This window comes from Mustela erminea, chromosome 19, assembly GCF_009829155.1.
Source record: "Mustela erminea isolate mMusErm1 chromosome 19, mMusErm1.Pri, whole genome shotgun sequence".
Classification (NCBI taxonomy): Eukaryota; Metazoa; Chordata; class Mammalia; order Carnivora; family Mustelidae; genus Mustela; species Mustela erminea.
The window spans coordinates 36,240,931-36,313,019 of NC_045632.1; positions in this window are offsets into that span (position 1 = coordinate 36,240,931).

Below are 72,089 nucleotides of genomic sequence, written 5' to 3' on the forward strand. Positions count from 1 at the left end.
CTCTGTATTTACCTTCCTTAAAATGTGAATTTTGGGTTCCTGCATTGTGTCAGATCTGAGCCTAGGCTGTGAGAAGGCTTTCATGGTTTTTTTTTGTTTTTTTTTTGTTTTGTTTTATTTTGTTTTTTCCCCTCTATCATCTACCATCATTATGACAGGAATATACCCAGGCAATCTGACTAGTCACAGAAGGTGACTAGCCCAAATCAGCTGACCTTTAGCTGGCATGTGGATATGATAGAGAAGGTATCAGTAAAAGTGGTGGATTAAGGACCTTCAAAAATTCTCTGTTGTCTTCCATGAACTGGAAAAATTTAGAAATAATCAGAATGAACATTTTTAGAACTCTGGAAATTAACTAAAGGCTTGCAGCATTTAGGGGAAGCATTTGTGCAAGAAAAATGGCTGAACTTAATAAGAACAGCAAGCTTTATTGCATTTTAACTTGCCTTATTCCCATCATTTTCCGCCCAGCTCCATAGTAGATTTAGAAACCTGTAACTCACAATCATAAGAAAACCAGCCATCTGGCAGCCACTAGAGTGGGTAGAATTGGGTTGGAACATCTTCAAGGTCCCATTTTCAGAGAATTGTGATTACTTGACCTGAGTGGTGGTTCTTTAGGTGAACCCAGTTATAATGCTGTCCTTAGTTCACCTGGCTCAGAGTTTTGTCACTGCAACCAGTGACAATACTCTCTGGGGGTATTTGCTGAAAAGAATCAGAGGCAATTGTTGAACATCATGGCTTCCTGAGCTAGTGTCTGTCATTTGGGGAAAACAATATGCTGATCAAAAACTTAAGAGCAAAACATGTGGAATGACATATATGTAGGAATCTTTGGAACATTCTGACATACTTCTAGGAACATAGATGGTCATTTACATGTGTAAGACTATGTGAACATCCAGGAAGACCTGTGACAGACATAGCATCTAACCTGTGGCTTATTACGTCTCTGCCTGAGGTTACATAATATAACCTTATTATGTGAAGGTTAAGGTGGAGTTGTAAACTTCCTGGCTGAACTTTGAAGGCGTGCCATAACATGTACACAAATGGCTCCTGAAAAGATCTGGGGATTATGGTTCCAAAAATTTAAGGAAATCTCTGCCCATTCATCAGCTGGCTAGAAACCAGACAGACTTCAGTACTCACACACAAAAAGAATATAGACTTTAGAAAATTGGTTCAGAAAGTAACAGCACAGACAATAACAAGAAACGATAGTTAACAGACTTGGGGGAGAGGGCCGGATCTGATTCCACATTTCTCACACTATATTACTTAAAATGTCCAACTTGCAACAAAACAATTATGAAACACATAAAGAAACAGGATATCTATGACTCATTTACATTAAAAGAAGCACCCAATAGAAACTATCTCAGAGGAACTCCAAATGTTGGGGCTCACTAGGGAAAGACATTAACTTAGTTACTCTAAGTATGTCTAAAGCACTAAAGGAAATAATATCTGAAGAACTAAAAAAAAATTTTAGAACAATGTCTCCTCAAATAGATGATATCAATAGGGAGATAGAAGTTCTTTTTTTTTTAAGGAACCAAATAGAAATTATAGATTTGAAAAGTACAGCTATTGTGAAAAACTCACTGGGAAAGCTTAATCTATTTGAGTGAGCAAAAAGGAAACCACAAAGTTGAAAATCGGTCAGTTGAGTTGTTTGAGAGAGCCCAGTCAAGAGCGACAGTGCCAACTCAGTTTGAGTCAGACACCCAGCCAGTCCCCAGATGTGGGCACTAAGTAAGCGCACTCTCATGTGCTTCCGGATCGTTTTGACCATAGTTAAGTGATACAGACAGTAAGCGTCTGGAGGGCCACTGCCACACCAGCCTGCTCCCTGCTGTATACCCAATGCCTGGCACATAGTAATTATTCTATAAATATATTTTTTAATGATTTTGTTTCTAATTAAAAACTGTCCTCTCGGGGCGCCTGGGTGGCTCAGTGGGTTAAGGCCTCTGCCTTCAGCTCAGGTCATGATCCCAGGGTCCTGGGATCGAGCCCTGCATCCGGCTCTCTGCTCGGTGGGGAGCCTGCTTCCTCCTCTCTCTCTGTCTGCTTCTCTGCCTACGTGTGATCTCTGTCTGTCAAATAAATAAATAAATAAATAAATCTTAAAAACAACAACCAAAAAAAACTGTCCTCTCATTTTAGTTTTAGTCTCCTCATTCACAGAATAAATATACTAATCCCTTTTAATTCTCAAAACTTAAATTTTCAGATTATTTATGTTTTCCGCAAGAACAACATCTCCACTTCAATTACTTTGCATGAAATGAAAAAAGTTGCATATAAATGATGGAAAGATGTATTGAATCCCCCTAATGACAGATATAGGAAGTGACTTGGGAACTGTGTTGATAAGTGGTTTTCCTATGTTTGGGGGTGGGGGGAATGTTGTATAAATGGGATAGATCTTGTTAATCTTCTCAAGGCATGTTATTTCCTAAATGCAAAATACGTCTTCTTTCCTAACTTTCCTCCATACAACCAATATATGCTTATTTAGAGGAAAAAAGACTGTTTCTGCAATTATATTTCAAAAGTAACAATTCAGTCCAACTTTATATCACAATTTTCCTGAAAAAGTATATAGGCTTTTGATGGAAAATCAAACTGCATTCTTAACTATAATGGTTTGTTACCGGTTTAACTATAATCCTTTACTATTGTGGACTTTAATGTGAAATTTGGGGGTAGGACAATCCACTGTCTCAAAATTAGTTTGCAAGAACAAAATTCCTTGAGATATTGTCTGAAGTACAGCATTTTGAAATCCAATTTAGTATTCAAAACTTATTTTATCTCTTATGTGAGTCCCAGACAACATCAGTGAAAACTTGTTTCTTAAAAGTCACTTTTCATAATTTAAACTTAAAATATGGCAAAATATCAAATCTGTCCCAGACATGACTGCCTCTTTTTAATTTCAGTTTCTTTTTAGTAACAGCCTTGCCTCCTTGTTTCTAATGTAGTTAAAGTGAGACTTGCCTATCTTAAAGCAGGGCACTATTTACCATCTCCTTCTCTCTAGGATCCCTTGTTCCTTTTGGCCATCTCGTATCTTCCCAAATGCAAATAACTGAACTATTTTCTCAAGTGGATACTTAACTCCTGGTGATTTTGAGGTTTAAGATAACTTATGTGCGCTTAGCATACTGTTTGACATAATTGACAACTGTTTGTACTGAACTTTTATTATTATTGTTATTCATTGTTGGAACTGAAATGTAGAAGTCAGAGCACATTTTCTCTAGCCATTCCACTTCTCTTCTGGCTTCCTACTCTTCATGCTGTCATCACATTTTCCAGATGTGTTCATAGCATTCTCTCTACTATGTCTCAAAAATTCCATGCAGCCCAGCTTTATCTGAAGATATAATGTAGTATGTTCATTTCAATTTTCCACCTAAATGTTGTTTTCCCACAATTTTATTTTCAATAATATCCATTAGCTCAACGTTCTGGGAATATTTGGTTGATCACCTTCGTTAGGAAACAAGCCTGATGATAATTCTGCCTTCCTTCCTAGTGAGATTCTTAGCTAATTTGTTGGGGTTATAGTTCTTCCTTTTCAACCCTTTATGTAGGGAATCATCAAATTTTTGATAATTGAACAGAAGTCCCACGTATTCATTATGCCATCCGTGGAATGGTTTCACGATGTGGGACTGGATTTGTTCAACATCTGACTGTTTGATCATTGTAACTTCAGTCTTATTTATTTCATTTTATTCTCCACTGTCTGAAAAATCTTCAAATTTTATATTCATGTCATTCAAGGATCTATGAGAATATTTATGCCAATTAGCTGTAGAGTGACCAACCATCACGGTTTTCCTAGAACTGAGGGCATTCGAGAATGGAGGGCTTCCAGCTAAAAGCAGGAGAGTTCTAGGCAGATTGGGAAAACTGATCACTCTACCTGTGCCTCACCAGACATGCTGTCAGTTTGGACTTCTCTGTGATGCCAAGTGGAATCTCATTTTTCCAGCTGTACAAATAGTGATTTTGTCATTTAGAATTCCTTTCCAAAATTTGTCCCATCATGCCTACTAATAGCAGAGGAAACTGAGACTAAGAAAGAATATCCTGCAGCTAAAAGGAACACAATCTAGGTCAATTTTGCAGCTTAAATCTGATCCCAAATGCTGTGTTCTTAGTACTGTACCATACTTCTAGAAATAGGGTCCCTTCCTGTAGTTAGGTTCTAGACCAGAACAGGAAGAACAAAACGGACATCATTACTTATTTGAAAATGTGCTACTTAAATAAGTACAGGGCACAGTTTGAGTCTAAGATGAAAGAGATTCCAATTTGCCAGGGGAATAAATCAGGAAAGATTTCTATGCTGATTAGACATTGAGCTAGATCTGAAAATTAGGAAGTAGGACATAACTGGGGCATAAACAAGAATTAGTACAAAAATAAAGACAGAGATTTCAGATCAAGGGAAAAAATCCAAATAAAAGCACATAAGTTGGAGACTGAGAATGCTTTTTTTTTTTCATTTTTAAATGTCATTTTGAATATCTGAACCTGATTTTCTACACCTTTAATCCAAACTAGAAAACTTTGATTACTTAGTACCTCTATACCTGTTATTTTGGAAGATTTGTCTACAGTGATGGCTACCATGGGGTGGAAACAAGTAGAAAGAACTAGACAGATCATTTGGGAAGCTGTGTCAGGAACCGAATAAAGAGGTTTCAGTAATATGTGGTAGTAGTCCGTTTGTAAGTCAGAATTAACAAGACTTGAGAGTAGATTTTTGAACTCAGTTTTTTCCTACCACATGCAATCCTTTATTTATTAAATGACTAAGATATTTTAAGCATTGTGCTGGGTACAGCAAAACAAACTTAAATGTGAAACATTTTCCTTCTTGAAAAAGCACATAGTCCAGAAGAAATAACAATACACAGTATTTATCACAGTCTCAGAAGTTTCTAAGTTATATCAAATGTTTTTAAAAATTTTTTTCTTTTTAGAGAGTATTTGCACAAGTGGGAGGGGCAGAGGGTGAGGGAGAAAGATTCTCAAGCAGACTCTGCACTGAGTGTGGGCCCTGATAGGGACTTGATCTCAGGACCCTGAGATCATGACTTGAGCTGCTGAAACCAAGAGTCGGATGCTTAAGAGACTGCACCGCCACTCAGGTGCCCCTAAGTTACATCAAATATTAATGACAGTCAGTCTGTCTTGGGAGATTCAGAAAAGGCTCTCTGGAAGAAGTGAGGTCTGAAATTATTTTTAATCAACAGTAGGAGTTAAGATGTAAAAAAGAGGAAGAATAACATACTGCATATGTCAGGGATAGAACTCCCAGGCAGAGTGAGCAGTGAGAGAATTCTGAAGCTCTGGCTTTTTATGGTTTTAGAACAACAATTAAGTGGTAGGAGATGAAACTAGAGAGATAAGGATAGGTAAGTAGAGACCAGGCAATGGGGAAACCTTGTATACCATGTTAAAGAATAGCTGTCTTGTTTCTGGAGTTCACAAAGCACTGAACATTCTAAGAGGGAAAAAAAAAAATAGAAGAAGAAGGACATGGTCAGAGTTGTTTTTTTAAAGAGTACATGCTAGAAGTCCTATAGGCAGTGTTCATGTAACTAGGTCAAAGCTAGAGGCAAGTAGACTAGCCAACAGGCAATTTTTGTACAGTAAGAGAAGAGGGGAAAAAACAGTTAATGGAAGCCATGGTAACATTCTATTTTTGAGATTTTGTTCATAATTCTGCATGCAAATGTCATATTTGATGGCTCAACCTCATAACTGATATTTGTTTAGAATCTTCTTTCATTCTACCTAAAGGAGCTAAATCTCCTCAGTAATAGGTCTGCCTAAAGAAAATGTTGGTGATCCTACATTTTAGGAAAGGCACTCAGTAATTGCACGAATCAACAAAGGAGGTTCAATTTAAAATCTGGGCTACTTACCATGTGACATTAAATGCAAATAAGCCTCCAGAAGATGGTTTCTGGTGCTTCTGAATACTTTTCCTTTCCTTTGGAGTTGATTCACCTTTCCCAGTAGAGTGCAGAGACTGCAAGGTTCAATGTCATAGAGGATAATGTCAACAAGATGGAGGACTAGGAAGTCTCATCACTTGTCCCACAGAAACACCGATTTAACAACAATATAAGGAACAAACTACCTTACAAGAAATTGAGATTCCAATTAAGTTGTAGTATCCCTGGTGAGCACAAAAACAAGATCAGTTGTGCTGAAACTTGTGAAAAAGCAAATTAACTTTACCTGTATCAGGCCCTCCCCTGAGCCAGCAAGACTCTGCCCTAAAAGATCTTAACTACTTCCAAGGGAAGGTGAGGAGAGAGAAAGGAGTGAACATTCAGCATTCTGGGCATTTCAGTATGCTCCCAGAGGGCAGGATTCTGTCACGTCACACACATAGCACTGAAAGAACTAGCATAGTTTAGATGCCTGGAGCAGCTGGCAGAAGGGCATCTTTCTATAGCTACATTTGCTCAGCAAGTATCAGAGAAAATACAGTACTGAGGATTCTTCTCCTGGTTGCAGGGGGGAGGCAAGAGTGTGGTATATACAGTTCCAGTGTCCCCAGATATTCAATGTGCTGCTTGAGGGGCTAGTTTCTGCCGAACTAAAACAAGAGTTGTGAAGAAACAGGCTGTAGAGGAGATTAGGTTCCTTGAACAAGGGTTCCTTGTTCAAGGAAACAACAACAGATTAGACTCCTGGGACAGCTAGTAACAAAGACATAATCTTAAGGTAGCCTAATTGGTGAAGGTCTTTCTCAGTCAAAACTAGTCTATAAAGACTAGGAGAGGTGACTTTCTTTCTTTTTTTTTTTTTTCTTTCCAAATATACAGATATCAGTGCAAAACTACAAGAGATACAAAGACTCAGAAAAACATGACACAATTAAAAGAACAAATTAAATCTCTAGTAACCAATCCTAAAGAAATGGAGACCTATGAAATTCTTGACGATAAATTGGGGGAAAAAAAAAATCATCTTGAGGAAGCTGAGTGAGTTACTACAGAATGCAGATAGAAAACTTAATAAAATGAGGAATATAACCCATGAACAAATGAGAAGTTAAGCAAAAAGATAGAAATAATAAAAACAAATTATCAAACTAAAGAATACAATAACTGAATTAAAAAAAAAAAAAACTCACTGGAGGGGTTCAGCAAATTTGACCAAGCAGAAAAAAGAAATGGCAAACTCAAAAATAAGCCATTTGAAATTATCCAGTTAAAACACTAAAAAAAAAAGGCAGGGAATGAAAAAGAGTGAAGAAAGTCTGAGGGAATTATGAGACAACACTGATAAAAACAATACGTGCATTATGGGAGTCCCAGAAAAAATTGGGAAAAGTTAGAAAGTAAAATTATCTCCCTTTGTAGATGGCATGATCTTGCATGAAGAAAATCCTAAAGACTCCACCAAAAAAGCTGTTAGAATTAATAATCAAATTCAGTAAAGTTATAGGATATGAAATCAACATACAAAAATAAGTTATGTTTCTATATATCAACAACAAATTATCCAAAAAGGAAATAAAGAAAACAATCCTATTGTAATAACATCAAAAAGAATAAAATACTTAGGAATAAATTTAACCAAAGAGATAAAACACTTACATACTGAAAACTACAACTAACCAGTGAAAGAAATTTAGAAGACATTATGGGAAAGACATTCTGTGTTCATGGATTGGAAGATACACTAATTGTTAAAATGGTTATACTACCAAGAGCAATCTACTCATTCAATGCAGTACCTATCGTAATCCCAATGACACTTTTTACCAAAATAGAAAAAAATCCCAGAGTTCATATGGAACCACAAAAGACTTTAGATAGCCAAAGTCATCTTGGAAAGGAAGAACAAAATGTACACTTCCTGATTTCAAATTATATTATAAAACTATTACAATTTAAACAGGATGATATTGGCATAAAAACATATATAGACCAATGGAACAGAACAGAGGGTCCAGGTATAAACCCAGATATGAATAGTCAAGTCATTTTCCACAAGGGTGCCAAGAATACATAAGGAGGAAATGACAGTCTCTTTAACAAATGGTTTTTGGAAAACTGGATACCCACCGGCAAAAAAATTATATATATAATTTGACCCTTTTTTTTTTTTTTGATTTTCATTCATGTTTGGATTTTATTTCATTTTATTTTATTTTTTATTTTTTTTTTATTTTTTTTTATTATTATTTTTTTTTTATTTCCAGCATAACAGTATTCATTATTTTTGCACCACACCCCGTGCTCCATGCAATCCGTGCCCTCTATAATACCCACCACCTGGTACCCCAACCTCCCACCCCCCGACCCTTAACTTACACTATATTCAAAAATCAACTAAAATTTAAAGATTTAAACACAAGATCAGAAACTATAAAACTCTTTGAAGAAACCATAGGGAAAAAAACTTCAAGAGATTGAGCTTGGCAATGATTTCTTGGATATGACATGGAAAACACAGACAACTAAAGCAAAATTAGACAAGTGGGACTACCTCAAACTAAAAAGTGTCTGCACAGTAGAGAAACAAAACAAAATATGTTTGTATGCCATATACCTGATAAGGAAAAATATGTTTGTATGCCATATACCTGATAAGGAATTAATATCAATAATATAAAAAGAATTCCTACAAGTCAATAGCAAAAACTAACTGGATTAAAAGTGAACAAAGGGCTTGAAGAGACATTTCTCCAAAGATATACAACAGCAAGCAGGTATGTGGAAAGGTAATCAAAATCAGTAATCATCAAAGAAATACAAATCAAAACCATAACAAGATATTACCTCATACCTCTTAGAGTGGCTATTACCAGAAAAACAAAAAATAAAAATTGTTGGTAAGTGGAAAAATTGGAATACTTGTACACTATTGGTGAGAATGTAAGTTGGTAAAGCCATTATGGAAAACAATATGGAGGGTCTCAAAAAAATAAAAAATAGAGTTAGTGTATAATTCATCTTGCTTCTTGATGTATACCCAAAAGAACTGAAATCAGGATCTCACAGAGATATTTGCACTCTCGTGTTCACTGCAACAATATTCACTATAGCCAAGATATGAAAAGAAGCTAAATGTTAATGGATGAATGGATAGGTAAAGAAAATGTGGCATATACATAAACTAGAATGTTTTTCAGCCTTTAAAAATAAGGAAATTCTGGGGCACCTGGGTGGCTCAGTGGGTTAAAGCCTCTGCCTTTGGCTCCAGTCATGATCCCAGGGTCCTAGGATCAAGCCCCACATCAGGCTCTCTGCTCATCGGGGAGCCTGCTTCCCCTTCCCTCTCTCTGCCTGCCTCTCTACCTGCTTGTGATCTCTGTCTAATAAATAAAATCATTAAAAAAATAAAAATAAGGAAATCCTGTCATTTGCAACAACATGGTTGAACCTGGATGACATCACGCTAAGTGAAATAAGCCAACCACAGAGTGACAAATACTTCAGGATTCCATTTATATTGTCGAACTCCTAGAAGCTGAGGATAGAACTGTGGCTACTATGGGCATTGAGAAGAGGAAATTAGAGAGTTGTTCAATTATATAAAATTTCAGTTATGCAAGAAACTAAATACAAAATGAATAAGATCTGTTTTACATTATGACTATAGTTTACAATACTGTATTATGCACTTAGAAATGTATGAAAAGCTTTGATCTCATTTTAAGTGTTTTTACCATAAACACACCAAAAGGGACCTCATGAAACTTTTGTTGGTGATGGATATGTCTATTATGTTGATTGTGGTGATAATTTAATGAGTGTATGAAAAATATTCATATTCATCAAACTGAGCCATTTTTGTACATCAATTATCCTAAATAAAGCTTAAAAAAAGGGACACTGGGAAACTTGTGGAGGTGTTGGGTATATTACCTTGATTGTGTTAATGGTATCATGGGGGTTTGCATATATCCAAACTCATCAGTTTGTGCAAATTAAATATGTGCAGTTCTTTGCATATCAATTATGTCTCAATAAAGCAGTTTTTAAAAGTTTCAATGTCATAGAATAGAATTTATTTTAGAAGAGTGGAGTGAAAAATAATCTTAATGTAGCAAAATCTCTTTAGACAACTACAGGGTCTGCTTTGCTTTTAAAGAGCAAGCACTTTGGTCCTTAAATTGGTCCAAAATTAATGAAAAACACAGATTAAGAGTAAAGCATCTCTTTAAAAAAGATTTTTAACATTAAATAGCTTTTATGAAAATAAGTATATTTGAAAAATGAGGTATCAATACTAAAAAAAAAATGATTGATTCATTTTTCGTTTTGAAATTGATTTTTGTTCTTTACCAGTGTCTTGGAAGAAGTGTTAGAATTCAAAAAATATACTAATCAACTGAAATCCAATTTTAAGACTCTGAGGAGATTGTGTAGTCATTTCAGGGAAGAGAAAACTACCAGGTTAACCTCTTTCATAATATTTGATATTATCCTATTGGAGAAGGTCAACTAATAATCATGCAAAATATTGAAAAACAGCAGAGGATCTAAAAAGAAAGAAAGAAAAAAGAAACTATAGTTCTTGGCTGAAGTACTAAGATAAAATTTAACAATAATTCTCATTGGTTATTAAGGGCCCACCGTGAGCCAGTGTTAATATGCATTTATTGTCTTATTTAATCCTTCCTGACCTCTTCAGAAGTATTTTATAGATTAGAATATAAACTAAGAGAGAGTAAGTACTTTTCTAGCTATAACAAAAGAGAGTACTTGAAAATTTGTTTTTTTTCTTTCTTTTATTTTTCTTTTTCTCTTTCTCTCTCTTTTTTGTAAATTTCAAAGGTAGAATTTAGTGATTCATCAGTTTCATAGAACACCTAATGCCCATGCCTTAGCCCATGACGCATTTACCCCATTCCCCCCCTTGCCCTCCAGCTATCCTGTTTGTTTTCTAGAGTTAAGAGTCTCTTCACTCTGTTTTCACCTTATTCTGTTTTTCCTTCCCTTCCCTTTTGTGCATCTGTTGAAAATTTGTTTTCCATCAATATCCAAGAAGCTTATCTTTTAAATTCCAGTGATTACTATTTTCAGGGAAGAATGCAGCATGAAATTCCTTACTTTAAAATGAGTATTTCCTGAATAAGAAATATCTTTTCTCAGCAAGACTGAACTTGTACATCAAATGCCACTAGAGAGCAAAGCCAGGTGGGGCTGTGTAGTCTCACTACTCAGCAAAATTCATTCACCAGTTAAAGGACCCTTTTTGAACTACAGCCTCACAACATGCACATCTCAAATTTGAGCACCAGGAAAATGACAAATCACCGCATGTCATGTGTTTTCAGGGATGGATGTGAATAGTCAGTACTATACTGTCCCATGAGTGAAAGCCAAGGTCCCACTAAACTGCTGGAGAAAAAAATTAACTATGCAAAACATTTTAAGGAATATAGGTAATTAAAGACACCATGACTTTCAGGATGCTATTGTCTGTCAGTTAATAATAAAATAACAGCTTTGACAGTGAAACTGTTTAATATGTCCAAGAGAAAAGCGAGCCCTCAACAGTTACGTAAATGCTTTCAAATGCCTTTTTATTTTTTTAAAGATTTCATTTATTTATTTGACAGAGATCACAAGTAGGCAGAGAGAGGCAGGCAGAGGGAGAGAAGGAAGCAGGCTCCCTGCTGAGCAGAGAGCCCAGTGTGGGACTCAATCCCAGGTCCCTGGGATCATGACCTAAGCCGAAGGCAGAGGCTTTAACCCACTGAGCCACCCAGGCATCCCTCAAATACTTTTCAAACAACCTGAAAACCAGGGTAATAAACAGTCTAGAGAGAGCTGGGGGACTTAGGAGGCAGCTGAGACCGGGAAAGGTGGTGACAGAAGACAGAAAGAAAGACTAGAGTAGTCGATTCAACCTTTAAAACAGGAAAAAAGTCTTTACTTTCAAATTACAAAAAATAACCTTGTTCCGATCTCATTTCATGGGCAACAGAAACAACAAAATTAAAAAAAAACAAAAAACCTAGTCCATATACACTTAGAAAATATTTAAGGCACAACAAAAATAAATAATTTATGAGGCAAAACCTATTCTGTATAAATATATTACCTGGCCACTATTATTTTCATTTTATGGGTTAACAGTGAGTCAGCTCACATCCACAGCTAAAAGTCTGCCATACTGTAGGAAGGAGAAGTCTCTTATATAAATGTCTAGCTGAACCTTGAAGTACTTCCCGCCTTATATAATGAAATAATCATGAGAAATTCTAGCCTTGAGAAGAATTCCGTGAAGATTGTATGAAGGAGGTTCAAGTGGCATTAGCATGTCTGCATCCTGTGTGTGCTTCCAAAAATCAGTTCAGAGTTTCAGAGTGCAGGTGGTAGAGGAAAGAAAGAGCAGAGCATTCCAGGTGGAAAGAAAAAAAAAAATTTTTTTTTAAATGCCCTCAGTTTGGATGCAGTTCTCAAGCACGATGTTGATACATCATGAGTTTTCTCTTGAATAACTCAAAACGAAATTTTATTAGAATATTGGAATTTGTGGCGGATTTTTTTTTTACTATAAATTGGAGCAAAATCAAGGTTATTCTTAAAATAGTTTAGTCTCCCCACAAAAGAGAATGTCAGGGTGTGAATTAGTGAAAAGAGTGTTGAAAGGGGAGGGTGTGTTTAATAGACCTTGTAATAGAAGTTGTCAGGTTTTAAATCCGCGAAGATATCCTAGACCAAGGAGGAGACTTGGGCTTGCAAGACAAAAGCCAAAGTCAGAGGAGACTCTGAAAAAGGTGGGATTTATTTTTTAAGGTCACCCAATAACAGGGACTAGCAGCAAACAGGATGGTGTCAGGGTTCCTAGAGGAACTTAACCCACCAAGTTGCTCTCTCTTCTTCTGCTGACTGTCCACCCTGGGAGCAGACCCATTCTCAGACTAGCTTATTCTGTATGGACCCAAGGCTTCCATCTTCTTCACCAACAGAGAGAAACTTAAACTCAGTAGTTTTTGTGATTCTAAATTTAAGGCTAACGATGATGACGATAAAGACAAAAGAGTACTTCTCTGTCAATCTGTCCGACCTTTGGGAGGAAATTAAACTCTGTTGTGAGCTAGGTTATCCTTCTATTCAGGGTAGTTTATAATATGCACGGAAATGGCAGCACTGAGTGGATCCCTAAACTGTGTCATATCTGACAAAGAACAAGAAGATCCGTTTGAGAAAAGCAGGACGCTGTTCTGCGCAGATCCGTTAGGAAGCATCCACCACTTGGGCTGCACTCTCTAAATTCTCCATTTACTTATGCATTCCATTCTCTAAGCATCCTTTAATGCCACCCTTATCTCTTTAAAGTTCTTCTGTCTTACTTCATATAATTCCTTCTTTTCTCTGTTTTTATTTACTATTTCATCTCTGAATATTTAGTACAGAAACACAGAAATTATGCCCAAAAGAAAGTCGCTTTGATAATACAAATTCTTTCATTAAGCCATACTCATTCAGGCTCAGATAACATTGCATCTTTGCCCGGTGGCTACCTGTTGGGTTCTACCTGTTACCATCTCTAGAGGAGGGCCAGAGAGCTGAAGGAGAGATGGAAGGATTATGGTTCTTCCCTTTTTTGCTTGCTGTTCTCATCGGTGTTGTAAGGGCCTATTCAGCCAGAGCGGCCCCACCCTGGTTGAACTGCCCTTTTGTTGTTTATGCAGTACAACTTAAATTGACCCTGCCCTTACTTAAAAGCAAGTCAGGAAACCAGTCCCCAGTAACAAAGCCCAAATACAAGGGTGGGTCAGGTCAAGTGGAGGTATTCAATCAGTGGAGGTGCATTCTGTCTCCTAGCTACCAAGGAGTATGGGCCCCGCCCTTGGGGTTCCTTTTGGGCACCCATTCTGACTAAGGTGATAGGCTAGTTCAAATAGCTACTGTGGGGTGAATTGTAGTCCAATTGGCCACCTGTGTGTGACCTAGCATGACTGTGCAGCTTTCTCTGTGTATTGCAATCTCATTGGCCACCTGTATGTGGCCAAGCTCAACCACATGGCCTTTGCTCTATAAAAGTTAGTCTTTGAGGCAGGGAGGGGTTGTGCTCTCTGTAAGAGGTATGGCCCCGGCTGGTCGGTTTGATTCTCGATGCTTGGCGTGAAATAAAGCTTTGCTTGACCTTCGCTTTGTATCAGTCTTGCTCCTTTAATCACAGACACACTATTGGGGGACCCAACATTGAGGACCCAACAGTGTCAACCCAGCAGATTTCCAATCCCCAGATTTCCCAGCACTCACAGTATCAACCTCATCACTCCCTCTTCTGAGGCTATAAAACCAACCAGTTGGTACCCTCCTAGATCCAAGCACATCCTCTGCGCTCAGGGACACATGGCACCATCTGACTGGGGCCCTGTCTCAGGCTGAGTCTCTGCTCCACAGGACCCCACTCTTTAACTTCTAAGCTACGAAAATTCCAGTCTCTTCCCTTGGTTCGCCCATCCTTAGGGAGGGTAGCTGATACTTTCGAGTTCTCTTCTTTCTTTTCTGTTTGTTAACAATAGTTTAGAGTAAACAAAATCTTCTTTGTTAAAATAAATGGTATAATCCCTGTTTCCTGACTGACTCCTACCTAACACAAGGTAATTTATCCCAGTGCCACCTCAGACACTTCTAATGAATATTTACTTGTCTATTGTACCTAGAATATTTGTTTGTTGGGCACAATGCCAACATTCTTTTGATTCAGTTGACCATTTAGCAACTCAGACTTCTTAAAAGGGAAATTATGTAACATATTAGAAACATATCTGTCCAGGAAATCATATGTTCTCTTAGTGACATTGAGAACTCTTAAAAGTTACTGACCAGTCATTGGGAATATGAAGTTATAAGTAAACTTGCATCTCCAGCATAGATGAGTCATGTATCTCCAAAGCACGGCTAAGCTTTGTAAAAATAGGTATTGAAGAATTTGCTTTTTCTTAATAGCATCATGAGTGTTAAAATCTTACATATAATTAAAAAACTAATGTTAATAAACTTCCACATGTTACATTGAAATTAGAGAACATAGGTATGTTTGCACAAATGTGGATGTGCCCTGCTCACAAGAAGCTGATTTCTTAAGTCTTCTTTATTGAGACCCAGAGACACGACTATAAATTTCCTTCAAAAGGCTCTTCTAGGAAACTGTTTCTATTGTATGGCTACCATTGATTGAGTATCTGCTCCTTTATATACTCTATGCTAAATATTTCATAAACATATAGCAAGATTGTCATGGAAAATAATAGAGGGATTTATTTATTTTTTTTAACAGTCCTTTGCAAGAGTCCAAGGCTACGTGACTAGTAAATGAAAAAGAGGTTTAAATTCAGGTCTGTTTGGTGGATTGGAAAAAATATGGGTATTGGGGGTGGGGGTCAATGACCTTACTCTTACCTGATCATACCAAAACACATACTCCAGAAATATATTTAGGTTAGCGTGTGTGTTGTATTCTGTCATTCTGAAAGATGTAGATTTCTTTGCTAATAGGATTGGAATAATGTAGTTGTATTATGAAGAGTTAAAATTAAGGACACAGAAGAATTTCAAGGTAATGGAGCTTGTTCCCTGATTCTTTAGTGAAATTACTAGTTGAGTTCAGGAGAGATAGAATCAAAATGACAGAACAGGCAGAAGGCTATGTAAGCCTACTTTTGTGTGGGGTTTGGGAGGAGAAAATAAAAGATTAACACTAAACACAAAGTTTTTTTGAGGCCCCAAATATTTCATTTGAAAGTCTTAATGAAAAGTTACAACAAGGGGCACCTGGGTGGCTCAGTGAGTTAAGCGCCTGCCTTCTGCTCGGGTCATGGTCTCAGGGTCCTGGGATCGAGTCCCACATCAGGCTCTTTTCTCAGCGGGGAGCCTGCTTCCTCCTCTCTCTCTGCCTGCCTCTCTGCCTACTTGTGATCTCTCTCTCTCTCTCTCTCTGTCAAATAAATAAAATCTTTCAAAAAAAGAAAAGAAGGAAAAGAAAAAAGTTACAACAATAATAATATAATAATATAAGCCATATATGCTATATAGCTAGAGATATATAGAGACATATAGACTTACATAGATATATAGATAGAGGTACAGATATTTATTTGGTTTTCATCTCAGCTGGGTGACTCCCTTCTTTCCTAAACATACACATTCCTGCCTAAATTAATCCAAATAATATTATTTACTTTTCTATCTTTAATGAACGCTGCCTTTTTTAAACAATTCAAGAATACTTTTTTCCTTTCACTTTTAGAGAAAAACTCCTCAAACCAGATGGTTGATCTTAATTAATTCTTATCACAGAGACATCTTTGTCATAAAGTATTTTTCACAGATGAACAGGATTATATAAGTGCCTCTGTTTACTGAATTACTAAAAGAATGACTTTTCATGAGGGAAGAAGTCACTGTAATTTTATCTTTTATTTCTCCAACTTCCTTGGCACTTAAAAGCAATTATAACATTTAGGCTAGTGAGTCTTCACTGAAGCAAGAGACATATTTATTTTAAATGCTTATGTTTTAAAAAAAACAATTTTTTCAGGATTTTTATGTACTGCAGTGTTTAGTTTCAAAATAAATACTGGAAAGGCCACATTTATCAGTAGGCGCTCCATCTGTACACTTAAAACCCACACTCATTATCAAGGCATCCAGTGGATGCTGGAAGTTTTCTTTTTCTTCAGCCTATTTTGCTTCCCGTCTTAACTGGAAAGAATACCAAGGGAAATCCATTCCCAGATATTCAGGCCGTAAGGAAACAAAACTTTCCTTCACAGAATGACAAGTACTTAAGGTTCAATTTGATTTCATCTAGGAAAGGTAATACAGTTATGATCCCTATATTTTAAGAAAACTTTGAGAAAATGAACAACAGACTATGGCGTGGTCACACATACACAGGCAAACACACACAGAAACTCAAAGTAGAATTAAATTTCCTGGAAGAGAAGTTTCTCAAAGAGAACCAACAATACGGGAAGAAGTGAGTTTGGTGCAATTATAGATTAACTTCAGTTTTCAGAGCAATCCTTCAAAGTAGGATGAGCTTTGTCATTTGACAAGTAATTAATAAAGGCAGGATTTGAACACAGATTGTCTGACCCCAGGAGCCAAAGTTCTCTGCATTATACCACCATGCCTGTGTTCCTCTGTGACTGAAAAATAGGTTTGCACAGACTATTTTTACTTCTGAGTTAATAAGAAATAAGAGGTTTTTGTATTAGTTCATGTAAAAAGAGTAAATTCATTTTTATCTAAATGTTTCCTCAGAGAAATGTATTCAAACTTATCAAATAACCTTGCATTACTATGCATGTCCGATGGATAGGTGTGTCTATCTTCTTCATGCTTTATTTATTCTCTTTATATAAAGGCATTGTTTACCCTTTTTTTTTTTTTTTTTTTTTTGGTTCGTCTGGTTTGACTGACTCTGTCTCCTTTGCTTCGAGTCAGCATTGATAATTGTCTTGTCAAGTACATTGGTTTATCCAAATTTATTCCATTTGAAGACTACAGTTCGCTTACAAATGCCAGGTTTAACCCATGGATAGCCCCCACATTGAAATATAAAAATATTATTTTTGAAATGACAAGCATTGAAAAAGATAGGATAGTTTTATTTCTGTTTTTTCCTTTCTGTGCTCCAACTCTGCTCCCTTTCTCCTTAATCCATTAATAGTATTGGAGAAAATTTGGGAGAAGTTCAGGGGGGAACATGGGATGTTAGAAGAACCTTTACTATTTTTTAAAAATTGTTTGGTTTATACTTAATAGTGAGTGGCTTTTTTTGTGCCAGTCATTATGCTAGGATAGTGAGCAAAAACAAGCAAATTATTATAGACCTTATAAAAATGCTTAAAAGGGCCTATATAAAATGATGGAATAAAGCAATGTATGGTACTTATTCCATGATTCAGTAATTTTTTGAGAGAAAAACAATTTTCACTGTTAAAAATACAAACCAATTGTAAATATTGCTGTCTTATGATTTAAGAGTGTTTGAAATATTTTAAATAATAGATTCAGGTCAGTCCATGAAATCCATGAATGCAACTTTATACTGTTTCATAATAACTGATGAAAGGCATGCGTAGGGCATTTTCTTCACAAACAACGTGATAATTTAATCTCTAGATATTCCTAAACAAGATATAACTTTTCTGGTTGTTTTGCCTCACAAACGGTGTTGAATAGTACCAAAGGGATGTACCGCGTGGCCATCAGGCATGGCCCACTCTGTTTAAACTTGAGTTTTCTTCTTGAATTCCAGTCTCCCGCATGTTGCGGTTCAGTGGTGAGTGGATGACATCTTGGGTACTGATTGTCAGTATAGAATTCAGTTGTGTAAGCTGCAAATATATCACCACGTATAAAATGCCACAGTTTTGTCTCTGAACTTGTAGCAGCCAATGAATACAATTTTTTTTCTCCTTAGAATAAATTATTATATTCCTTACATCATTCTCAGTTGTAATTAGGAGTTATAATTGCCTTATACTTCTGAATCCAGTGAACCACCTGTTGCCCAAAAAACACACTGTCGTATGAAATAATGAAGCAGTTACACTGTGCTATGTGATCATACTATGAAATACTTCAATACTGAAAGCATAAAACCATAAGCTTTACCTACATACTTGTATGGGCATGCAGAGAAAAAAAATAATCATTTGCAGATATAGAGAGTAAAAAAAAAAGAGCTTAAATTTTGATCAAAACTAAAATGTATTATTTTAAAATAGGATTTTTGAAAAACTTAATGGATAGAGGAAATATATTTTGTAAGGAGGTTTGTACATGCTGTTGTGTGCTTGGAAATACGATGCATGTTAATGTTAAGGTGTGTCTGTCATATCTTCCTGGTGGAAGAGAAATAATTTTAAATCAGTAAAGCAGATGAGTGTATTTAAGTGGACAAGGACAAGTCTTGGTCAGCAAGATACTTGGAGATCCAGGAATGATAAGAAGAAGAATATGTATATTTTGGATGCTCTTAGGGCAGCAAGACAAGAAGATGAACTGGGTGGACCTTGTGAGTTTAGAAAAAGGATTTGAATTGAGGGTCTATATATATCACAGTTGCAAAAGAAAAAAAAGGCATGGTCAAGAGGGGTGACTTTAGAGATTTGATGAAAGTTTATACACACACACACACACACTGACATACATATATATTATATATATGAAATATAGGTATGAGATAAACTCAGATCATGAGCTCAGGGTCCTGGGATCAAATACGGTGTCTAGCTCCCTGATCAAGCATGGAGCCTGCTTCTCCCTCTCCCTCTGCCACTCCCCCTGCTTGTGCTTAATCTCTCTCTCTAAGAAATAAATAAAATCTTAAAAGGAAAAGAAATATAGATATGAGAAATATACATGTATATGTATAAAATACATATTTTTACACATATGAAATATATGTAAGAAAATGCCACCAACTCTGATCCTGGAGTAGAAAGTTGGGGAAGGAGAGTAGAGGAAGACATAAGCCATCACTGAAGTCTCGTGAGACCTCTGTTCATGGAAGGTTCTCCATTGGGATTTGTTACTTGGATAGAGGAGAGCAGCCAGGGCAAAACCATACCTGGGCAAGGGGGAAAAAAAAAAAAAAAAACAGGAATAACACCTCACCTTCCTTCTTTTCTGCCTTCTACCATCCTGTTTCCTGCCAGTGTATTTCATGGGTTACATCAAAGAAAGTCAGAGGCCCGGAGTCCCTTGATAGAGTCTAGAAAGCCTATAAAGGCAAATGCTCAAAAGGTGAAGCTGACTGGAAGGCAAAGAGAGAATATCCAGCCCATCATGGGAAAGGGCTAGAGTTGTGGAGTAGGAGTAGGTAGGGGTGGGACACTAAGCATGTGAACCTAACAGCATCTTAGCTTCTATACTGGTGACATTGAAACCAGAGTAGATTAACCAAATTTTCCATGGTTCCATATTGCTTGCTACCCTTCATCTTGCCATTTTAATTCTTGCACTGGAAGTCACCAGAATTCATCTTCCAAGTTATTTTTATAAACTCATATTTGTGATAACCTGATCATTTGATTGTTCTTCTTGCTTTTTACTACTGTCCCTGAGGTGCAAGAACTGCCCACTAGTCATAGACAGGGTAAGACGGAAATAACAAGAGGTATCCTGTAATTGTACTTAAAGTGGAGTATCTTAATTTAAATATTAAATCTTGGACATAGTAGTTGAGAATATGAAATTAAAATATCCACCCACCAAGATAATAGATATGATAAATATACACATGCTATATATATAATATGTAGTATAGAATATATAATTTTATTAAGTGAGTTGCCTGAAACTATATCCAGATTTGCCTCACTTCAAACACCTTGCTTCTTCCCCTCTTTTGTTTTCCTTAGAAAATGATTTATCACTTTTCCTCTGAGCATGTAACAATCACTAAGTTACTTGGAAAGCACAGGCTGATTCTAGATCAATATGGCTGAATTGGGATGTCTATGAAAATATTGAGAAAGAGAAAAAAAAGTGTCTTCAGAGGAGAGAGTAATCAGCTTGGTTCAGAGAAAATAATTGGATAGAGGGAATGAAAGTTATGGTATCTTTCAGCCTTCCAAACATTGTCCTTTGAAGATTATACTTTGATTCACGGATAGAGCTTGTAGGTTCTAGTACCTTTAATTATCAAAACAACAATAAATATTTATTTATTTAAGAGAGAGAGAGTGTGTGTATGCACATGAGCGGAGGGGCAGGGGCAGAGGGAGAGGGAGAGAGAATCTCAAGCAGACTCTGTGCTGCCTGCAAAGCCCAATGCAGGGCTCAAACTCACAACCCTGAGATCGTGACCTGAGCCAAAGTCAAGAGTCAGATGCGTAACTGACTGAGCCACCTAGGCACCCTAAGAATTAGGCATTGTTATTTCTACCTAGCAAATAAAGAAAACTAAAGCTCAAATTTTCTACCTGTGTGATATTGGGCAAATTAGTAGTAGTCAAGCTAAGATCTGACACCAAAGTGTCTGATGGCAAAAACTGAATTTTTAATTACTGTTTTACTAGAACACAGTAATATTTCAAATGTGAAATTAATTCAAAAATAAGTCTAAGGGTCAGTTAACTGAATGAAAGCTATCACTTTCAGGTAAATACGCTCCAAGCAAATTTTCATATACATAATGCATGTTGCAACTTGTGCATTGTAGTAGAAACAGCATATTACAAAGAGCCAGACTAAGCAATCGATGACCTTCAGTTTCATCACAAAATATGTGTGTGTAAAATCATGAATCTCACTAGATGGGCTTGTTTCTTCATCGTTCGTGGCAATAAAAACAGCAGTTAAAAATTATGCTATGCTTGTGAAGTTCAGAAGTCTACCTACCCCTGAAGTGTTTTGTATATATTTGTGTATATTACATATTCAGTCCAAAAGAAAGGATATTTTTTAAAAAGAACAAAGAATTGAGGGCATAAATTAAAAAAAAAAAACAGTAAGAAAGTAAACACAACTGTTGTCTAAACACTCCAATTAAAAAATAGAAACTGTAAGCTATTAAGATATGGAGCAAAATTTGGGGCACCTGGGGGCTCAGTGGGTTAAAGCCTCTGCCTTCGGCTCAGGTCATGGTCTCAGGGTTTTGGGGTTGAGCCCCGCATCGGGCTCTCTGCTCAGTGGGGAGCCTGCTTACTCCCCCTTTCTCTCTGCCTGCCTCTCTGCCTACTTGTGATCTCTGTCTGTCAAATAAATAAAATATTTTTTTAAAAAAGAAATGGAGCAAGATTCAAGTACATGCTTTCTAGAAGAACTAATTTTATTTTTTATTTTTATTTTTACTATTTTTTAGAGTATTTATTTATTTATTTGTTTTGTTTGTTTGGCAGAGAGGAACAGTGAGAGAGAGAGAGAGAGCACAAGCAGGGGGAGTAGCAGAGGGAAAGGGAGAAGCAGGCTCCCTGCTGAGCAAGGAGCCTGATGTGGGGCCTAATCCCTGGAGTCTGGGATCATGACCTGAGCCAAAGGCAGATGTTTAATGACTGAGCACCCAGGGGCTCCTAGAAGAACTAATTTAAGTAAAAAGATACAGGTAGCTTAAAAGCAAAAATTTTTTAGAAATAAAGCATACAAACACCAGTCAGGAGAAAGTTGGAGTGGTTCTGTTAATATAAAAAGTAGATCCCAGGAAAAGGAACATTATCTGGAACAAAGGTTACTTTTCATAATGATAGAAAGATCAGTTTATCACAAGGACATATATAATCTAAATGTGTATGCACGTAATAACAGAGCTTTAAGATGCCTGTACATCTGTACAGGCATCTTAAAGTACATACTGATGGAAGAGAAAGGAGAAATAGCCCTACATTTATAGTGGAGTAGATATTTCATATACCTTTATTGGAAATTGATGTAAAAGTAGACAAGGAAAGATGACATAGAAGATGTAACTATTGTTAACTAACACAAAATAATTGACATCTAGAGGACATGGAAGGCCTATGAATATTATTCACTAACTTGAAATAAGTGTCATCTGTAGAAATGCCAAAAAATAACAGAGAAATGCACACCCTTTTTAGATGCTTACACAATTTTATCAAGGTAGAGTACATTTTTGGTCCCAAGTCCCAACAAAATTAGAAGGATTAAAATAATGCAGAACATATCCTTTTATCACAACATAATTAAAATAAAAATCAGTGCCAGGAAGATATTTGGAAAATACTTACATATTTGGGAGATTAAACAACAGAATTCTAAATGACCCATGGGTCAAAGAAGATATCAGAAGGAGAATTAGAAAATATTTTGAAACTGTGTGAAAGTGAAAAAGTAGCTAAGTAGCTAAGCAGCACTTACAGGGAACCTGGAGAATTAAATGCTGAAATATAAACAGAAGACATGGCTAAAACCAGTAATATAATCTTTCCTCTTAAGCTAGAAAAAGGAGAGGAAATTAAAATGAGAATAAATAAATGAAAGCAAATACAAAAGATAAGATAATTATAAAGAAAGTGGGCAGACAGTAGAAATAACCAATAAAAATCAATAAAAACAGAAAAACCTTTATAGACTGATCAAGAAAATGAGAGGACACAGACTGTCTACTAGGAATGGAAGAAAAGATTTTACCTGATACCTGAGAGATGTAAAAGGAGTAATTCAAGAATCTTATCAACAGCTTTATGCCAGTGTATTTGACAACCCAGATGAAATAACTAATTCCTTGAAAGACATGATTTTTCCAAAACCAATTCTGTAATTCAAAATTTGAATTGTGTTACACCTGCTACAGATATTTAATTCCTAAATAAAAGACTTTTCATAGAGAAAGTGCCAGGCTCAGATGGCTTCACTTGTGAGTTCTGCCAAATGTTCGAAAAAAGAATATTACCATTCTTTTCATCAGAAAATAGATAACGAGGGTATGATTCCTAACTTATCTATAAGACCACCATAACCAGACTATCAAAAGTAAAGGTGTTACAAAAGTAAAAAATACATAGACCAGTATCTGTCATGAACACAGATGCAAAAGGCTAACATAATGTTAACTGAAATTTAGCATTATGTAGGGTTAGCTTTATTAAAAAATGCAAGTTTGATTCAACACATGCACATCAATTAAGGTACTTAACCATATTAACAAAATTAAGAGAAGAATCATATGATTATCTCAATGGGGGCAGAAGAATAAGCATTTAGGAAATTTCAACATGCATTCACGACAGAACTCTAAGCAAACAAGGAACAGAAGGAATGCTCTCTGCTTGGGCCTAACATGGCACTTAGTAGTGAAAAACTAATTGCTTTTGGCCTAAGATCAAGAACAAGGTAAGGATACCCTATTACCAGTTCCATTAGAAAGCCTAGCCAGTGCGGAAGCACAAGGAAATAAAAGGCATATAGATGGGAAGAAAAGAAGCAAATGTGTCTTTATTGTCAGGCAACTTGATAATATACATAGAAAATCCCAAGAAACCTGTGAACAAGCTACTAAAAATAAAAAGGTAAGGGTTGGGGCCCCCACGTGATGAGCTGCCAACGGAGGAGGGAGCCTGGAGCCCAGAGGAGCTTTACCTGCCTTCTGGAGATATTACCTGCATCCCACAGGGGCTGAGGGGACCCTTAGACAGGTGGGACCTGGGGTCCCATGGCCATTTGTCCCTGTCTTTCTCTCTCCATTGGCTCAGTGGGAGTCTCTAGGCATGTGTACATGGCGGGGAGTGCCTGACATTCATTCTACTGCACTAGATGCGTTGGGAGAGAAGGAGGGTTAGTCAGAAAGGGATCCAGCCCTGGGACCTGTCCCTGTGCTGCCTCTTCCCTGGATGTAAATAAATAAGTAAATAAATAAATAAATAATTTTGCAAGGTCACGACTACAAAGTCAGCATACGGTAACGAGTAGTATATGTATACACTAGCAATTAGTGGCCAAAACTATAAATTTTTTAATAAATATGAAATACATAGGAATGATTTTTGTGAAGTCTGAGCAAGATACATGCCCACTGATGAGAACAATTAATGAAATCATAAATAAATGGAGAGACAGACCAGTTTGCGATATTGAGAGTTAAATATTGATAGGATGGTTGGCAAATCTGGAAAACAGGTGTCAGGCTAAGCAAAAGTTTTCTGTCACCTCTACCTCTGCTGCTGTTGACAACTGTATTGTGGTTATTACATGAGAGTTTATCCTATTCTTAGGAAATGCACCCTAAAATATTTTGGGGTAAAAGGCCATAACACACCTGACTTACCTTCACATTGTTTAAAGAAAACAAAATTACGCATGTGTTCACACATGCATGCGTAAGTATTAGAGAAAGTTTGGTCGGCGGAGGGGGGAACCAAATGAGAGAGCAAATGCCGTGAGTTAGCAAATTTGAGTAAAGCATAAATGGGGAAAACATTTATTTGCTTTACTTTTATTTTTGCAGCTTTTCTCTATATTTGAAATTATTTTCAAAGAAAAAATAAAAATCATCTATTTGAATGTATGTGACCAATAAGCATGTGAAAAGGTTAGCATTACTGGCTATCCATTAACCGTATATTAAAATAACAATGATTTTCTAATACACACCTATCTGAATGGCTAAGATTAAAGAGACTGACAATATCAAATATTGGTGAAGATATGGAACAACTGGGCCTCTGCTGGGGAAATTGTAAAATGGCACAGACATTTGAAAAACAGTTTAGTAGCTTCTTAAAACATTGAGCATATACTTTTTTTTAAAAGATTTTTATTTATTTATTTGACAGAGAGAGATCACAAGTAGGCAGAGAGGCAGGCAGAGAGTGAGAGGAGGAAGCAGGCTCCCTGCTGAGCAGAGAGCCCGAGGCTGGACTTGACCCTGAGATCTTGACCTGAGCAGAATACAGAGGCTTAACCCACTGAGCCACCTAGGTGCCCCTAAACATATTTATATACTTCTTAACCCACCATTTCTACTACCAGGTCATTTCATAAGGGAAATAAATATGGGTATCTTCCTAAAGATTTATTCATGAATGTTCATCACAGTTATGTTCATAAATAGCTCCAAACTAAGAAAAAACGAAGTGTCCACCAATGAGACAGTGGGTAGACTGTGTTACATTCATACACTGAGCATTGGAAAGAGACCATTTCGAGATACACACAACTTGGACAGGCCTCAGAAGCACACATGCTGCATAATTCCATTGATATAAAATTCCCAAAGAGACAAACTCTTTGTAGTCCCAAGAAGGATACAGCAGCTTAACTACAAGGAGGTGGATAGGGACTTTCGTGGAGACAGAAATGTTCTTTATCTTGACTGGAGTTTTGATTCCACTGGTGTATATATCCACTTGTCAAAATGCTCCATATTGACTCTAAAACAGGTACATTTTGTTATATGTGTAAATTATGCCGGAAGTTAATATAAAATGAAAATTGCTTTTTACGACCATGTAGATGGCAACCTTAAGGGCATTATGCTAAGTGAAATCAGAGAAAAACAAATGTTGTTTGTTCTCACCTATATGTGGAATCTTAAAAAAAAAAAAACACGCTCAGAAATAAGTAAAGTAGTGGTGATTGGAGACAAACTCTAAGGTATGTCTGTTCTGGGGAATCTAAAATGCAGCATAGTGACTATGTTAACAATATTATATACTTGTTAAGAGAGTAGATAATTAAATGTTTTCACCATACTCACATGTACATACACACACACACGAAGTTATAATTACGTGAGGGAATGGAGGTGTTAGCTAATTTTACTGTGGTGATCATTATGTATCAAGTCGTTATGTTACACACCTTAAATTTAACATGTTTTATGTTAGCAAGTTCTCAGTAAAGCAGGAAAAAAGAAAACTGCCACTCAGAAAAGTTAAAATATCAGGAAGAGAGCGAGGAAGAGAGGGAAGGAGGAACGGAGAGAGGAAAGAGAAGGAAAGCTGGTAAGGAAATGTTTTCTTGCTAAGATTTAAATGGCCTGAAGCCTAGTGCTCATCAAACAAACAGTCATACACTTCCGAAAAGACAGCATCTGCCATTTTGCTCAACACATGCTATCGGTCAGGATTTGGAGTTCAGACTAGCCATTTCCAGTTCTTTACTTTTATCCTATACCTAGGACTACCTGAAAGGTCCACTAGGTGTCTACTTGCATTTTCTCAAGACCCAACTCATGCTTGTGCCTAAGGGGAACATGCCAGCATCTCATTCAGGTAATCCCGATTTCCCCCATGTATGAATTTGACCCGATTCATACATTTACTCTGTACGCTGACTGTAACGCAGTAGTCACAAAGCCTGCAGAAGAGGAACTGAAACACCATTTTTTTTTTTTCTCTGACATTGAAAGGAGAGCACGGAGACTAAAACTCTGGACTCTTCTATATTCCAGTGTCCTCACATACATTATTACCTCGTGCAGTCTTCACGCTGTGAAGTCTGTTTTATGATCTTTATTTTACAGATGAGGAATCTGCAGCTCAGTGCAGTTAAATGGCATTTCCATGATCATTCAACTAGAAAATGACAAAGCCAGAAAGCAACCCTATGTTTTTATGATGGCAGATCCCATGCTGTACTTGAAATAAGCAAATACTCACATAATTTGAAAACAAGTTAACATCTGCTTTAACACTAACACACATTAATTTATTTTTTCAATATGTCGTGCAAGTTCTGTATGTTCCGAAGTTGTATTTCCCCACCACTTACGATGATACAAATCGCATTGTTAAATTCGCTAAAGGCCAGATGAATGGATGATGTGTAAATACGTACACAGACAATGTCTTTTATACAAGGAAATATAGATAAATTCACTCATTCAAAAAGCCTTTAGGGCGCCTGAGTGGCTCAGTGGGTTAAGCCGCTGCCTTCGGCTCAGGTCATGATCTCAGAGTCCTGGGATCGAGTCCCGCATCGGGCTCTCTGCTCAGCAGAGAGCCTGCTTCCCTCTCTCTCTCTGCCTGCCTCTCCATCTACTTGTGATTTCTCTCTGTCAAATAAATAAATAAAATCTTTAAAAAAAAAAAAAAGCCTTTATAGTATATGAAATACCCAAGGGATATTATTTATTAAAGGAAATATTAATTCCTTGGTCAATTAGAATGGGAGATTTAAATATGTCTAGTCAAAAAGAAAAAAAAAATGTGTCTAGTTATCTTGAAGTGTCCTGGGCATGGTAGGAGTTAAGTATGCTGACATTCTCCAATGTGATGCCTAAAAATATAGCTTTGCAAAAACCATTTGCCTAAGTCTCCCCAGAGATGCTTGCTGAAGACCTCAAGAGAACCAGGTCTCCTCAGGAGATGGGAAGGATTGTGGTACTCCATATCTGGAGCATTGAATACCAGGGGCTCAGATAAGAGATGAAGCCATAACACATAAGTAAACGCAAACAAGAGAACAAAAAAGAATGTACCTGAAATAACAAGGATTTCTTTTTCCATATCTTTTCTTTCTTTCTTTTTTTCTTTTTATTGTATCCCTTATTTTCCCTGGTGATCTTGTTTCCTCAACTTGTCCTCTTGCTACCAAGTAACATAAGAAACAAACAAAAATTGGGACAGCTGGGTGGCTCAGTGTGTGCCTTTGGCTCACGTCCTGATCTCAGAGTACAGGGATCCAGCCTTGCATTGGTCTCCCTGCTCCGTGGGGAGCCTGCTTCTCCCTCTTCCTCTGTACCTCCCCTCCCCTCCTCGCCCTGCCACTTGTGCTCTTCCTCTTTCTCACGTGCGCGCTGTCAAATAAATAATTTTTTTAAAAAAAGCAACAACAATAAAAAATACAAGACATGAAAATACAAACCTTTCATGACCTCTTAAGCCAAATTTGATTTATAGTTTTCCTATTTTCTTTCTCCTTTTCATATCTTGCTCTGAGGTATCTTCATTACCCTCTTTAAGTGAGTCTTAGAATTTGAAATCATTTTGAAGTTTCCCAAAGAACAGCTTGAGGGGAAGAGACATAATAAGATTATCACACAAAGAAATACTCTGTGCTCGTTTCTGCCATACTTCTGAACTCCAAACGTGAGGGTCTTTTTCCCTTTATAAACACCCAAATGATGTACAAACAGAATAAAATCAAGGTCTTCAAGTAGTCTCATAGTATAAAACATAAAACTAAATCTACGAAATAATATTACACAGTAGTTACAACTTTTGTGTTGTACTATATGTTTTAGTCAGTTCAGGGTGCTATAATAAATTATCATAAACTGGGTTGCTTAGAAACAACAGAAATTTATTTCTCATTGTTCTGGAGGCTGGAAGTCCAAGGTGAAATTGCTAGTTGGTCATGTGTCAAGTGAGGCCCATTTTCTGATTCATAGCTGTTTCTTCTTACTGTGGTGGAAGGGGCTAGGGCTTTCTGTGGGGTCTCTTTTATAAGGGCACTAATCCCATTCATGAGATCTCAGCCTTAAGATCTAATCACTTCCCCAAGTCCCTACCTGATTAATACCAGCAACTCTGGGGATTAGGATTTCATAGGAGTTTTGGAAGGACACAGACTTTTAGACCATAGCTCTATCTAACATGTCTTACAAGTTGGCTAGTAAGTTCTATACTTTTTTGTCAGCAAAAACATATACATACGAGGTAATACTATTTTCTGTTAGAAAATGAGACTCATATAACTCAACAAAGTTCCCTTTTGTTGGGGGTTTCTAGGAAGTACAGAATGTTATTAATATTAATGCTAATAATAATTAATGTAATAAATACTATATTCCTGGTCCCTAGACAATCATCTACCACTTACTTTGCCAAATTCCCCTTTTTAATATTGTTTAAATCATATCAAATAATTTTTAGGTATAGAACTTGAGTTATTAATGGGGTCTTACAAAATTGTGCTTCCATAATCCAACTCAAAGAGTCCATATGACTGAGAGAGGATTTAAACAATAAGGTAGGATGGCTGAAGTGAGATTAATTAAAAGTTCAGTATCAGCTTGAGCCATATGGAAATGTGCATTTCTGGAGTCCATCATTTTAATTCATAACCAACTAGAACAGGTACATGTCTGACTACCTATAATTACAGGGGCCTCACATATTAAGTGATTTTTAAAAAAGCATCCCCATGTTATTTCTTACATAAAAGAAACCACAATCGTGCATTACATTTGACAAATATTGATTTGCTTCTCTGTCTCAAAATTCTTTTAAAAATTGGTGGCTCAGTTGACGAAGCATCCAACTCTTGATTTCGGCTCAGATCATGATCTCAGGGTCATGAGATTGGGCCCCGCATCAGGCTCTGCACTGGGCATGGAGCCTGCTTAAGATTCTCTCTCTCTCTTCCTCTGCCCCTCCCCCCACACTGCACACTCTCTCTCCCAGAAAGAATTTTTTTTTAATTGTGTTTTAAAGATAGACAAGTCAGTACCTTGTTTTTTTGCTCATGCTTCCCAGAATTCTCAAGTGATTGAAATGATTAAAATATTCTTCAAGAGGATAAAAGAAAATGATCTGTATTCCTTCTTCTATGACATGAATGGTTTAGATGGCCTTCCTCTTGCTAGCAACATGTATCTGGTCACCATGTACCCACCCCTTTCATTTTAAATTAGCATATTTGTCTCCCTTGTGGATTCTTCTAAATTACTGACATTCAAATCCTCCATGATTTTTCTTTTAACCCAACAACAGGGATAAGAAGAAGAAATGTTCTCTAAGAGGGCATTTTCCCCACCAGGGTCTAGTCATGGCGGGAGGTAGAGCACTCTGTAGGCTAAGAAACCTTCACTTATTTTTAATAGTAAGAAGAGAGATTTGATTGTTGCTGTTGTTAGGGGTGCCTGGGTGGCTCAGTGGGTTAAAGCCTCTGCCTTCAGCTCAGGTCATGATTCCAAGGTCCTGGGATCCAGCCCCACATCAGGCTCTCGGCTCCTCTGCTCAGCAGGGAGCCTGCTTCCCCCCACCCTCTCTCTGCCTGCTTCTCTGCTTACTTGTGATCTCTGTCTGTCAAATAAATAAATAAATAAATAAATAAAATCTTTTTTTAAAAATCTGCTCCAATTAGTATTGGAAAAGAGAGGGAAGAAAGGAAGAAGAAAAATGTTAATTGACAGAATAATGCTTCAAATTACTTAAAAATCAACATTCTCTTTGTTGCAGATATTATCAGTAAAAATAGATTATAGATATATTATTAGATATGTGAGCAAATAGGTACATATAAGGCTGTTGTTATTTTAATAGTGAAAAGCTTTAATAAAACTGAAAACCCAACTAAAAGAGGTTGTTGAATAAACTCTAGTACACACATTATTTTAATGATTATACACTCTCCATATTATCAAGAAGTTTTATTTATTTCTAATTTTGTAAAAGATTTTGTTTATATGAGAGAGAGCAGCACAAATGGGGGGGAGGGGTGGAGGGAGAGAGAAAAGCAGACTCCCCGCTGAGCAAGGAGCCCGGTGCCGGGCTTCATCCCAGGCCCCTGAGATCATGACCTAAGCTGAAAGCAGACACTTAACTGACTGAGCCACTCAGGTGCCCCTCAAGAAATTTTAAATGCATGATGTTCTACACTTTTTTCCATGCTATATAAGCAAGCATAAATAAAAATTTAAAAGATACATACATACACAGAAAATTTAAATGTTATTTCTTAGATGTGGAACTGAATTTTCAGACTTACATCTGATACTCAAGAGACTACTGAAAAATAGTCTTCCAAATATTTAAATTATATATATACTATAATATAAAAACATATATACATTTGAAATTGGCTCACATGATTACAGAGACTGATAAGACCCAAGGGTTGCAGTCAGCAAGCTGAGATCCAAGGGAGCTGACAGTGTAGTTCAGGCTGAAAGTTGGCAGGCTCAAGACCTTTGAAGGAGCTGATACTTCGTTTCCATCCTGAAAGAAGAAAAAAAACCAATGTCCCAGCTTAAGAGAGTTAGACAAGAAGACATTCCTTTTTGTTTGGGGGAGGATCAGCCTTTTGATCTATCAGACCTTCATTTGATTGGTTGAGGCCCACCCATATTAGGGAGGGAAATCTGTTATATGTAGTCCATTGACCTTAATGTTAGTTATCCAAAAATGCTGTCATAAATACACATAATTGTGTTTGTCCAAATAATCTGCATACAGGCCCTGTCAAGTTGACGCATAAAATTAAGCATCACACAGAGATTACATTTGAAAAGTAAGTAGCTGCATGCATATTGATAGATAAAGATCATTGACATAAAGTTACAGCTGACATACCAAATCACAAGAAACCATAGATTTTTGTCAGTACTTTTCCTGGAAAACAAGGCAAGCTGACCCATGTTCTAAAATTGTGTTTGTGGGCATCGGGGTGGCTCATTCAGTTAAATGTCTGACTCTTGGTTTCAGCTCGGGTCTTGATTTTGCAGTTATGGGATCAAGCCCCACATTGGGCTCTGGGCTAGGTGCGGAGTCTGTTTCAGATTCTGTCTCCCTCTCGCTGCCCCTCCTCCCACTCACAAACACTCCTGTTTCTCTCTAAAGTAAATAAATCAATCTTTTAGGGTGCCTGGGTGGCTCAGTGGGTTAAGCCTCTGCCTTCAGCTCAGGTCATGATCTCAGGGTCCTGGGATCGAGTCCCACATTGGACTCTCTGCTCTGCAGGGAGCCTGCTTCCTCCTCTCTCTCTTTGCCTGCCTATCTGCCTACTTGTGATCTCTCTCTGTCAAATAAATAAGTAAAATCTTACATAAATAAATAAATAAATAAAAATTTTTAAAAAGTAAAATAAATAGGATTGTGTTTCAATCCATGTATAAGCACTGACCCCTAGTCTTGAGATTCTAGACTCCCTTCAGTGCTCATATTAAGCCTTCTAGGTAAGGTTTACAAAGACATAGTGACTATCCATTCATCCCATTTATTACCAACTTTCTCTGTAGGTTTATCCCTTTTAAGCTACCAGAGCAAACTGTCAAAGACCTGTAAGTGAGCAGAAGAGGTCACTGAGGGGACCCTGTAGGGATGACCTTGTTCCACAGGGGTATCTGTCTTTGAGGGACTAAGCTGTTTTACAACTACATAAGGATAGAGGAAAACTAATAGTAATGTAAATGCTTCAAGTCCAGAGCAATGTAAATTATTCCTGTTCATAATAATGAGCTAAGTTTTGTTTGATAGAGTATAAATCTCTGTAAATTAAATTCTCATTTGAACCAACTTCAGTATATTTCTGGTTCCCTCATTAATTAACAAATTATATAAAAACTTTGACATCTGTTCATTTTATATCGTATAAAATATTTATATTTGCATTGTGCCTTGAACTTCTTTGTTAAATTCACTGTTCTTGTAATTACTTCCTCAAAAATCTGTTTTAGCCAGTGGATTACAAGCTCAGTGAAGGTAAGGACCACATTTGTCTTGTTTATTGCTGTATCCCCAGGGCTTACTGTCAGGAATTTAGTAGGGCTTAGAAAATATCCTCATGGTTCCCTGAATTAGTAAATGCAAATGAATCAAAGATATTTCTGAGCAATCAAATGAGTCCCGGGGGAGAAAGTTTCAGTAGTATTAAGAAAGCATTGAATGGCCTCATTAAATCAGAACATGCAAAGTGTTTACATGCAAAATTTGTAATGAAAAGCCACTATTTAAAGAGTTCTTTGAACAGCATTGCTGGGAAACTGCACTGTTTTGGAGAGGAGTCCAGTAGTGTCAATAAGGCACAGACTACACTACCGTTATAACCTGGACCAGAGACATCTTTGAATAATAATGCAGGATCCCCCCTCTTCAACTTCTTGTACATAGGGATTTACCCACACATTTCTTATTTATTTTCCATATAATTTTTTAATTTTCATTTTTAAGCATGATTTTTGTTATTTTTTCATTAAAATTTCTTATTGCTATTGAATATTTTGCAAGAAATTAAGGAAGTCAAACCCATGAGATATTTGAGCTTTTTACACTTCATCCAGTCAGACTTAGATCTTTTGCAAAAGGATACAGTTTGTTCAGTACTACATAGGTGATTTTGTAAAGGTTGGTGGAAACTGAAAATATATCTTTCCTGATAGACTTGGTATTCTTGTTATTATTAGTATCTAAACTCCTAATGCATAACTTTCAATAAACATATTTTTAAAAGGCTACCATTTCTTTGCTCAGTAACACTGGTAATGAAATTTATTATTTTGTGTCTAACTGTAGTGTTTGTATGTTAGAGAGATAGGGAGATGAGATTAAAAAGACTTGCTATGGATGTATGCATTTCTTCCATAGTAGACAGCAAAAACAAGAACAATAGGGAAGAAAAGAACTTTGAAAATCAATTTGTAATTCTGATTAGGCATTAGAAAACCAACATTCACAGACCATTAAACTTACATTAAGATGTTAAAATATCCAAAGATCTTTCCAGTATTGTATCTCTTTACAATTCCTGCTTTAAAGCCACAAACATGTTACCTGTTGAGAGGTTGTTTCGCCTTGCACCAGTATATTCAGTAACCATGAGAATCTTAGCTTCTTTTTTTAGCGTAATTCCTGAGTACTTCCTTTAATTTTTTTTCCTCCTATCCCCAAACATTTTTGATGAGTTAATTATCATTTCCAAGTAACAAATCTCTCCCTCCAATAAATGATATTGAGTAAATTAAATCTCTGTGATTACCATCTAGATTTGTCTAATTAGTAATTAATATGTTTAAAATTCTAATAAGATGGAAATGGTCAAAGAAAGTGGAGATAACCTCATCTGCTGTCATAGTTTCTTTTATCTATTTATAAATTCATAACCTGCAGAGACCTAGAAAAAAGACTGCTTACCTAAGCATACTTTTTAAATGGAAAATCCTAAGGCACTCTGCATCACAATGGGTGTCCTTACGGGTGCATCAAGACATGGGTTTGAATTCTGATCCCACTCCTTAACCAAGGCCATATAATGATTAATTAAGTGACCTTATCTATAGAAATAGAATTGGAATGTTGACTGGGGAAACATGTATAAAGCACATTGCACGGTACCTGACCCATAGCCTCTACTCAATATTACAGAATCGAGGGACTTTGTTAATACTATCATTTATTGAAAGAAGTTGCTATTGTGACCAAACCCGAGTTCAGCTGTCTGTTGTTCAGAAGACTAATACTCAAGAGATGAGTGTTGATTGGAAAGTAATATGAGCTTTATTCAGGAGGCTGGCCACCTAAGGAGGGAGCAGACTCTTGTCCAAAGGCCAACTCCAAGGTTAGTTAATCAGTAAAAGGAGTGCGGGGTCTCTAACATTTTTTGACTACGTTTAGACTCAGTGGTGCTTGGTATAGATGTTGTCTTGGGTGCTCAGGGGTTAGGCAAGGTGGTCTGGTTCCTGTTTTGTGTTTTCTTAAATGCTCTGTTCTTTCTAGAAAAGAATGCGTGATCTATAAATACACAAAGGAAGATTAATTAATTGATCACATGGGCTAAGGACATTTACCAAAGTTAAAGACTACTAGGTTAGCAGCAGAGGCTGAGGTAGGTTTACTATGTCTGTCTTCTCAACTGAAAGAAATCATTACTTCAGCCAAAACTAATACATAGATTTCTTTAATACTAAATAAAACATGATGTGGGAAACAAAGGCAGAAGAAAAACTACTAAATTTCTTTACTACCTATAGCCCATTGACAAGTCCTTGAAAGAGGCAGAGTGACATATAAAACTACCTTTTTGCAACAAAGATGTCTCAAGAATTCTTTCTTGGCTGTCAGCTTTGAACCCTAATGTCTTTCCTCCATCAAAAAGGACATCCATGAAAAAATTCATACAGTATTTGCTTTCTCTGACTGAATTATTTCGTTTGGCTTTATACTCCCTAGATTCATCTATGTTGCTATGTTGCTGAACATGGCAAGACATCATTTGTATTGATGACTGAGTAATGTTTTGTTGTATATAGTCCATATCTTCTGTATCCATTCATCCATCGATGGACACTTGGGCTACTTCCATAATTTGGCTATTGTAAATAATATTTCAATAAATAAACCCAGGGCTGTTAACTAAAAAAAAAAAAAAAAAAAAAAAAAAAATAGATACCCAGAAAGACAACCAGAGAGGGAAACAAAGGAAATCAAAACATAAAATGAAAACCTGATGAATAAAATAACAAATTGGGGCAAAAATAAGGTGAGGAAGAAAGGAGGAAAAAAAAAACAAGTAATATCTTGTGTGGAACTGAATTGGTATAGTTATTCATTTGCTATTTGATTTGCTGGCACTTACATTGCAATACAACTGGCAGTTGAGAGAACTGGGTAGTTCTCATAACAACAGAACTGGTGGCCTGGAAAAGTGAGACAATTTTAATATTTATGGGCTGGTGTCTTCAGACAAGGCACTTGATCACTCTGGGTTACTTTGTTCATTTAGGGGTTTTATAGCAAATGCATACTTAGCTTCTTTCCAGCTTGAACATTTCTATAGTCTATGATTATTTGGTTTAATTTACTGTGCTCAATTTTATCTGAGCCATTGGTCAAGTAGTCCAAATTTTTACTCTTTAAGTGAATATTTTGTCCCCAATTCTGTAACACTTGTTCCATATCCCCTTTTATCCTGTTGTTAAAGGAAATACTCTTGATTGTTTTGTCAGTGTTGGGGAGGAAGAATTTCCTTTACTCTTCAAGGTCCTTCTAGCTGGACTAAGAAATTGACATGAGACAGATAACAGGTTAATCAAATTTAATAATGTACAGATGGGGAATCCATACAGACATGGAATTCCAAAGACAGGCAAAGTGATGCTTATATGAGCTAAAAAGAAGGATAGGAGTCTGAAGATTCAAAGGGGGTAAAGATAATTAGCAGGAAGGTGAGAGAAGGTGTTTGGAAAACAAAGATTGCCCTGTTACGCAGATAAGTTTCTTAAAGAGAAATCTCTGTTAATAGCTCTCTGGTACAAATAGGCGGTCAAGAGGAGGTAAAGAGCCTTTTCTGAACCTTCTGGGTTGGGATTGTTTTTAACTCAAAATAATATTTTTGCCAAAGTGGGCCATCTTAGGGCAGCCTGCTTTTGGCCCTCATGAAGAAGAGACATGTATGCTTATAGAATATCTTCAGAGTAAAATAGTGTTTAGTCATGAAATTCTTCTGTATTAACTTAGATAAACAATGTTGTAATTAGTCAGCCATACCTCACAATCAAATGGAGGATAAATATCATAACTAATGCTGAAGTAAGTCCATGAAGTAATTATCTGTGTGAAATCATATCAGCAGCCCCTCCCTACTCCCTGCGTTGTTCTTTAGAAAACAAAGTTAGAGTTTTGTATCTGTGAACCTCAGAATTCTAATATGGAAAGAAAAAATTAGCAAACTAGTACATTTTGTGGGTCTATTTATGCTTTTGAGATAGATTAAATAGTAGAAATCACATAAGGTAGCTAGTGCTGCCTTATACCATTATTCCCAAGCTATGATGTGCAGACAGGTCACCTCAGGGACTGTTAAAATCATGCAGATTCTGATTCAGTAGGTCTTGGATAGGGCCTGTGATCCTGAATTTCTTTCTTTCTTTCTTTCTTTTTTTTTAAGATTTTATTTATTTATTTGATAGAGATCCTAAGTAGACAGAGAGGCAGGTGGTAGGGGGTGGGGGGGGAGAAGCAGGCTCCCCGCTGAGCAGAGAGCCTGATGCAGGGCTTGATCCCAGGACTGTGAGATCATGACCTGAGCTGAAGGCAGAGGCTTTAACCCACTGAGCCACCCAGCCACCCTGGATCCTGAATTTCTAACAAGCTCTTAGGCAATGCGATTGCTGGGGTCTGAGGGCCAGGTATAGAGTGATGGAGGACTAGATTCTATCATCTCAGCCTTGCCTGAAGTCTCAATACATACATGTTAAGGTGAAATATACCCAACTGCTCCAGTCTTTTGCTTGAGATGTGCCCATGGGATAGTTGTTTGGTCTTACAGTTTCCTTCTTTGAAAGAGGATGAAATTTTACTTGTTTCGGTAAACAGTTAAAATACCCAGCGGAAAAGTGATACAAAATAAAATGTTGGTTCCCAACCATCTTAGGAGCTTCCCAGGTAAAATCTGAAAACAGCCCCTGTATGTGAAGGGCAGGGAGAGACCAAAGAAAGAGGTGCATCGGCCACTCTAGCTTGGTAGGTGGCAGTTGTAATAAGCAAAGTGAAATTATATCCTAGGCTTATCTTGGGTGGTAGTGAGACAAATGGGTCCCTATACCCACCAAATCTTAAAAGTTTAAGCACCTCGCTGTCTCAGGGCTGTGACCTTGGAGCAGCCTCCAGGAGTGGGAATGGCAAGTGGAACCCATATTCCTAAGACAGGAGAAGATGAGGAATCTCCAAGTGCTTAGGAACAGCTCTTGGGTTAATGAGTGGTCACATCTTTTCAGTGACCTCCTCCAATATCAAACAGTCTATTAGAAGGAAGCTGCTTGATTCCAGTGATTCCAAGGATGTTTTCTGCTTAAGAACAGAAGAACCTTCTGAGATTGTACACATAAGTAAAGGGAAACATGAGAAGGATAAGTTTAAAAAAATTTTCAAGTTGCTTGAAGGCTTTCAAGAGGTGTACATTTGGGTTTGCCTAGTCAACATCTATGTAAGAGTGGAGACTCAAGAGATGTCATCAATAATCATCTCAAAAATGTGATCATGTGATTAGAATTTCAAATAACCATGTGTGTCTATCTTTCCCATTAAGGAGAGAGAGAAAATCAGTAATCTGGGCTTGGTGTCCTATAGTCCTAGGCTAGAATCCTGTTTCCTTAACTTACCAGTCATATTACATAGCATCTCTGAAATTTGATATTCTCAATCATAGAGTGAGGAGTGGTGGTAATTAATAGCACTGATCTTATAGTGTTATTGTGAGCATTAAGTGAAATTGTGCACATAAAAGGTTTTGTACTCTCATCATATAGGAACTGCTTTAAAAGGAAATCTAACTGTAGAATGTGAACATACACTCACGCAAAGAAAATAACAAAAAGTCAACAACAACAACAACAAAACTGAACCTCCTAAAAGGGAAGCTGCTTTCTTTGTTTTCTCCAAGATCTTAGGTTAAGAACAATGTATGTCAAGTATTCATAAGGCAGTTACTATGAGATGCTGCCAATTTTCTTCTTTTCCTTGAAATCTGTTTTATACCTGCTGTATATTGTGCTGGCCACAGGGATGCACTGTGCTTCTTTCAAAATCTCTTTGAAAGCATTATCAGTTTGGCTGATGGAACGTTTGAACCAGAGTATGAACTGAGGAAGAACAGCCCAGGAAAACAGTGAATATATAGTAGAAAACACTTGGGACTTAAGAGACAGAGAGACCTGAATGAAAATTCTGGTTCTAGCAAATATCAAAACCTCAACAGGTTGCATCTGTAAAATGGAGATCATAAACCTCACTTCAAAGTGAAGTTATGAGAATGAAAGGGCTGGTGGACAGAAAAATACAAAGGACATTCCAGATATCTGTCCTGGTAGAAGATTGTTTTGGAATGCTCCTCATTTTTGCAGTTTTATATGATGAGAATTTCACTTTAGCTTTTGCTGATCCTCATTTCTCAGAGAAATATAGAATTCTATGACCTAGAAGCTCCAAGAGATTGATGTAGTAACTAAAGGAGTTTTCTGTTCACTTCCAGGAAACCAAAATAGCAGCCATGTTCACAACCACTTGAATTAATTGAGATTTTATAATAGGATCACTTCAAATTTGTGATTCACAAGTAGGTACATCCTTTAATCTTGCTTCTGGGCTGGTGTTGGGCAGTAGCATATAGTGCTTGGCAGCCTATAAAGCGTCCTCCCTAAGGTTTGTGCTTTTCAATATTGGTTTCTCAGCCTGGTAGATTGCACTGGATCAGGCCATAAGACTTTTCAACACAGAAAGGTGAAACCTCAGATTTCAGATATAGTCAAGATTATGTCCTTAGAATGTTCTCTAAGCTTTGGAAAGAAACACATTTTTAGTAGCACAAGATGATAGCATGAGACTAGTCAATATTCAGGGATTCAAAAAAAGATATGCTGATAAAGACATATGATGTGGCACATTTTCTCCTCAAACCTGGGAAACAGTTTTGACATTTCTCTTTTTGTCATAATATAATGTACTTTCAGTACTGTAGCAGAATCCTCTCAGGGTGAAGTCATTTATCACAAGACTAAATGCATGAACTGTCTTGCTTCACTCTGATCCTCAGACTGGAACTTTTGTTGGACTCTAAAATGTGTAATTAACGTTTGTTTCTAACATTCTAAAGATAACTCCTCTCTCCAGTTCTGACTCCAGGTTGGCAATATAAATTCCATGAATTTCCATCATAAAATAAGGAAAGTTTTGTGAAATAGTTGGTAGCTTTTTGCTGTATTTAAAAAGTACATGTACGTAGTTTAAGATCACCTAGCTCTTAATTTTAAAAAGATAATGATTTTGTGCCTATTAGCCATAAAAACACTAATAATAGCTATCATTTTTGAGAGATTATGTGTGAGATACTCTAATAAATGTTTCATACATAATTTTTTTAAATTTTCGCTAGAATCCTGTCAGGCAAATGCTTTTCACCTTATTTTATAGGTTAGGATACTAAGAAAACTTAAAATCATACTCAAAGCCCAGGAATGTCTGGTAAAAATATATATGGCTCTTTAGGAAGTTTTTCTGAGTCTAGTATAATTAGATAAATTAGAAATGCAATTCAGTGCAGAAACATGTAAAATAAAATAAGAGTATTTCCACTTTGGGATATATGAAGTAGATGTCCTTTTTCAAATTTCTCTTTCTAACTAAAACCCTGGATATTATATGTGATACACATAAGACAACTCTGAAAGTTGGAAGGAAGAAAGTAGACCATCTAGGCACTTTTGCACCCAAGGAATGACATCGCGGTGAGGTCCTTAGATTTTCTTTTACTTCATATTTCTCAGACTTAAAACTGAAAAAGCTGGCAATCTGCGAATGCCAACAGAGAGGGAAAAGGTTCCAACAAAAGCCTATTTTCTCTAACTAAAAGAAAAAGGCAGGCTGGGCTTCACATGAAAAATAAATTCACACTACAATAATTTTATTTTATCCAAAAATCTCAGAAAAAACTGTTGCCCACTCCTACCCCTACCATTGCAGGCCAATGGGGGAGCCTAGGAGGGGCTACTCCCTGCTAGGGGAGCCTAGTAACACTTACCTGGCTTTAGTTAGGCACATGGAGTGGGTGTTAGAGAAGGCCAAGTCAGGAGCTACAAATTTCATGCCTAGCATGAATAATGAGACCATCCCTCCTTCCCCTCAGTGAGACCACATGGAAAGCCTGGACTTAATCTCCACTCTGCAGTATTGTGGTACTTTTCCTCCCACTCTCCATATTGGGGTGGTGTCAAGACCTATAAAATAATTAGAAAATTTCACCACTGCCCCATAATAACAAGGGCATGTCCCCAACCTTGGTATGAATGAAAGCTGTACAGGGAAAAATAACAAGGCATACCTACACTACCCAGGTAAAGAGGTATCCTTGGAGGCCTAGTGAGAAAATAGAAAGTCCATTTGCATCAGCTATAAGGAGGAGCTCCTTTCTTGGGTATAAGCAGAGGCCAAGTGGCAAAACTAGATGGCTGTATCCACCTGTTAGTAATGAAGCCCTGTCACTCCTTCCATTTCCAGAGGAATGTCAGAAGAAGCCTCCTGAAAGAGAAATTCAATTATGAGCCAGAGTTATGGCTCATAATTATGAGAGCTATGATAATAACTATATGATAATAACATATAATAATATGAGAGTTATGAGTTTCATAACACAATAACCCCAATTTCCAGGTTCCAATCAAAAATCTCCTGTATTACTAAGAACCAGAAAGATCTCAAACTGAATGGGAAAAAAGACAATTAATAGATACCAACAATAAGATGACAGAATGGTAAAATTATTTGACAAATGCTTTAAAGTAGCTGTAATAAAATGCTTCAGTGAGTAGTGAATACCCTTAAAATAAAAAAAACAGAAAGTCACAGCAAGAAATAAGCATTCTTCTTAAATAGAAGATATAAAGAACCAAGTGGAAATTTATAAAAATAAAAAAAAAATTCAATAACTGAGATAAAATATTCAATGAACTGTCCAAGGCGGGGGGGGAAATCATTCAGTTTGACAGAAACTACACAATCTGGACAACAAAAAGAAAATACACACACACACACACACACACAAACACACACACACACACAAACACACACATATGATCAGGGCCTCAGAGACCTGTGGGAATATAATAAAAGCTCTAATCATGTCATTGGAGTCCAAGCAGAAGAAGAGAAAGAGAGTGGGGCTGAAAAAGTATTTGAAGAAATAATGGTGAAAAACATCTAAATGTGTCAAAACAAAAACAAAACCATAAACCCATAGATTTAAGAACCTGAGAGAAACCCAGACAGGATAAATCCAAAGAAATCCATCCCAAGTCACATTACGGTCAAACTTCTGATATATAAAGATAAGCAAATCTTGAAAGTAGACAAAGAGAAATAATGCCTTATTGATAAGGGGAAAAATAATTCAAATCACATTGATTTATCTCAGGAGAGATTATGTGCCATGAAGAAATGCCACAATACTTTTTCAAATTCTATAAGAAAAGAATTTTCACCCTAAAATCTTATTATCAGGCTAAGTTTCCTTCAGGAATGAAAGAAAATAAAGACACTCTCAGAGGAAGGTAGAAGCCACCTTGTGTGATTTTGACTGGTTAGCCCACCTCAAAAACATAGATATATCCACAATATGTACTAGTTTGCTTTTTTTTTCCTCTTCATATTAGACTCTGAGGTTCACAGATACAAGATTCTAGTTTTGTTTTCTAAAGAACAATACATCAGGGAAATAATTTCTGGTAAGATACCACACAGATAATTATTTCATGGACTTACTTCAGCTTTACTTATGACATTTATCTTCCATGTGATTGTGAGGTATGGCTAAGTACAATATTATTTACCTCATGATATCACACTATTGGATGATAGAACCACTTTCATGTCCTCATTCTAAGAGCAAAGCTCTTCCCACCACATTTTAATTTTTGATATGGCTGAAGAAGAAGGAGCTTTCTTCTATGTTTCCCTCACCTTTATCTTCCCCAGCATCTTGAACACATCCCTTACACAGTGTTCAGTAAATGGGAGTTAAAGAGAATGAGATCATTTTCTTCATGTAGGGCACCTCTCTTCCTTACCATGGTCTTACTACCTCATAGTTGAGATTGTAAAACTTGGCAATTTCTATTCACAGCTTTGAATGATTTAGAATTCTGTTTTGCATTTCAGTTTTGTCTGAACCCATATGGCAAAGTCAGAACTCCAAACAAATCTGATAAATTCCATCTTGTGTAGCCATTCCCTGTGGCTTGGTAAAGCACTGCAAGTTTTTCATTACTTAATTCTTCTTTATTCCATGACCATCTGTATCTCCATCTTCAGACTTGGATAGGCCTCACAATTGTCTCTGAAACTCAGTATAAAAGAGCTCCAGTATGTTCGTTTGTTAAGTGTGAGTCTTTAAGAGACCAAGACAAAAAATAAACCAACTTAAAAACAGAGAGTTTGTTGTACCAGAGTAGAATAGTATTTCAACACAGATACGTTCACCTGTACAAGATGGCTCTCACAGAGTTCACAATTGAATTGATAGATTGTCACTTAGTAACTTGCATAAATATTTACTTAATATTTATCAAGTACCAAGGACTTAACATATACTGTTGTGTTAAATTCTCCAGACAATCCTTTGAACCAAACAGTAATGTTATCCCTACTTAATCTTTCAGCTTAGTTTGTCTATAAAAGTGCTGGTCACCCAAAAACAGAGTTATTCTTTTCCACAAAGTGTAGGCTGTACATATGAACACACAGACTAAAATACAGGGGTAGGCTTCAGAGAAGATTTTTATATCTAAGCTGTGTCTTGAAGAATGAGTGGGATTTGAACAGGCAGAGCATGATAGAAAGGATATTTTGGGATGTCTGACCAATCTGTACAGAAGAATCCAGTGGGACTTAGAAGCGAATGATTACTCAGACAGCAACATGGCAAAATCTGTGACTAGAGAGAGAGCAATGTGGGAAGGTGTCTGATGATAGGAAAGTCAATTTGGGTTTCTTATGAGTGGCTTGATTAAGTCAACCACCTGGACTCTGTTCTCTAGGTGATGAGGAGCCAAAATGGGGAATGCTCTGACCCTCTGGCAGCAGTGTGAATGATTCATTGAAAAGGAATCAGGGACAGGAACATGAGGTAGGTCTTCTCAGACTAAATGGTTGAGGGCAAACATGAGCTTCGAGCTCATTAATATGCTTTGCTTTCTATTAGACTTTATGTCCTGTGGCTCATTAATTCCCTGTTGATATAGCCTCAGGCTGTGTTTCCTTCTCACTGGGTTCGCGGAGTAAAGATTTTCCTCTCGGCCTTAAAACCGTATCAGCTTCTAGCCTCACTGGGCTGTGCAGCATTTGCTGATTCTTTGGTGTGGGCACCTCTGACCCGTAAGTGAGTTCCATTTCAAACTTTAACTCAAGCACTAGGGGGGAATAAATCAAATGTGATGAGATTTGGCTGAGATAGTCACAACATCTATTTCTGAAACTTTTTAAACTGAGATACAGTTTCCTTGTTTGTATCACTGATCTTTCTCCAGAGGGTGGAAAGTGTGGTAGTTTGGGGCTTTTATCATTCAGCATGTTTGTTTGATGAGAAGGGAAAGACGAGGCCAAAGCAAAGGCTTAGGTAATTTTTTTCTTTTTTTTAATAAATTGAAAATGCTTATATAATGTATATGCCTCTTGCTATACATAAACATATAAAATAAAAATGAATCTAAAACAAACGGATGAAGAAACTGGAACAAATGGAAAATGAGACAGAATGAGATGGTAGAAATGAGAGGGAAAGGGGCTGATTTGATTAAATGTAGGATTGTTGATTTGGGTTCAGGTCATGATCTCAGGGTTATGGGATCAAGCCCCATATCAGGCTCCATGGTCCATGGGGAATCTGCTTCTCTCTTTGTCTCTCTAACTTCCCCTGCTCATTCTCTCTCTCTCCCTCTAAAATAAATAAATCTTTTTTTTTAAATTTTATTTTTTAAGATTTTATTTATTTATTTTACAGAGAGAAATCACAAGTAGATGGAGAGGCAGGCAGAGAGAGAGAGGGAAGCAGGCTCCCTGCTGAGCAGAGAGCCCGATGTGGGACTTGATCCCAGGACCCTGAGATCATGACCTGAGCCGAAGGCAGCGGCTTAACCCACTGAGCCACCCAGGCGCCCCAATAAATCTTTTTTAAAAAATGAAAGCAACAGGGGTACCCAAAACGTTGATCTTAAAAACCTGGACTGTGTAAGTGGCAGGCCATAAATTGGGTTTTGACTTTTCTTTAACCAAACCAGGAATCGTGAAACTTGTCAGTGTCCATTAAGGGAAGAAGGAAAAAGTAAGCAAACCCCAAAACCTTGTATTCAAGAAGCATGCCATTTGTGCTCTGAGTTCTCTAATATTCAGTGGTATCCAGGGGAGTATTACAGTTTATAGTGAAAACAATTCTTCAAAAATATCCTTATTGTATGGTTGCCACTTCGGAGAATCTTTCTCAATTTTATCCATTAGTATATGATTGAAATACATTTCAGTAACAAATGCTAGGAGGTTGGTGTTGAAGAAAGCATACAGTAAGGCTGTTCAAATATGAAGTTTCCTTTTTTTTTTTTAAGAGTTTTTTTTTTTTAAAGATTTTATTTATTTATCAGAGAGAGAGGGGGAGAGAGCAAGCACAGGCAGACAGAATGGCAGGCAGAGGCAGAGGGAGAAGCAGGCTCCCTGCCGAGCAAGGAGCCCGATGTGGGACTCCATCCCAGGACGCTGGGATCATGACCTGAGCCGAAGGCAGCCGCTTAACCAACTGAGCCACCCAGGCGTCCCCAAATATGAAGTTTTCTAATCATCTTACATAATAATAGTTTTTAAAGCAGGTATCTTTCACCTCAGATAATAATGGTCTCTGGAGAATCTTTCTAAGTGTATGGTTGGGGCCAATTCCAGATCCATTAGGACATTTCATCTTGGACCAGCTTCTTTTTGGGGTACCACTAAAGAAAACTGGATATAAAACACACAGCCAAGGAAGTAAACAAACTTATATAATTTGTGATATAGTAATAGTAAATACATCCATTTCGTATTGGGAGACTTTGCCAAAATTATTGACTGAGATTTCACGATAATTAATTATAATTTTTGACTTGTTAACTGGAGGTTTTTGACTTCTCAAGGAAACACTTAATTGATTTATTTCTGAGACGAAACCAAGTACAAAGTATTTCTTGGAATAAAAGACAAGGTGTTGAAAAAATATGGTCCCTGAGAATCTTGAGTGCTTCATATATTGCGAGCTGGGGAGAAATGGAACACTTCAGAGACAGAAGTCTGCTTCGCAACCTTGCAAGTGGCTGTTTCAACTAAGGAAACAGGGAAATTGGATCCCATCCAATGGTAGGCTAAAAAATTAGAGAGAGAGTTGTATTTCTTGCTTTCTCTGCTGAGCATTTTCAGCATCTTTGCTGCACACCCTCACAAAGTTATTTACCACAGGTGTGCTGGTAATTATGATATATTATAAACATTTACGTTGTATAATGGTCCTCAACGTCTTCCACCTGTGACCTGGTCCCTGCATACCAAGCAGTCATGCAAAGCAGGTAGAAAAACAGGCTGCCAACCTAAGATTTGTTTTTCTCTTTTCAAATGTGCCTTTCTCTTAGGGCATGAATGTTTAGCTAGGGATTTTTCCCCCTCGGTTTTCTAAATGGCTACGGTTAAATGCATTTTTTTAAACCTTAAAATATTAACAGTTTTAAATAAAAAGCTCTCCAGATGACATGCAAACTTTGTCGTTGTCTTAAACCAAGTTAAGTTAAAACAAAGTTACATTTATTTTCTAAATGACCCAGATCTTGTTTCATTAATAATTAGACCATGATGAAATGATTCTTATCAGTGGGTATTAATGATGCAAAAGCACGCTTTGCTTGTGCTAAGTGGTCACATATGTCAGTGTCTTATGAACTCTTGCCTTTGCTTCATAAGAATGATACAATCTTCTACCACATTATGGTCCAAGTGCTGTTTAGCAGTTTTGCTCGCTGGTATCAATGTTTTTGCATTTACTATCATTCTCCCAGCCCACCCCCCATTATAATGAACTTCTTTTTTTCTTAAAGCATATCTAATATAATAGGAGCAGTGGTGGTAACAGTCAGGACCCACAGCACCTCACCAGGGCCTAAGGTAGTCCAGGAACTGCATGAGAAACTACGGCTAGTGCTTCCTTTTCCTTCTCCATTGCTTATGAGCTAATAACAGCTCTCTTATTAACCCAGGTCAGGAATTTTTAAGATCAGAGAGCTGAGACAAGGAGAACATTTGATTTGTTTGCAATTACTCCAAGAGGAAGTTAGTAGGAAGTACAAGCTCCTATTTCACTACTTAAGTCCCGAGGAGCAGCACTTTTGAAAGAGAGACAAGAGATTTTACCTCACGGCTCTGTGCGACTGAGGATATTAGAGATCTAACCTCCAACGAGGTAAGATTGAATGTGCTAAAATCCTGTGAATAAGAAGTTAGATTTTTTTTTTCTTGAGAGATCATTAAGTTGCCAGAAAATTAAGAGAGAACACAAATTAACACAGCCCGAGAATCCAAACATTTCAAGATAATAATGTGGTGTGCACACAGGGGGAGGAAAGAAAAAAAAAAAAAAAAACCTGAAAGAAACAATAAAATATTCTTTGGAAGGAAATCCATGAGAGCATCTGTCAGGTAGATAAACTAAACCAAATATATCTAAACAAAGAAACTCAAATCCCACACTCACAGGAAATTCCATAGACATATGAAGTGTACATCTACAACAACATAGAACAGTAAACTTTGGATTTTTTTTTTTCCAGAGCATCATCCTTGTCTTTAGCTTAGTCCTCTTTACTAACCTCTCCTGAAATTCACACTAAGTGTTGGAAGAGGGCCAGGCATATGGTGAGCGAGAAAGATGAAGGGGCCAGAAAGTCACGATGAGACTGCTGTCCTATGTGCTGAAGACACTATTAAAAAGCTTCAGGGATCAAGAAAGGTAGTTGGTTTGGGAAAAGGAGGCTCGGTTATTGGCCTGTTGATTTTGGGGGCCAGCAATTCATCTAGAAGGCACTATTCAGTAGGCAGTGGGTTATCCTATTCTTGGGACCCAGGGGAAGAACAGAGTTGGACCAGACGACTCAGGAGATCCTTTCATATGAGAGATCTGAGAAGGAGGTTAGTTAGCCAGTTGAAGGGAGGAGACAAGAACCCTAATGCCATATCACAGAAACCATGGAAGGAAAAAATTTCAGCAAGGATGGGGGTTGGAGTGTCAGGACTGCCAAATTATTCTATGAAAAAACTTAGCATGATTTTAGGCGAGAAGGTAAGTGGAACCCCAATGTGCTAGGAGAACCTCAAGCGTGTGGAAGATTCTAGCCTCTCTTTCAAGTTCACTGTTTTGTGAGACCACTCTTTGAGAACAGTCTGTTGAATCCAATTCATTTTGCACCTAAACCCTCTGGTTTCTAATGTAGATGCTTGTCATTGATACTATTTTACCTTTTTTTCACTCTTTATAATTGCCACTAGGGGCCTCTGTCTCAATTTCCACTTTAACTTCTGTCCACAGTTTTCCTGGTTATTCCTCACCTTGAACTTCTCACAGTTAAAAATGTCCCCTGCACCTGTCTATCCTGTGCCACTCTCACGGGCAAGATTCCACAGGGCACAGGTGTAGACTGGACACTGAAAAGGCCCTATCAGGAGTATACACAAAACAGGAAACAGCATACACACAAACAGCATACACACAACAGGAAAACGCCACATGATTATTTTGTTAATCAAACTTTTAAGCATCAGAGCCTAAAGGAAACTTTTTTACCGTAAAGATTTTAAGTATTTAAATTTTAAGTATTTATATATAAATCAAGCCCTTCTCCCATTTTATAGTTGGTTACAGAAAACCTGTTGCCTTTGAATATTGTATTCTTACTTTGTGTTGTAGATAAAAACAAAAATGCTTAGATAGAAGAGGACAAAGTTAGCATCTGGAAAGGGAGATATGTGAGAACAAAATATACAGTATGTCCGCTGTCTTAGCTCCAGCTGCTCTAACAAAATACATAGACTGGATAGTTTAAACCAGAGATGTTTATTTCTTACAGTTCTAGACACTGGGAAGCCAAAAACCAAAGTTACAGCGGATCTGAGGTTTGGGGAAAGCCCTTTCTCTAGCTTCCAGGTAGCTGCCTTCTTGCTCTGTCCTCACACACCCTCTCCTCAGAGTACTAATCCCATCATGTGGGTCACGTCCTCAGGACTTCATCAACCTGATTATATCTGAAATGCTTTACCTCCAAATACCATCACATGGCAGTTAGAGCTTCAGTGTATGCATGTGGCAGGGGGGTAGGGGGAACCCAAACTTTTAGTCTGTGAAATTCAGTGAGATGAATCTCTCCCACTTCTCACTTTCCTCTTTCTCTCTGCCTCCCTGGTTGACTTTGGTTTGGGTTTGTTTTGTTGTTTTATAAACTGTCACTGTGCTACATGCACATTGACGCTCCAGGCAATTGCAATTAAATCAGGAAAAAGATATGCATTCACCAAGGTTAACACAAGCAGCAGCTCCATCAGGATGAAACACAGATAAATACATCCAGGACCTCAAAATAAATATAGTCATTTCAGTCATGGTCTCCTTATTCCCCCCCCCCCCCCCCCAGTAAACCTAGAGAACATGCACAATCAAAACCTAAATAAATAAGTTCCCAAATCAATACGTATGTCACTAAAATTTTCAAGCTACAAATGTAACCTGTCATTTCAAGTTATGGGCTATTGTTTTCAAAACAAGTTATTGTAGTATTAAAGGCAAATGCTAATACAGTAAAGCCTCCTTCTTTGTAAACTCTAGACACATGTATAAACTTAGTTTTGATCTAATTAACAGATAAATACCTATAATGAGTTCAGCTGCCTTAATCTGTGTTTGAATACATGTCTCCTTTCAAATTTGATTTTCAGATATAACTTTTAGTAAATTTCATTTGGTGCTTTCTAAAGAGACCTATTCACCTTACATTTAAGTAGATGTGTGTATTAGAAAGACATTAAGGATGGTCATTCAAGTATAATAGGAAATATAAACTTTGTATTAATGGATTCTTTTGACATGGCATTACATTTATCATCATCCTTTTTCCATGGTTCTTTAAATAGCCTCCTGTTTCACTCGGGTGATTTCAGTCTCTATAAGGAACTGTCCATATTCCTGACAGTTATCGTCCTTAAAAATGCTGATTATTTTCTCAAAAATGTTTTATGTGTTCTTATTTCCTACCTATTTTGTTCTCAGTTCTTTCCTCTAATTGCTAAAACCCTCCATGCTGAGTCATCTTTTTTTTTTCCTGACTAAATCATTTTATGGGCATCAACTGCAACAAAGCCTAGACTGCACAACACACCTGATGACGTCATCTTTGGCCAGGCGCCTATAGCTTGGGGCAGGATTTGCCCTGCCTACATCTCTGTTAGTTTTCCACTCTTTCTTCCAGACTGAAGTCAGACCTGTCCTCTCTGTGATGCCTGCCTCTGATGCTCCCAGTAGGGTTTACTCTTTCCTTTACACTGCCCAGCAGTACTGTGTGTGTTTATACTTTTTGAAATAGCATGTATCTCATACCCGTGCCTGAGTTTTAGTCATTTATGTGGACATCTCTTGATCTAAATCTTTAGCCTCTTAAAGGGGCAACATCCCACTCATTTCCATACATAAACTAGAATTCCTTCACATAATCTAGAATCCTGTTTGGTACCTGGTAGATATACATTGATTAACTTACCTTTTTATCTACCCATCTAGCCATTCATTTAGTCATATCTCCCACGTGTGATATCCATGGTAATGTGGGCACAGCAAATGAACATAAATAAGGTAGCCCCTGCCTTGACATCACAGATAGCCTAGTGCAGGAGACAAAGTAACAGGGAGTTGTAATGAAATGTGCAGTGGGTGTTAGGCATAGTTGGAACTTTAGCAGGAGGAGAACATCATAGTCTAGGGGTCATAAAATTTCTCCTGTGAGGAAGTGATTTTTAATTTTAACCTGGAAAGATTAGATAATATTCACCACTCTAGGAAGTGACAGGAGGCAGAATATGAGGTATTTGAATAAGCTGTTCCCTCTAAAGAAAGGAAGAGAATTTGGAAATCGGAAAAGATGGAAGAAGTTGTTTGTGGTTATTTTCTGACACAGATAATGGGAGGAAAGAATGAAAAAGAAGACACTAAATTAAGAGAAGTTTAACGGAGTAACGTCTCTTAAGGAGGTAGGGAAACCATTTAAATGTGAAATTCCAAAATACAGAAATAAGTAGCAGGATTTTAAAAATATTTTATGATATTCCAACCTCTCCAAAAGAAGGTTTAAAGAAGATGCTAAACAATAGTCAAGTTGTAAGAAAATAGGGAAAATAAGAAGTACTTCTTTCTAAAACATCTTTGGTAAGAGGCCAAATAAGTTTGTAATTACCCAACAACAGAATGTCTGTGTGTTTAATTGGTTACTTTTAGTAAACTCTGAATGTCTGCTCATGCTGAATTCTCCATCTCACCTGCAAGACCCAGCCTTAGCCGGTGTCCAACAAGTGATTGCTGAATGAGAGTGAATACATACAATTTTGTATATCTTCCAAAATACGTAGATATGGCCACACCGCCAACATGTTATGGAGCTACTTTAACCATCACATATTTCTGTTGTACATTTCTGCTTTGTTAGCTTCCAGCCTCATAGTAATACTGTGAGATCAGCCCTAAGAACGCCATTAGGCTACAAAGCATCCCCCTGCGTCAAATGCTGAAGTCTCCCTCCTATACTATTTCTTCCCAGTGCCCATAACTTTCAGACTTTCCTGATAGAAGGATTCTTGACTTTCTCCCCTACCAATCAGACTTAATTTATTCTCTTAAAAATTACGTTCTTAAAAATTAGGGCCTCCTGCGAGGCTCAGTGAGTTGAGCCTCTGCCTTTGGCTCAGGTCATGATCTCAGGGTCCTGGAATCGAGTCCTGCATCAGGCTCTCTGCTCAGCAGGGAGCCTGCTTCCCCCTCTCTCTCTCTGCTTGCTGCTCTGCCTACTTGTGTTCTCTCTCTGTCAAAATAAATAAAGAAAAATCTTTTTAAAAATTACAAAAAAAATTATGTTCAAATCGAAACCAGTTCTTACTAAATGCTACCATCTTTTCCTTCCTAATGTTTCTTTTTTTGTTTTCTGTGTGTTCAGTTTGTTTTTGAAAGAGTCTCAAACATCAACTGCTTCACCTTCCCCTCTCACGCTTAAATCCCCTGTGTGGTAATGCCAACTAGTGGTCATTTTATTCTGTTTAAACAAGTTAGTTATAGAATAGATGGTATCCAATCCCCCAATAATTTTGTACAGAATTAATTATCAAGATAGTCCTCATTTTAATGAACTGAAGTTGATCTCTTTGTAACCTTTGTAAAAGTTGTTCTCCATTATACTTTCTGGAAAAATAAAAATTATTCCCTTTCTTGCATCATAGAATTCCAGGATTTTAAAGCAACCCATAGAGCATCATATCTTACTCTAAAGACAGTGTGGTCCAGAAGACCAGAAGACCAGAAGGTTAGGTGTCCCAAGTCTTTGAGATTTTTATATACTTATTTCAACCCCTATCCCTTTTTCCATCGAGGTCTAAATCAACTACCAGTGGTTCTGAGATTTTATGCCTATGCCTTTGAACTTGTGCTCTTGAATAGAGAGTCACTTTTATCCAAATGTCATTAATCAAGACAGGGAACTGAACACTTCCCTCAATTCCTTGAGTCCATTTAACCCCAGTGATTTGCTGAAGAGTGGTGATTCCGAGAATAGAGTGGTATGTAAGAGTGGTTTACTGTCTAGCAGGGTGTGTACTTCAGACTGAACATTTAATATTCTTGTTCTCATCTTGTCTTTTAACTACTGCAAGGTATTTCTCACTGACGAACCTTCTTTCATGTCTTCCTCAACCTTTTTGTCTTCTCACTGACTCATCTTCTTATTCCACTACCTTCTCTCTTTTCCCTCCTCACTGAAATTATGGGCAGATTCTCTCCCCTCCCATTTCCTTCTGTTCTTTCTCTTCCTCTCTCCATCCTCCTCCTCATCTCTCACTTACCTCACTGTTAGTTCTGCCTTACGAATGTAGGTATAAGACTCAGAGAAGTTAAGAGAGTTCTGTGGAACCACCTGGTCAGCAAGTAATAGAACCAGGATTCACATGGTCTCTTGGCTTAGTTTGGAATAAGCGTTACACTGTTTTCAACAATTGCTCAGGTGGTGGGTTCAAGACGATAAGCCTTATCAGGGCAGGCTTATCGTCTTGAACCTGCCCTTCTCTGCAGGACACCTACCTACCTACTGGTGTATTGGTGTAGTAATAGCAAATGCTCATATAGCGTTCATTATGTGCCGGGTATATAAACTCACGGTATCTACTAATGTGTTTAATTTCCACGCATCTCTAAGAATTTTTTTTTATGATTATTCCAGTTTTATAAGTGAGCAATGGACATACGTAAAGACTGAATGACTAGCTCTAGTCCTCAACCTGGTAGACAGTGAGCGAGGATTCTATTTCAGGTACTTTTGACTGCTAATCTCACGCTCTTTACTGTCCTGGACTACCAGACAAAGCCAGTTGTTCTCAGTGTTTTTGACTAACTCATTCATGATAAGCCTGCTAACATAAAGACGTTATGTTAAGAAGCATACAGACCATTAGCTTATTTGACTTTTATGTCAGAGACCATGTTAGACAAACAATGAAAAATATGTGCTTTCTCTGTCCTTAGGGTTATAGTCCAGTGAAGGAGGTTTACACAAACAAGTAGGTTCACTCATGTTTAGTATGTGGACTTCTCATTAGACGCTATGGGGACTCGTATATATGGAGACTTTGTGGGTACCCAGAGATGAGAATGATGAATGCTAATTCACAAAACCTAATGTAATATTTGGGGCAAAGAAAAGTTGGAGTCCAACCTTGAAAGACAGTATGCATTATCAGGACAACTAGAAGTGGGAGCTTGATGAATGTGAGGTCTTGAATATTCTATAAAACCTAAGCTGCATGATCTGAGGCCTGAAAGAATGAAATCAATAGAGGGCAGCTCTTTTAAGCTACTTTGAACTTAATTCAATAAAAATTCCCATGATGTATTTATATAAGTAGCAGTAATTTTAACCTTGTATGTGTACTTCTATTTTTGTTTAATTTGACCTTCCTAAAGTTAATGTGGTTAAATCTGACCCGCAATGCCTGCCAGATATATAGTAAAAGAGTAGTAGATTAAATATTTTTTATCAATTTGGAAATGTAATCAATGTGACATGGACGCCCTTAATAATGAATTGAATAAAAGGCACACCTTTTAATACTGAAGTGAACAAGGGCGAGCTAAAAGCCATATGCTCTATCACTGGAGTCATTTTTTGAATTAAAGCTTTACTAATATTTGATGTACAGATTCCAAAAAGAACATATTTTTAAAATAATTATATATTTTACTTGTGAATAACAAAACGTGGGAAGGAAATGTTGTACCTATCACTTGTTTCATTGTCTTTAATTTTAAAACTAGCTGATGTATTCTTCTGGAGATAGAAGCCTGTTAAGCCATACCTACTTGTACACAGCACAGAGGTGTGGTCAGGCATTATGTAGTATGTACTACAGCATCATTTTTCTTTATATGTCAAATATTTTGTTTGCAACTTTTTATTTGGGTATAACTTCAAGCCTACAGGAAAGTTGGAAACCGTGCATTCAGATTCACCAATTGCTTGTTTTGCCCTTTGTGTGTGAAGGCATATATAAAATATATGTTACACATGTAAAACTGAGCTGCATCATCTAATTTTATACACCCACACAATTAAAAAAAATATCTGAGAGAAGGTTATAGATATGATGCCTCTTTTCCTATAAATTCTTCAGTGTGTAATTCCCAAGAGCAGAGGCATGCTGTTACATATACACAGTATAGTGCTCAAAATTATGAAAATTTATGATACCGTACCACTGTATGGTCTACAGCCCATAGTTAAATTTTGTTCATTTTCTCAGTAATGTTTTGTGTAGGTATTTCATTCCTAATCCAGGATCCGGTCCGGGGTTGCGTATCATATTTAGCTTTCATGTGTCTTTTCTTCTTATTGTAGAACAACTTTTCAATACTTCTTTGCATTTATTGACCCTAAATTTAGAAGAGTACTAGATAGTAGGGGATGTCCTAAATTTGGGTTTGTCTGATTTCTCTTAATAATCACATTCATGAACTCAGAGTGCTTGAAAAAATGCCACAGAATAGTGCTGCATTCTTCTCAGTGTATCATATCATAAAGAATATGATGCCAATTAGTCCCATTATGGGTGACATTAACTTTGATTCCTTGGAGTGTCAGTGAGTTTTTTCTACTATAAAGTTACTGCTCTCACCTCATAATTAATAAGTCATTCACAGAGAGAAATTTTTAAATGATTTAGCTATTCTCTTTTTTATCAAACTGTTATTCCATAGTTTTAGAACATTGGTGATTTTCCAAATCCAACATTCCCTCTATATTTATGAATTCACATTCATATGTGAGGCTCTTTATCTTCCATTTTTGTTTCTTTATTTATCTGTATTATTGTGCATTTATGAATCTGTTTATATTCTATAAGTCTGTTACTCATTTTATTTTGATGTTCAGATTGTCTTAACTTTAGCCAATGGAAGTCTCTTCAGACTGGCTACTATGTGGACATTTTGGACATACCCTTATCTTTCTTAATACAGTTCCTTTTTTTCTGGCACATCAAGAGTACCAAGTCTCTTCTTAATTCTCTTTGACCCAATGCTGGATTCAATCTTTCCCTCAAGTCACCTTGACTCATTTGAGAGAATACTTACATTTAAAAGGCAGGATAGGAATGCTGTGTGTGTTTGTTGCTAAGGATATGTCGTTACTTCTAACCCCTTTAAGTGGAAAAACAAGGAAAGTATGTGTGTGTGTGTGTGTGTGTGTGTGTGTGTGTGTGTGTGTGTCAGAGAGAGAGAGAGAGAAATCAAAAGGGAAATGAAACATTTCACAGATTCCTCTGGTAAAATGCTGAAGTCATGGGTATGTATCTCTTCAAAATACGTGGGTGTTTATCTCTTCAAGAAAAGAAACTCAAGAATTATAATTGGTGTTTAAACAAATAGTGTTCTGATTGGTCTCCAGAATATCTTTTGGTTGGCAGCAAAGGCTGTTTCTGATACCGTCTCATAACAATATGGACTGATACTTTTTATTTTAAAAAAGATTTTATTTATTTATTTATTTGACAGAGAGAGAGATCACAAGTAGGCAGAGAGGCAGGCAGAGAGAGAGGGTGGGGGAAGCAGACTCCCTGCTGAGCAGAGAGCCGGAAGAGGGACAAGGTTCCCAGGTCCCCGGATTCATGACCTGAGCCAAAGGCAGAGGCTTTAACCCACTGAGCCACTCAGGCGCCCCTGGACTGATACTTCTTTCTAGAGATTTGGCCATACCCAGTAGAGGCAAATGAAATGAGAATGGTGAGGTTTCTAGGAGAGAACATATCTTAAAAAGGGTGATTTTAAGAATAAGTCTAGGAATATTGGAATATTTAGGCTTTGAGTTTAAATAGTGCCCCTGTGCATATAAACTGATTTAGGAAATAGACCTGAGAGTTTTGAGTCTCATTTTTCTTTTGTTATCAGCTCTTTTGCTACTTTTTTTTCACCTAAGACAGATGCCCACCGCCATTTCATTTATAAATAACTAAAACTTTGTTGTCTAAAAAGGCCTTTCTTTGTAAAGCACCCTTAACCTTGTTCACTCCATTCTGATGACATATAGTAAGGTTTAAAGTCCTACAAATCCCCTTTTAGCTCAAATATCCTCTGATAAAATCACATGCTTTTGCTCTAGGAAATTATAATGTATAAAGAGCTAAGACCCTCTGGGGCACTGGGCACTTGGGTGGTGCAGTGGGTTAAGCAGCTGACTCTTGGGTTTAGCTCAGGTTGTGATCTTGGCAACTGTCAGATTGAGCCCAGGATCAGGCCCTGCCCTCAGCAGGGAGTCTGCTTGAGATTCTCTCTCTCCCTTTTCCTCTGCCCCCATCCCAAACAAATAAATAAATAAATCATAAATAGACAGATAGATAGATAGGAAGGACCCTCTGAGATATCCTGGTTGGTACATGGTTGTGTTAGGCTGAAACTTAGCTCTCCTAATTTTGAATTGTGTGTAAGTACTCCCACAACTGTCCCTCTTATTTTATGTAATGAGTTCCTCCCCTGAGTATAAATGGTACAAATTCTTCCTCAACAAAATGTTTCACGCAAAAACCTCAAGGTGGAAGAGCAACAGGTCCTCCCTGATTATACATATGTCTGACTTACTTTCTATGATACCAAGTTTGAAAGGAGGAAAGCGTTCAGGAGAGCACCTGTGTGCTGCCAGCTTGTTGTGGTTTTTAATTTGTTATTTATCAATTAGTATAGTCTGGTGCTGTGCTGGGGCACTGGAGAGAAAGTAATAAGTAAGATACAGGGCCATTCTACATGGAACTCAAAGACTAGTGAAGCCTATGATAAATATTATTTTGTAGACATGAAATATGACATAATGAAAAAAGTGAATAATTAAAGAAGGAGTCACAGAAGCAAGGCTGTTTGGCCAACGTTTTGAAGGGTGAATAGATTTGTCACAGGTAGAGAAGAGTATAATATGTCTTTACAAGCTAATGTGGACACCGCGGTGTTATGCCCGACTCCCCCTTAGGACTGAGGCATTTATTCTCGCATCTGTTTGGAGCAATGGGTTGTTGATAACTCCTGGCTGAATATCTTTCTGTGACTTGCTTTCAGACGTAGCAAGATGCCTTGTTTGAGGTTATGGTTCCCTGTCAGAGTCAGCCTATGTTCAATGACTCAGTACTGACTGAGATTAGCTAAGGCTTCTCTTGGAAAGGCTTCACATCTTTAACTACCCAGGTCTATGTCTCTTAATTCATTTTGTTCCAGAAAGCCCACCCCAATAAATCTGTAGTTCAAATAAAGTTCTCTTTACCTAACAACATGGAGAAAGGGACTGTTTTGTTCAAAGTACCAAGGGGATTCAGGAGTGTGGTTGAACAGGTGCAATACCCTGAGATCATGACCTGAGCCGAAGGCAGCGGCTTAACCCACTGAGCCACCCAGGCGCCCGAATAGGTGCAATACATGGGTTTGGTGAGATAGGAGGAAGAGAATGATAATGTGACGAAAGAAGAGTAGAGCCTAGTGGCACTGCTGAGGGATTCCAAGCTAATCTCATGGATACCAGGAGATTACCAAAGTGTGTCATGTGGTCACGACAGAAGAAGATCAGTCAAGTGGCCAGCCATTGGCATGAACACAGATGATGATGGATCCCACTTCTATTTCCTCTTCCATCATTGGAATTTTCCATACTGAATCTTGTCTCTTGTTGTTGAGAGAAAAAAAATTCTTTTAAAAGATGTTATTGTAGCATGTGAAAAGGAGCGAGGTCATAGTTTCTCCTGTAAACTTTCAGAAATTATCTGAGAAACTTTCAAATTTATCTGAGATTCATCCTGTAAGGGAAAACGTTCATACCACAAGAGGGAGACGTACTGTGGAGGAATTTTGAGGAAGACAATAAAAGTAGTAATGGAAAGATTTTCAGATCATATTTAAATATTTCTTACTGTCGAGTCTCAGGTAAAATATCATTGAAGACTTTTTTGTTTCTATCAGATACAATATTGTCTTCATCAGTGATATTTTACCTGATATTTGAGGGGTTAGGAATATCTGAATATGATATGAAGTCTTTGCATATGCTTTTATCATTTACTGTTTCCCTTCTTCCTGTCTGAATTTTGTGGTTACAAGGTGCAACCACAGAAAAATCTCTAGATATGGGACCACAAGACCTGAATTCTAGTCCCACTTCTTTGTTTTTCCACTAATTTGTATCTAATATGTATCTTTGTATCTAATTTGTACCTAATACGTAGAACTATTGCTAGTTTTACATTTTAAGGAGCAAAGCTATATTATTTGTCTCTTGATTTGGGGAAGAATCACTTAGTTTTCTGAGCTTCAGGGTTTTTTTTTTTTATATAAGAAAAGTGGGGAAATTAATCCTTCTTGTTGTACATCTGAGGATCAAAGTCTTTTACGAAGTGTAAGACATAATATGGCTGGGAACCAGAACAGTAAAGTCCTGGACAAATCAAGTAACTCATTTCACAAAGTGTTGGATGACTGAGTTTTAAAGCTTCAAGCTCTTAATATACTATTCAGCACCCTGAAAACATAAAGTCGAGAGAGGGGAAAAAGTAAGGAAAGGACTACAGCTTCTTGGACGAGGACCTGAATGCCCATTAAAATGCATCTAACAGAGGACATAAAACCAATGAGAAGGAGCAATTTACTTTTACTGCTGGGGCAGGAGTCATGCAACTATTTTTACTAACTACGGCTGTTCCCCAGTCTATCGGAGTTCCTAAAATATTTATGATTGCTGTGTCTGTGTAAGGCGCTATCTGTTGCAAGCAGAAAAGCTAACCTGTGGTGGAATGTGTTTGTTGTCATTTTCTTGTCTGATAAGGAAAGCAGTGAAAATAGAGAGGGGCTGAGCAAAATCCTCATACAACACATCAAGAAAAGAAAAAATGAGGAAGCTGTGGCACCATGCCAGGAGTAAGAGCTTTGCCAATTTGGCACTTTGCCTGCCTCGACTGGGGGATTACCCTGTAGTGTATTAAAGTATCAGCTTTTTAATTTACCATATTATTTTCCAGATGTTTTTGGTAGAAAGGGACTTCTCGGCAAACACTTGAGTGCTTGTCAGAGAATTACACATTTAATATTACACTACTCATTATTTTAATTAATGACAGGAAGAACTTGCTTGAAGACAATTCTTAGTCACACATAAAAGGATGTTAATATTTTATGAGAGGAGGAAATTATCTTTAACATTGATGAATTAGAATGTTCAGAAATTATAATAGGAATATTACTGAAAAAATGAGCCAGTGGTAGTGCCATTTAATATAACACACTAATTTTGATAGAAAACTGATATGGAGGCATCATGATGTAATATTAAGAATAGCATATAAGAAATTGACATGCACCATGCATGAAAGTTCTTTAAATAATAGTTCAGTTAGAATTTGGAATAGATTTATATATAGTGATGGATGCAGGACACATAAATCCTATTCTCTTGTCTATGAGCAATATTATATATCAACACTATATCACTGTCATTTACTGAATGCGCCCTGTGTGTCCGGCATTTTGTTATCACTTTTCATATATGTAAGTACTCAGAGCAGCTGTTTATTCTTGCTGAAGAGAGTGAGGCTCATAGAATTTAAATGATTGGTTCAAGTTCATTGAGTAAATAAGTGGCCAATCCATTCTACAGTCTAAGTTTTGAACTATGTTATAATTACCTTTCTAAGTCTCCTAGAAAAAAATAAATTAAAAAAGCTTATGTCTCCAGCTTTCAAATGAATTGGCTGCTCTAGGAATTCTATTGGATCTTGTTCAACTGTAAAACTCTGAGGTTTGATTTTCACAATGTATTTATTAGTTCCTGTTACATGCTGGACTCTTTGCCGAACACGGTGCTTCCTGATCAGTTTCCTTCCAGTGTACTTATTAAATTTATCCTTCAGATCCTGTGTGATGTTCTCCTTGTTCAACCCTTTGGGTTCTAGCTGTGTAGAAAGTACCTTTCTTCCAAAAATATCTGGAAAATGATATGATAACTTTTATAGACACTGCACTGACTCAAACAAGGTGATCATGATGAAACATATGTAACTTGAGATATGTGCAGTTCTTTTTATAGTAGCTTAAACTTGTGAGATGCTAATTTGCCCACTGATACCCCTCTGAGGTTACCACAGAATGATCAGTTATTTTGATACTCCTTTGTTCTTTCTAACTGGGCACCTATTTAGTAGCTCTCCCAACAGAGCTGTTTTTCTTATATTTTAAAGATTTACAATTTGGTATTATTTGTTGGTGAGGTGGATCTTGAGAAATGTGACAATTAGTGTTAACCGTACCAGTCAACAAAACAAAAAGACAACCTACTGAACAGGTGAAGATATCTGCAAATGGTATATCTGATAAGGGGTTACTATTCAAAATACATAAAAAACTTATAAAACACAACCCCAGAACAACAAATAATCCTATTGAAAAATGGGCAGAAGACCTGAACAGACATTCTTCTTTTTTTTTTTTTAATTTTTTTATTTAGTTTCTTTTCAATGTAACAGAATTCATTGTTTTTGTACCACACCCAGTGCTCCATGCCATACGTGCCCTCCATAATACCCACCACCTGGCTCCCCCAACCTCCCACCACCTGCCCCTTCAAAACCCTCAGATAGTTTTTCAGAGTCCATAGTCTCTCATGGTTCATGTCCCTTTCCAATTTCCCTCAACTCCCTTCTCCTCTCCATCTCCCTATGTCCTCCATGCTATTTGTTATGCTCCACAAATAAGTGAAATCATATGATAATTGAGTCTGTCTGCTTGACTGATTTCACTCAGCATAATCTCTTCCAGTCCCGTCCATGTTGCTACAAAGTTGGGTATTCATCCTTTCTGATGGAGGCATAATACTCCATAGTGTATATGGACCACATCTTCCTTATCCATTCGTCCGTTGAAGGGCATCTTGGTTCTTTCCACAGTTAGTGGCCATTGCTGCTATAAACATTGGGGTACAGATGGCCCTTCTTTTCACGACATCTGTATCTTTGGGGTAAATACCCAGTAGTGCAATGGCAGGGTCATAGGGAAGCTCTATTTTTAATTTCTTCTTTAATTTCCACACTGTTTTCCAAAGTTGCTGCACCAACTTGCATTCCCACCAACAGTTTAAGAAGGTTCCCCTTTCTCCACATCCTCTCCAGCACACGTTGTTTCCTGTCTTGCTAATTTTGGCCATTCTAACTGGTGTAAAGTGGTATCTCAATGTGGTTTTAATTTGAATCTCCCTGAACAGACACTCTTCTGAAGAAGATGTACTGATAGCCAAAAGACACATGAAAAGATGCTCTACATCACTATCCCTCAGGGGAATGCAAATCAGAACCACAAGGAGGTATCACGTTATACCTGTCAGAATGGCTTGAATGAAAAAGACAAGAAATAACGAGCGTTGGTGGGAGTGTAGAGAAAAAGAAACATTTGTACACTATTGGTTAGAATGCAAATTGATGCAGTATGGAGGTTCCTCAAAAAATTAAAAATAGAAAGACCATATAATACAGTAATTCCACTACTGGGTATTTACCCAAAGAAACTAAAAACATTAATTTGAAAACGTATATGCACCCTCTGTTTATTGCTGCATTATTTATAATAGCAAAGATTTAGAAACAACCCATGTCCACCTGTAGATGAATGAATAAAGAAGAGGTAGTATATATACAATGAAATAATACTTAACCATAAAAAAGAATGAGATCACGCCATTTGCCACAATATGGGTGGACCTAAAGGATATAATGCTAAGTGAAGTAAGTCAGACAGAGAAAGACAAATACCATATGATTTCACTCATAGGTGGAATTTAATGCTTCTTAAATTCCACCTATGAGTGGGAGATACACATACACACAACCCCCAGACTCTAAAATACAGAGAACAAATAGGTAGTTGCCCCAGGGGATGTGGGAGTGGGTGGGAATGGATGAAATAAATAAAGGGGATTGATGGGTACAAAGTTTCAATTACAAAATAAACAGGTCAGAGAGATGAAAAGAATAGCGCAGGGAGAACTGTCACTAAGATTGTAATAATGTTGTTTGGTGACGGTAGTGACTATACTTATCCCAGGGAATACTTAGGAATGTAAAGAATTGTTGGATCATTATATTGTACACCTGAAACTAATATAACACTGTATGCTAGTTATACTTTAATAAAAAGAACAGTATCTCTTATTAGAGTATCGTAGCACCATAGGTGAAAGCAGAGGGAGCAGTGAAGATATCAGGGGTCCTAGAAGCCTTTATTAAGAGGCATTTATTTTAAAAATAATAAAAATAAATAAATCTTTACAACCGTGGTATTCCTTTATCAATGAGGTGCATCTTGGTAATAAGTGTTAATAGTACTAATGTTGGAAGATTATTTCTTTTCGTAATAAGTCAATACAAAAGCAAGAGTAAGACCTCCAAGGTCACTCTAATACACTGTCCTAATACTTTCTCAACTAGAAGAGAGAAACAATGGAGCTATAGCTAACATGCATGCTAGCAGACACAGTAACAGAATTTATTTTTCATAGATGTCAGAATCAGCCATCATGTGTTTTGCACGAGAAAAGGGTTACAATTGTGGCTCTACTTAAATATCAAAATCAATGTGACTACTTCTGCAGTCTTATAATGTTGAACCCATCCACCCAGTAGTCCTCGCCACGCAAGTTTTCCTTACGGTGTGATCATGGGCTCTCATACTCACACTACCCCTGGCTCCTCTCGATCCAAACCAACATTATTAGAGCACACTGAGATTCAGCTCTGTGCCCTCCTGCCACCTCCACAGTCACAGCCTCGGCCGGTCCTGAAGTTGTACTTGTATTCCTGGGTCTCCCTCGCCCAGCACAGTTCATTTTGCCACCTGACCCCCAGTGCTGGCTTGTATATCACTTTTCCTATCCTAATTACTTTGCCCTTTAGAATGATTTTTTTTTTCTTTTAAAAATAATTATTTCAGCATTTGGAAAGAAGAGCGTGGAGTATATCTGATGGTTTAAAGGATTTATAAGCAATAAAAGTTTACTTTTGAAACAGTGCAAGAACTGTGTGAGCATTAAGTAGCCTTATTTCCTCAGCTGTAGAGGGAAAGCCCAAGGCAAATGCTGCTTTTATCATTTCATAAGAATGCACACATATATTCTAAATAAATACCTGAAGTCAGATATTGTTGTATTTAAGGGATATCTGGTACTTACTTTCAGGACATAAGTATCAATGTGTAGCTGTTACAAAAATGACTTAATTGTTCATATTAACATGCCTAAATCCATTAGCTGTCAAGTTCTAGGGTATCAGTTCTTCTGCCAAGACACTAGCCACACTCAAGTCAAGGAAAGATGATTTCTATCCATCCTCTGAAGAAACTAAACTTCTCAAGAGAGGCTATTTACAGTCCCAGGAGTGTTTTACCTCAGTCAGAAAAATATAAGGACACTGGGTATAACAGACACCAGTCTCAATGCCAGCAAATTGGATAACCTAGAAGAAATGGATACATTCTTAGAAACATACAACATACCAAGACGAAATCATGAACAGAAAATCTGAACAGACCAATACCAAGTAAGGAGGTTTAATCAGTAATCAAAAGACCTCCCGAGAAAGAAAAGCCCAGGACTAGATGGTTTCACTGGTGAATTCTATGAAACTTTAAAAGAAGAATTAATGCCAATCCTTCTCAAGTATCATGGCTAATCAACAGGGAAATCCAGTCACAACCACAATGAGGTATCCCCTCCCACCTGTTAGAATGGCTATCATTAAAAAAAAAAAAAAAAAAAGACAAGAGATAAGTGATGGCAACATGTGGACAAAAGAAGACACTTTGCACAAGACTGGGGACAATATAAATTGATGGATCCACTATGGGAATGATGGTTCCTCCAAAAAATTAAAAATGGAACTACTAAATGATCCAGTCTAAGTGCTAATAGCTCCTCATGGTACTTAAAAAAATTAAAAGTAGAATTACTCTATGATCCAGCAATTTCATTTCTGGGTTTATAGCTAAAGAAAATGAAAACAGGATCTTGAAGAGATATCTGTACTCTCCTGTTGTAGCATTATCTTAGAATTATTCACAATCACCAAGATAGGGAAAATAATTTAAGTGTTTGTGAATGGATGAGTAAATTAAGATATATGGGGTGTGTGTGTGTGTGTGTGTGTGTGTGTGTGTGTATTATTCAGACATGAGAAAGGATATCCTGCCATTTATAACAACACAGGTAGACCTTGAGAGTATTAAGCTAAGTCACAGAGAAAAGCAAATACTGTATAATCTTACTTATACATGAACCTTAAAAAAGCCAAGCTCGAAGAAACAGAGGGTAGAATGGCCTGTGATTACCAGGGCCTGTGGACCAGGGGAAATGGAAAGACGTCAAAGAATACAAACTTCCACTTGTAACACAAACAACGTGTTGAGAGCTCATGTAGAGAATGGTGATTATAATTAATGTTACAGTATGATGCATTTAAAAACTGTTCATCTTTCTGACCCTTTCAATATATACTTAACCTTTCTCAAGGCCCTCCATGCCCCAAAGTATCATCTTACTTCAACATCCACTCAAATTCAAGGACCTTATCTTCTACAGCAGATCCAGGTATGGAAGAAGTTCCTCAGGTATAGTTCCTTCAATACAGCCAGGCAGGTGCAGCTCTTCTCAACCTCCAGAAATAAAGAAACAAGGTATTGGCACCCCTCTACACAGTAATAGATCTGATAGAGGATCACTGCTATAGAGATCAAAATGTTGGATTTTCCTTGATTAGGTCTCAGGGACTAGAGCTAATGCCTCCTGTGCCTTCACTCAGCCCTCCAAGATTTGGTTCTGATCTCTCAGTCACCCTTCCCATTTCATGAAAGCTACTATGTGTTTGCAGCTGAGTAGTTCTCTCTGCCTACTTCTTGTCACTATAATTGGAGGTATCTAAAGGTGTCCTTTTGTTCTGTACTCTTAACTCATTCCGTCAAAGCACTGGACTTTGAAACACTTGGCGAACCCTCTGTGAATCTTTCTAGGATCTACTCCTTTAGAAAAAAAAAAAAAAACACATAAATATCTGTGAGGTAATCCTTTGCCTTTTCCTTCTGTTGGGATTGCTGAGAACAATGTCCTTAAGCATTCTGGAAGTCCTTTTGTTTCATTCAGGAGATACACACCTTCCATTCCTGTAGGGGGTATTTTTCCTATGAGTACCCTGAGATACCAACTTCCATCTTGATGGAAGGTCTTAAAGGAAAGATACGACAATCATACCCTCAGCTTTGGCTTCGGATCATGTTTTTTATCTGTAGAGATTGGGGAGTTTCAGAATCATCAACTTCGGCCTCCTTTTTATTTTATTGTTCCCTTTTGATTTTATCGGTCTTCTCTCACTTTTCATGTAGAGCATCAGGAAGAAACCATATGGCGCGCTCACTGTGCTGGGAAATCTCTTCAAACTGCTGCTTCATTAGGTGCATTTTCCACATTCCACATAACTGCAGGCGGTGGTGTTGCTAAATATTCTGCACCTGCACCGTTTCCAGTCATATTTACCTCACTCTCCCAAACCCTCGCTGGAGGTGTCCAGTCACTTCTTTAAGACACAAAGCTTTCGTGAGATTAAAAGTCACTTATGGTTTGTCTCCCTCCCAATCCCATCTTGTTTGTAGCAACATGGACGGGACTGGAAGAGATTATGCTGAGTGAAATAAGTCAAGCAGAGAGAGTCAATTATCATATGGTTTCACTTATTTGTGGAGCATAACAAATAGCATGGAGGACATGGGGACTTAGAGTGGAGAAGGGAGTTGGGGGAAATTGGAAGGGGAGGTGAACCATGAGAGACTATGGACTCTGAAAAACAATCTGAGGGTTTTGAAGGGACGGGGGGTGGGAGGTTGGGGTACCAGGTGGTGGGTATTATAGAGGGCACGGATTGCATGGAGCACGGGGTGTGGTGCAAAAATAATGAATACTGTTATGCTGGAAATAAAAAAAAAAATATATGCCCATCCAAAAAAAAAAAAAAAAAAAAGGCACAAAGCTTTCGCTAAAGCTCTTCTCAAATTCCAACCCCCAGTTCTAAAGCCACACCTACATTTTAGATTTTTGCAACAGCCAAGCTCCACTTCTAGGTACCAGAATCTGGATTAGGTAGCTCTTACGACATAACAAATTATCCCAGAATGTAGCGGCTTAAAAAAAAAAATTATTTACAGTTTCTGTCAATCTGGAATCTGTTAGCAGCTTAGTAGCTAACTCGGGGTCTCCCATAAGTTTGCAGTTAAGCTGTTGGCTCTGTTGGGGATGGGGAATCAATTTCTAAACTCACTCAAATGGTTGTTGGCATGGGCTCTTCCATAGAGCTGCACAACATGGCAAGTTAACTAAGGAGACAGAGTGTGAAGGAGAGAGTGCTTATGACACAAAACATGGTCTTGGAAGGGATAGAGCTCACTTCTTCCTTATGATGTTGAACACACAGACCAATCCTGTCGCAGTGTGGGGGACAGCACGAGCATGCCAGGGCCAGGGGCAGTGATCACTGGGCACAACCTTGGGGGCTAGCTACCTAAAGTAGGTCTCAGTCATAGGCAGAGCTTGGGTCGTGAGAGAGATGATATGGAGAGATGAGTAGAATTAGGAGATTGAAAGTTTACCAAAATTAAATGGATGCTTGTCTGATGCCAGGGGCAGCCTTCACTGCATTAAGGCTGGGAGGCTGAACAGGTTCCAAAGATTCAAGAAGGGGGCATGTACATATCAAGTGAATCTAATTTTTGTGTAATAAATAGCTAATATGAACACTAAGAACAATCAAATAGAAGACTGCACAGAATTTTTAATATTCAATATATGGAATATTTTTATGTAGAATACCCTATTATCTAGTGAGGTGACACCAGTATCACCAGACTTCAGCTGATAATCCTGATAGCCCCACTTACCTTTTTACTTAGTTCCACTTATTTCACCATCATGAATCTGCTAACTAAGATACTAGAATGTATCTGAGAAAATATCTAATTGTCTTCTTACAGATGAGGATACTGATAATTTGTTCTAAAATGTCCCTGTCAGTAGAGATTTCCTCATGTTTTGTCCTATGTACCCAGAATTAGGAAAGGATGAGACCTAGACAAGTCAATCTACATTTTTCTTTAAAAAAATAAATAAAAAGGTAGATTGGGAATGGGTAGCTGTGGGGAAGGGGTGGGCAATGGATTTCAAGCTTTCTGTAAGTACGCTAATTCAAAAAACTCTTTCTCTTCTGTGATTACCCAGAACAATCTGGTATATACTATTTTTTCCCCTTCGTGTGCTATATCCTACATCTCTCTATTCATGGATATACCCTTTTCCAGGACATAAAACTGAAATATACACTTAAAAGGAATTAAAATGTATTAATAATATAGACCAATAAAAAATTTATTGAGGTATACTTGTTACAATGGGTCCTAAACAACTATTTTGATGGCTGAGTCATCAAATTTCTGTATTTGTGAACCCAAAGGATATTGACTCTCCTATTGGTGTACATGATATGGGATTGCACAGAAGATGGAAGTGAATTATTTAAGAATTTGCATATTTACACGTTTTATGTTCTAAAGTAATTCCCTGACCAACTCTCTTTTTTGGGGTTTGCAAGTTATGGTAGTCCAGTTGTCTGGTTCACACAAACGCTAAATGTTTGTCATGATACTTTATTACTAAATAAATCTAAGAACTTTTCGGAATCCCAGTTTCATTTAGCTATTTGAGAAGTTAAGAAAAAGGAATTAATTACTAAATGAAGGGAGGCAGCATAAGCAAGCTCTATATTTTCTTTCAAGAGAGAAAACACTCTTGGTAAGGGGCTGAAGAATGATTTATTATCCAAATTGGTGTGATGTCACAGAGTGAGTAGTATGGAGAAATCTACAAATAAATACTTGTATCAAAATTATTGAGGATCATTCGTACTTTGAAAGTTGTTTTTCTGAGATTATTAATTTCTTCTTTAATATATATCTCTTTTATCATTTCTTAAAGTAAGAGCTCTTTTCAAAATACTTCTGATGCCTTGACACCAGAACACATATTGAATAGGGCTCATAGTGTCTTATTCTTGGGGTATTATAATTATCTGGCATATAAGCGTGTACATTTTTCTGTCACTGAGGAAGTCTCAATGGGAATAATTAATAGAAAAATTATTCCACTTTAGTAAGAACATTTTTTTTCTTTCTTTCAGTAGAGGACATTTTTTTCTGATTAATAATTCTCTCTGTACAAAAATATTTCCTAATATAATCACAGTTTTTTTTTTTTCTTATTTTTCTTAACCTCAGACAACTAAGGGAAAGTGATTATGTTGACTGGATTTCAGGGTCTATTATAATTATGTGCTTAACTGCTGTGAATGACAATATAAACCCTTTCTATTGTAGTGTTGAGGAATTATTTTCAGTTCTGATAAAATATTACTCATTTTAACACACACGGTGCTTTACATTTGTTAACTGTCACGGTCCTCATTTTTTCTGCAGGTGTTACTATTGTTGTTGCACAATAAGTATGGAGATTCTCTTTGTCACTTGCTTGATTAAAATAATGGAAAACATACAGCGCAAAGAATATTCCACTGCAATTCACTCATTAGCAAAGCTTCCTTTTATGACCATCCCTCTTCCAGTAGCTTCACAAAGAATATTAGTCTGTGTGCTCAGAGGTGATTTACAAAACTCATTAAAGATATGGAAATTATTTTAGCAACCATCTAAATTGAATTTAGGAGTGGTAATAAATCTGATGTATGATTTCAAACAATACACGTATCTTGTAAAATAAAGCTTTTCAATAAATATGGAAAAATAAGACAGGGTTTTCTAAGACAGACAAAATTTTAAATGTTTTTCATGATGTATTTTAAATTGGGACCAAAAAAAATAATGATCCTCTCACTTAGGAAAGAGAATGTGGAATGTATCTGAAGTTTTTATTTTTTTTTTGTATTTTTTAATTTTTTTAAAAGATTTTATTTATTTGTTTGACAGAGATCACAAATAGGCAGAGAGGCGGGCAGAGAGAGAGGAGGGGGAAGTAGGCTCCCCACTGAGCAGAGAGCCCGATGTGGGGGCTTGATCCCAGGACCCTGGAATCATGATCTAAGCCAAAGACAGAGGCTTTAACCCACTGAGCCATCCAGGCACCCCAATATCTGAATTTTTTAGTCAGTGGACCATTTCTGCCCTTTTTTGGCTCCTGAATACTCTATACATCAGGGGAAAATGAATCTAGTCATACTTCTGTTTGTACCATTAAATGACTAGCTGTTACTCCGAATAAGAAAATGAAACAAAACCCAGTTATCTAAGTGACTCACTAAATTCTGTTTACATCCCCACCTTCTCTGTCGCTGTGTATGTTGTTAAATCCCATAACAACAGTCATACTGCACTTTCAGTCACACAAAAGCCATAATCCCTGTGACCTTGCATTGTCCTGTGTGCTCCAATATCTATCCTGGTGCTCCAGTATTCTTTTGCATTTCTTGATCTCACTTGGCAAACTCCTAATCATGTTCCCTCTTCCTTATTCAGAGTTTTCCCAGTATAAGTAGAATCTAAACTGGATGGGTCTTGTCTGCTTGCTATCATAGTCTCTTGTCCTTCCATAGACCGTGTCACATTTTACTGCCTTTTCCTATTCCCTGATCAAACCTCTTGACCGCACTGAAAGCATTGTGAAAGCAAGTACTGTGTTTAATTGTTAGACATTGCATTCCTTACACAAGAATGGTATATAACATACAGAAAAAGAAAACAAAATCAATATTATTGGTTCCCTGGAAGAGTGAAGAAAAGAGCCAATGAATTAAAGAGTTTCACCTCAGTTTTCTGTTTTTAAATACTTGGATAAGATTTTTTGGGAAAGTCAGCCAGTTGCCTATTTCTAATGTCTCAGGCTCTCTCTTACTCTCTCCCTGTTCTCCACTTCCTCCTCAGGAACCCAATCTTGAAATTATTCAGTGGTGAAATGTGACACTTTTGTCAGTATAGTCAAGCCATTATGTTTCGGCCAATGTGCTACAAGAAGAAACGCTGCATGAAATTTCTGTGAAGGTTCAAGATTCAAGTCGGAGGAGGAGGGAGGAACCTTGCTTGCCTCTCCACTTTTCTCCTCCTCTATTCTATGTAAGAATGATGGGAATTCGTGATGGGAATTCCAGCATCCATCTTCAACCATAGTGACCTTAACAACAGAAATGACTGTCGGATGACGGAGCAGAAAGGTAGCATAGCTTGAGTCCTTGGTATCACCAGGAAGCCAGCAAAGCAGCCCTGGACTGGCTCTGCTCAGACTCGTTTTACCTGAGAGAAAAGCAGACTTTTAATTCCCTTCAGTTCATGTGATTTTGTAATGTTCAATTTTATGCTACTGAAATTTCATCCGAACTTAGCATTATTAGCGAAAATCTCTTGAAGTAACCCATGTGAAGTTATTAATACGATGCTATTAAACATCATTAAATATAGTGAAATGAAAGTGGGAAAGATGTTGGTTTTTTTTTTCTCAAGAATAAACTATCAATCAACTTCAAGAGGGAGAAAAATAAATCTTTATAGCAAAGTATATAGCACATGGTCCATGGAACTCATCTTTGAGAAATTACTCTGTACCCTCAACCTTACCAAGATGTGGCTAAAATAAATTTTTTAAAAATTTTCTAAGAAGGTAACAGATCAGTGTGATTTTCCAGAATTATGTCCTGCATATATATCTTAGCATCAACATATACATAAAGACAGACCCGGCTGCTTTGGGTGTGATAGTCATTGGGCACATGAGGGAGACATTGCAAAAACACGAAGCCCCAGTGTTCCAACTTATGAAGTCTCATTTATATTAGTTAATAAATTATTGTATTGAATATGCAAGATGCATATTTTTTTTTAGTTCCTTCAAGTGCTTATTGATGAATACTTAGTTATTTGTATTAACACATCTGTCCTTGATTCCAGAGATCACTCTTTTCATCATAAGTTGAAAAAATGTTTTACTTCTACAAGGTGATTAAGTTCTAGAGATCTACTGTGCAACATTGTGCTTGGAGTTAATGTTATTATAATTATATACTTAAAATTTTGCTGAGTGTAGAACTCATGTTAAGTATTCTTAATGCAATTTTTTAAATGTTAAAAAATATTTATTTTCAGGTGCCTGGGTGGCTCAGTCAGTTAAGCATCTGCCTTTGGCTCAAGTTATGATCTCAGGCTCCTGGGATTGAGCCCCAAATCAGGGGGCTCTCTGCTCAGCAGGGAGTCTGCTTCTCCCTGTTAACTCTCCTTCTGTGCTCTCACTCTCTCTCAAATAAATAAAATCTTAAATCTATATATATATACTTTTTTCTAATGGCTTCATGCATTTTTATGCCAGATGAGTAGATCATAAGTAATTACCTTGATCTGATTTACATGCAGGTTGGGCTTAAGTTTTTATTCATATATTTAAGCTTAAATCACTTCCTCTTTTTCTTCTTAAATATGCAAAATATGAGCATCCCATAAAGTACCACCATAGACTGTTCCCTGTTCTTCCAGAGCAGAATGAGTGTTTTAATG